This window comes from Nannobrachium achirus, assembly GCF_963921795.1.
Source record: "Nannobrachium achirus genome assembly, chromosome: 9".
NCBI lineage: Eukaryota > Metazoa > Chordata > Actinopteri > Myctophiformes > Myctophidae > Nannobrachium > Nannobrachium achirus.
The window spans coordinates 5,094,091-5,166,179 of NC_137818.1; the positions used below are offsets into that span (position 1 = coordinate 5,094,091).

At 41.4% G+C, this 72,089-nt stretch overlaps 4 protein-coding genes across 4 annotated transcripts in view; 3 read left to right on the forward strand and 1 right to left on the reverse strand.

The window, feature by feature from the left end:
* Window positions 1-5,167, forward strand: part of LOC308291811 (uncharacterized protein) — a gene marked incomplete at its 3' end in the record, with an annotated part of 29,201 nt that extends 24,034 nt beyond the window's left edge. The window contains exon 15 of the mRNA XM_080733942.1: window positions 5,129-5,167. Within this exon, the coding sequence (XP_080590068.1) occupies window positions 5,129-5,167 (39 nt within the window). The remainder of the gene's footprint in view (window positions 1-5,128) is intronic.
* A 2,206-nt stretch (window positions 5,168-7,373) lies between these two features.
* Window positions 7,374-20,970, reverse strand: LOC308291934 (ADP-ribosylation factor-like protein 8A). The gene is made up of 6 exons (XM_080734089.1): window positions 20,895-20,970; window positions 19,794-19,867; window positions 17,274-17,367; window positions 11,311-11,378; window positions 10,982-11,052; window positions 7,374-7,825 (listed from the first exon to the last, which is right to left on the reverse strand). The coding sequence occupies exons 1-6, from the start codon at window positions 20,952-20,954 to the stop codon at window positions 7,773-7,775; spliced, it is 420 nt and encodes a 139-aa protein (XP_080590215.1). The 5' UTR covers window positions 20,955-20,970; the 3' UTR covers window positions 7,374-7,772.
* Window positions 20,971-33,474: 12,504 nt separating this feature from the next.
* On the forward strand, window positions 33,475-36,845 carry LOC308291812 (uncharacterized protein; the record flags this gene model as incomplete). Its single annotated transcript, XM_080733943.1, has 7 exons — window positions 33,475-33,559; window positions 34,035-34,104; window positions 34,987-35,079; window positions 35,518-35,625; window positions 35,746-35,850; window positions 36,010-36,087; window positions 36,839-36,845. The coding sequence occupies exons 2-7, from the start codon at window positions 34,049-34,051 to the stop codon at window positions 36,843-36,845; spliced, it is 447 nt and encodes a 148-aa protein (XP_080590069.1). The 5' UTR covers window positions 33,475-33,559; window positions 34,035-34,048.
* A 1,905-nt stretch (window positions 36,846-38,750) lies between these two features.
* Window positions 38,751-50,848, forward strand: LOC308291813 (uncharacterized protein; the record flags this gene model as incomplete). The annotated part of the gene is made up of 6 exons (XM_080733944.1): window positions 38,751-38,755; window positions 38,812-38,928; window positions 47,655-47,715; window positions 48,255-48,377; window positions 48,715-50,036; window positions 50,381-50,848. Coding segments are annotated over 6 exons (1,629 nt in total). The 3' UTR covers window positions 50,382-50,848.
* Between the last annotated feature and the right edge of the window lie 21,241 nt (window positions 50,849-72,089).

Sequence of the window (72,089 nt, forward strand, 5' to 3'; positions counted from 1 at the left end):
AATATTCATACACTAGCCTCCCAACTTGTATAACACCCGGGATTCAAACACAAGTATCCAACGTATAAGTCCAATATCTTAACCAGTAGACCAAAGGGACATCCCTAGTCCATGGGCCATACGAGATGTCGGTATCAAAAAGGTGGCAAAGGTTATCATGCATTTTATAAAAGCTCTATATCAGTAGATTATATTTTGGTATGATAACCCTTTCTTAGACACAGCTAAATTGGTGTTATCAGCCGCTAGAGTTGGTGTCCCATTAACTTTACATTACAGGGGAAAAAAAGCTAAAAATGAATCTGCTTTAATTAGCATAAGAGGGGTCCAACTAGGGGGTTTTCATGATGCTGAATCCATTGCAAGCATCTGTTTTGCACGAAAAACATCTGTGGGGCTAAAACGCCCCCCACAACAGTGTGAAAAGTGATGACTCATCACTAAACCATAGTCTTGTGGGACAGTTTTTAGCCCAATGAATGTTTTTTGTGCAAAACAGATGCTTGCAATGGATTCAGCATCATGAAAACCCCCTAGTTTGACCCCTCATATGCTAATTAAAGCAGATTCATTTTTTCCTTTTTTTTCCCTGTAATGTAAAGTTAATGGGACAACAAATCTAGAGGCTGATAACACCAATTTAGCTGTGTCTAAGAAAGGGTTATCATATCAAAATATAATCTACAGATATAGAGCTTTTATAAAATGCATGATAACCTTTGCCACCTTTTTGATACCGACAACTCGTATGGCCCATGGACTATATGGACCAGGGGAGATATTAGAGTGTTGAGTCCATCAGGCTGAGACAGTGAGTCTCTCTGCTACACATGCACACTACACTAAATAAACACCATACACACAATGGGAAAAACTAAAACTATACAACAACTAAAAGCAGACAAACTATTACAGCAATGAAAACACACCAAACAGACAAACATCACAGGGAGCAGAGTAGGTGTGCAGACAGCAGAATGGGAGGCTAAAATATGAACCCTTGTTGTAAAAAACTAAAGTTGTCCTTTAACCTGTACAGAACTGTGTGTCAGCATGAAGTTGTTTTTTTATTACAATTTTAAAAACATTTCCAAATAGTGAAAACAACTGATCTGCAAGCTCACAACGTGTCACATCACAGATGTATATTTGTATTAAACTGCATTAAAATAAGAGTGAAACAGTTTAACTCCTTGAACATCTTGATGATAGAATCCTTTCTGATGAACTTTATTGTCTCCACCAGCCGAAGGCTGAGGGAGAGTATGTTTTCCCCTCCGTCCGTCCGTCCGTCCGTCCATGCGTCCGTGGCGTGCGTCCGTGCGTGCGTCCGTGCGTCCTCGCAGTTTGTGAACAGCTAATCTCAGTCGCCGTTGGCCCGATCGCTGCCAAACTGAGCACACACACTCCCTGGATGCCAATCTAGAACCTCTGCCCCACATTTTTCAAATCAGCCTCATGGTGGCGCTATAACAGGCCGATTTGTGTGGCCTGGTTGTTACCAGCTAATCTCCGGCGCCGTTGGCCCGATCGCTGCCAAACTGAGCACACACACTCCCTGGATGCTAATTCAGAACCTCTGCCCCACATTTTTTAAATCAGCCTCATGGTGGCGCTATAACAGGCCGATTTGTGTGGCCTGGTGGAGACCTGTGCTCAGAAGAGCACTGCTTCTAGTTACAATATGTTTTGTATTGAATTATATGCACAGATGAAATGAGTACAATGGTTATCCTTTAAATCATAACCTCCGACTGTACTGTTAATAATGTTAATAAAGGATCCAATCAATCCATTTGATGTCTTTAGATTTATATACTCTATATTCAACACTAATATAATGCTATAAGAGTCCTTCTGATTGTGTTTTTATTAGTGTGGTTGCCCACACTATAGTAGTATTGTCCAACTTTCTTTCTCTCTCCGGATAAACTTTATTTTGCCGCTCTACTCCTCTCACAGCTTTGGTGGCACTCATCAGGACTGCATTTTGCTAAGAGTTTAATTTATATAAATGTATAGGAAATACATTTAATTCAGTGACTTAACGTTTAACGTTTCCCAAATATAGAGATGACTGATATCATAGATGTCTGATGTCATAGACAACATGAGACTGACTGTACATATTATTTGCAAATATTCAGATGTATTGAACAAAGACATATATTTGTGAAAAAAACACAAAAACTGTGCAGTCATGAAGCAAACGTATGAAGGATGTCCACTAAATGATAATAATGTCAGTGCAAGAAAATAGTTACATAGTGCAGTTTTAAGTGGTCAATCATCACAGTAATGTGGAGATTATTAAACTAGACCAGGTCAACCTGGTTGTGCCAGACCCCCTGTCTGTCATCATCATTTATGACATCATGCCTTTTGTAGGCATGTCATCATCATGTCATCATCATATATACCCTTTATATAGAAAACCCGGACAGACCGACATTTGCTTATGTAGGCCTACCCATTTCATGGGTCTGGCAAAAAGATATCAGATTATAAAAAAGTTAAATAGAACTTCTTGCATCGGAGGGAAAACATCGGAGGGAAAACAATCAAAAAGAGAAATGGAACCAAATGGACCTTAAGAGTCCTTTGGGTTCCATGTTTTACACTCAGTGCAGATTGGGGTCCCAGTGGTTAAAAATGGTATCAAAACATCACTGTCGGGCAGAAACCTCATATCTCCAAGTTTTTTTTAAGCGTTAAACTGCTTCATCATACAAGACTATCGCAAAAGAATAGTGAAAATAGCAGCTCTACAAGCACACAACGCCTCGCAGTGCGGTGTGGTTGTAGAGCGGCTATTTTCACTACTTTTAATCACTTTTAAAGTGATAAATGCAATGGATTTGGACATACAAGGTTTCCACCTGACAACAACTAAATGTAAGTCTGTGGTCTGATGAATATCAACATGGGACGCATTGGGACGGTCCTTGAAAAGGTAAAGGTTCAGAATCACTGAATCTAAAATGAAACACAGAGTCTGTGTTGTACTTTTTTCTTCATAGTCTTTTTTTAATTATTATCATACACAAGCATGTTCTATTAAAACACATTTATATCAACAGAATTCAAAACAAATCAAATTACCAACAGATTAAGGAACAGAGCGGTGTTCTGGCGTTTACACTCGCGGTACACTCGGCGTTCACGACAACCCTCATTAGCACGATGTCGTTTGGTTGATGTTCAAGGAAGCCATCTGATTGCACTTTTTTTCCAGACCTAGATCACGAACTAGTTTCGATTCATGAAAATCTTTTCAAGTCAAGTCTTTTTTATTACAGTTCTACATTACAGGGGTCTTCAACAGGGGGTCCTCAAGACATACTGCAGGGGGTCCTCCAAATCTTTGCACGACAGGGACTTAATTTTGTATTTTTAAATTAACCACTTAAACCCCTCGCACTCTTATATTAGCCCGAAAACAGCCGATCAAGCAGTGAAATCTGGTTAATTATCCCAAAAATGTAAGGAAATTGTCTGCATTGCCAAGTGTACCACGAGTCCTAAAATAAAACAAGAAATAATACCAATATGGCCCGTTAAAAGAGACAGCTTAACCTCTTGACCGCGGTAAAACCCCCCTCTCCCACACACACACACACGCACGCACGCACGCACGCACGCACGCACGCACGCACGCACGCACACGCACAATCACACAAACTAATTGCTGGGTTATTCTATACAGCCTACTATAACATTAATGCTTTGTTATTAAACCTTAGAGGACACATTGCAGTCCTGTGAGGTTGGAGATAAGAATGAGAAGAAGAATGTTTTTTAGTGTTTTCCCCCCAGCAGGTTGTGATGGAAAGTGCTGTGTGTGTGTGTGTGTGTGTGTGTGTGTGTGTGTGTGTGTGTGTGTGGTCTTTGCAGGTTAACTGTCACATAATATATAATATAAAATAAAATAAAATAATTGCTTTAAGAATCATTAATACTCTCGCCACACAATGGGTGTCGCTCGCCTTGAAATAAGACGTTGCTACTGTGAAAACGATTAAGCTTGGTTCATGTTTTGTGTTGTACGTTGGTGTCGCTAGTCGAGAACAATATCCGGTTTACACGCCATCGTGAGCTAGTATAGTGGTTCTCAACCTGCGGGTCGGGACCCAAAGGGGGGTCCCCAAATTATTTTGGGGGGGTTGCCAGATGATTAACCCAATGTGCAACACCGTTTTCTCACTCAAATGTAAACAAACCAATTTAAAGTTAAAGTGTATAGAGGGGTATCTGCACATTCTCTAAAGTGTCAATTTAATACCTCTAAAATTACAAATTGAATATTGTAGCCGATCTACATGTTTTGCGAGGCGTTGTGAGCATGTAGATCTGCTATTTTCACAATAGAACCGTGTAATACAAAATGTAATGCCTCGACTCTTGGTGCTCGTCAGGGTGGAGGGGGGGTCCCCAGTTAAAATGTTATTATTTTTGGGGTTGCGGCCTGAAAAGGTTGAGAACCACTGAACTAGTAGATCAGTTACTTTGGGGAGGGCGACGCCGTTGTAAGACTACATATAAATAAACTCAACTTTAGTTGATCAGGACCCACAGATAAACTAACACTCCCTGTCTCTCTGCATGCAGGAGAAGAAAAGAAAAGACCAGTCTGTCTGTTGCTGATCAATAACCAATAATCACTGTGCTGGCTGATCAACTGATCAATGGTTAAAGGGCTCAGTGTGCACCAGAACAGAGACGCTGCACACTGGAACATCTGCTTTTTCATCCGGGGTTGAAACTGAAATCATTTAATTTGTATTGGTTCCTTTTCATATATTCGGGTTAGGGTTAGGGTTCGGGCATCAGTGGTGGTCCCTGGTTTTCAGAAGGTGGCATTAATATCGGTTTTCTGTTTTGATTGGCTTGGCCACAGATTTGAACTGGAAACACATAAGAAGGTGTCATATGTGTTTCTGGTAAAAACCTGCTGTCTACAGTTAAAAAGTCATGCATCTGTGGTAAAACCTTGCACGTACGCCAAGGCATCGAGCGACGCAAAACTAGCGCTCTCTCCACGCACGTCAGCCAATCACGAGTTGGAACAGTTAACAACGCTATCGAAACACCTAAAACGTACATCTTCCTCTTCCTGGGTGTCCTGCAGTGTGATTGGCTGCAGCTGACCCGACATATGAACCAATAAAAGGAGATTGTTTAGTGAAACGACAAAACGTTGGCGACGGCGCTCTTAAGCTTTAACTTCATATTTTACACTTCACACATCTATACGTCTTCATCTTGCAACGGGAAAATGTTCGATATAATATAATACATATACATAAAATGTAGACCTTTGTGTAACAGAATATTCTTTTCATATTTTTCATATTCAGAAACATTTCAAGGCCTGGAAAGAATGAAATTCAAAACAAACTGAGCCAGTCGAGCTCCGTTTCTCCCAGGAATAGAGTTAGACTGGTCTTGTTTGGCCCGGACATGAAGAGCTACTAATAAAAACATGAACATCTCTAAACTCCATAGTTTGCTTCTTTTTTTTACAGAGCTATCCCATCCCCGGCCCTAGGTCACATGACACTCCTGGTCCAATCAGCTGGCATTCTCAGGAAAACACTGAACTCTGGGTAATGAAGTCCAGAGTGTTCTCGTTAAGTCAAAATAAAACAACTGTAAAAATAACAACAATCATAAAAAAAAGAATAAGAAAAGCTTCTTACAGAATATGAACAGATTGATCATAAGTATGTTCTTCAGTTAACTGACCACGTTTAGTCACTACATTAATTATTATTATTATTATTATCTTACAAAAACAAAATGAACAGTGCAATCAAAAAGGATTTAAACTCTCACTGGGTTTGCAGGAGAGAGAGAGAGAGAGAGAGAGAGAGAGAGAGAGAGAGAGAGAGAGAGAGAGAGAGAGAGAGACACACAGGGCTGAAAGATAAGAGAAGGATAGAGGGATGAGAGGAGGATAAAAAGCAGGTTGGAGGTGTAACATCAAGCAGAGGAATGGATGGATGACGGAGGGAGTAAAAGATAGACTGATAGAACAGTGGTTCTCTACCTTTGCAGGCCCCCCAAAAACAATGATATGTGAACTGGGGACAAGCACTTGGCATTGTAGGAGTTAAGGCATTACATTTTCATTGACTCTGAAAATAGCAGATCTATAAGCTTGTGGGAGGCCCTGTGACCTTGTAGATCGTCTATTTTTTAAATGTGTGCCTTTTTCTAATAGCATTCGACAATTTAGCCACCGTTTGACCAATTTTTATTGAATAGTTTGTTTGACCAAATCTGACTGTAGGTATTGAATTTAAAGATGTTTTTAAGTCTCATGCGAAGATGAAAGCCATAAACATTTGTGCGTATCCTATTCGTTTGAATAGTTTATTCGATTTATTAACCTTAGACAATTTGGGAAGAGGAGCATTTGTTTGTTATTCTCGGCTCCGCCGAATACGCTTCCCCCGTTTAGGAACCACTGGTTTGTTGCACAGTACCAGACCTGTGCAGCCCGGTCCAAACCCTGTCTGCTCCAAAAGAAGGAATCATTGTTGCATGGATTCTTTTGCATATTATCTCCCCTGGGGGTCCCCGACCCACAGGTTGAGAACCACTGTGATAGAGGGATGAAAGGAGGATAATGAGGAAGGAAGGATGGATGGAGAGACTGATTTGATGTACCAGCCTCTTTGCCACAAGTTCATTAAAATATGTACTCCTGCTCCTAACAGCTTTGTGCTGTATGCAGACTATGGACTGCCGATACTGTGAAGTGGAGGGTGCCAAGGGGGGTATTATTTATTGGTCAAATAAAAGAACAGCAAAATAAATGACTGTGAAATGGCACTTTCTTATCCGGACAAGTGACTTTTGTGCCTGGACAAGTGAATGAGAAATGGGCTTGTCCAAAGGACAAGTGTCTCAAAAAGTTAATGTCAAGCCCTGCCATGCATGGCCAGGATGGCATCCATCCACCGTTGCCCAACGCACCACGCTCCACAATCCTCCACAGCCAGCTCCTTTTTCATCTGTTCCGTTCCTTTGGAATATTGACTAAATTGTTCGCAATTTCTTCTGTCTCTGCCTACAGCAGCCAATCCACAACCTCAAAACACGTTGCAAACATCGCGTGAGCTTGTAAATCTGGCTTATTTCAGCAAGATTGTCCCAAAGCAGGGACACCAAGGGTTCCTGTGGTTAATTATCTTATCCGGTGAAATTAAAAATGTTTGAGAACTGAAGGAAAGATAACAGACAAGATGGCAGAAACAGAAGAAGAGGAGAGGTAGAGGGGGGTACAGAGATGAGATGGAGGGATGGATATATAACAGACGGAGGTGTAGAAAGCTGTTTGCTGGTTGAGAGATGCTGACAAAGGGAAGGGGGGGGGGGGGGGGGGGATGGGAGGAGGGGGGGTGGGAGGGGGGGGGTCCCTCTGATAAAACCCAGTACGGAGGCTTCTTAAAGTTTTCCAGTATCAAACCAGTATGGATGCTCTACTGTACAACGTTTGGGTCACGTGACCAACCCATATAAGGTATTAAATGACAAATCTGTTTATGTAGTAGCGGGACGAACGGTTGGTTCAGTCCCCTACTGGTTATAGTGGGGAGGGGGCGGGGGGGGCTTAGGATAAGTTAGAAGGAGGGGTGTGTGTGTGTGTGTGTGTGTGTGTGTGTGTGTGTGTGTGTGTGTGTGTGTGTGTGGGGGGGGGGGGGGGTAAGGGGAGGGTACATTTCATAGGTGAGGGCGTTTTGGGGATAAAGTGGGTGTGTCTTTTCTCAGGAAGTCCTCTTGGTCCGAGAGTGTTGGATCAGCCACTGAAGAGTGATGTCTAGAGAGAGAGAGAGAGAGAGAGAGAGAGAGAGAGAGAGAGAGAGAGACAGACAGACAGACAGACAGACAGACAGACAGAAAGAGAGAGATAATGTGTGAGAGAATGTGTGACCGTAGCACTTGTCCAAGCCTCAACTACCTTCAGGCTTATGCAAAGGCTAAAAGGTACATTTAGATAGCATGTTATGTAGACTGTAGCGATGCGTCGTTCATGAGTGAGTCGTTCGTAAGGACCGAATCATTAGCAAGACTCGTGAACGATTCATTCATGTCCACAAAATGTTACGTTCCCCTCCGCCTCCCAATCCCCGCACAAAGGACGGAACACTCAGACAGAGTGAGCTCAGCAAGCAGACATTCCATTCATTTGCCATTTGAATTGAAATAAAGAACTTTGTTGTTGTGTTTGTTGTTCCTGGACAAAAGACGGTTAGTGAGCCATTAGCAGGCCACATTTACATGTTAAGTATGAAAGGAATAAAGTAGATGCATTTGAGTCCAGCCTCCTTGCCACCCACGCACGCACGCACGCAAGCAAGCACACACAGCAAACGTTAAGTTAGACCGGTCATCTTCAAAGACTCAGCCACAAGTTTGGATAACTATGCTGACACTGTCACCAGCTATGTTAAATTCTGTGTGGATAATTGCATCCCAGCGCGAACCGTTCGCTCCTATCCCAACGAGAAGCCGTGGATGAACCAGGATACTCGTCTGAAGTTGAAGGAGCGCCGAGCCGCTTTTCAATCTGGGGACGAGGAACGGTACAAAAAATCCAGATACGACCTGAGGAGGGCGATCAGAGACGCTAAGAGACAATATAGGGACAAACTGGAGAACAACTATAGTGGCTGTGACGCACGGCGTATGTGGAGAGGGCTGCAGGCGATTACGGATTACAAACCGAAGCCGGCTGTTATTGACACCTCGGACTCTCTACCGGACGAATTGAATAACTTTTTCGCCCGCTTTGAATCTCACAACACGGACCCAGTTACACCGGTGCGGGGTACACCCGGTGCGGTGGAGCTGCAGGTGACACAACGAGATGTGAGTAAAACTTTTAAAAGCGTTGGGACTCATAAGGCGGCCGGTCCTGATGGGATTGCCTCACGTGTCCTTAAGTTGTGTTTTGACCAGCTTTCGGGAGTCTTTACTGACATTTTCAATATGTCCCTGTCATTGTGTGTGGTACCGTTGTGTTTCAAGGAAACCATAATTGTACCCATAGCAAAGAAAAAACCTGTCACCTGTCTTAATGATTATCGCCCTGTGGCTTTGACCTCTGTTCTCATGAAGTGTCTGGAAAAAATGGTTATATCACATATAACGCACATTATCCCTGCCAATACTGATCCATTACAGTTTGCATACTGTGCTAATAGATCAGTCGATGATGCTATTTCTCTCGCACTACACATTGCCTTGAAACATCTGGAGAATAAGAACTCTTATGTCAGACTACTCTTCATAGATTATAGCTCTGCTTTTAACACGATTGTACCATCTAAGCTTGTGTTGAAACTCAGGGGTCTTGGTCTGGGCAGTAGTATCTGCAACTGGCTGTTTGACTTTTTGACAGGCAGGCCACAATCTGTACGAATAGGGAACAAGCATTCATCTAAGATATTGACCAGGACTGGAGCGCCCCAGGGCTGTTGCCTCAGTCCCTTGTTGTATAGTCTGTTCACCTATGACTGTGTTGCCAGGTGTGGAAATAATTCTATTCTCAAATTTGCAGATGACACCACGGTTATAGGACTAATATCCAACGATGATGAGAGGGCCTATAGGAGGGAAATTGAAGAGCTAACCCTATGGTGCCAGAATAACAATCTCTCTCTAAATGTTAGTAAAACAAAAGAGATCATCGTTGACTTTAGGAAATCTGAAGTCAATCACAGTCCCGTAACCATAAATGGTTCACCTGTAGACATAGTGGACAGTTTCAAATTCCTGGGTGTTCACATAACAAACTCACTCACATGGTCTCAAAACAGCGAAGGTATCCTTAAGAAAGCGCAGCAGCGATTGTACTTTCTGCGGCGCCTCAGGAGATTTGGCCTAAGCACCAAGGCTCTTGTTAATTTCTATCGCTGTACCATAGAAAGTGTATTGACAGGATGCATAACAGTGTGGTTTGGTAACGTGACTGCTCAAGACAGTAAACAGTTACAGAGAATTGTGAAGAGAGCTGCCAAAATCATTGGCACAGAATTACCACAGCTACACACAATCTATAACACACGCTGTAAGAAAAAGACAGAGAACATCTTAAAGGACAGCTGTCATCCCGCCCATTCCCTGTTCTATCTCCTCCCTTCAAAAAAACGTTACCAGAGCATCAAATCTCACACCACCCGTTTCAGTAATAGTTTTTATGCTCAAGCAATCAGGTTGCTTAACGAAGAGATGGAAGCGAGACGTAGGTAGTCATGTGCAATAGACGCAGTTTTTAAACTGTACACTGTCACACTGTATGGTTGTTTTGTTGTTTTTTGGGTTGTCCTGGGTGACCTGTTGTTGTCGTGTTGTTTTGTGTGCAATAAGGCTGAGAGTGCTCTTGGCACAAGCATTTCATTGTTTGTCTGTACTTGTATGGATACGCATTTGACTAATAAACCGAACCTGAACCTGATCATTGTCAGCTGTCACCGGACAATGCTATGTATTTGCATTGGTAAAATATGGGTTATTGCAGCGGCAGCGAGCGAGCGAGGAAGAGTCAAGACTTCTTCTTTTCATGTCTTTGAGCGGTTATATGGCAGTTTTCTGTACACAGTCCTCTGAGAGATCTTTTAATAAGCTGCACTAGTGGCAGACAAGGCAGGGCTGCATCAGCGAGCGAGACATGCACTTCTTTGCGCATGCGCGGAAAGTAGAATCATTTGAACTGATCAATGCTGCGTTCACCAAAATGACTGGTTTTGCCCACCAATAGTAGACAAATGTCAGGTCATTGTTGACCTGACATCCTATAGTGTGTTTAGTTTCAATGTACAGATTATGATTATTGATATTCTACTCCTTACCTATGAAACTAGATTATTATTTCTAATATGAATTTGATGTAGTAACTTGTGCTGTCCTTTTCTTACTGCAAGTCGCTAAATGCCTAAATTGTAAATTGTGCGTGCATGCGTGTGTGTGTTACCAATGTTGTCCTTTTCCTTGCAGGAGATGGAGTAGCAGCAGATCTCTCTGTCCTGGATGGCTGACAAGTTCCTAAAAACAGACACATAAAATACCATCAATACCTACAATTACCATACAGTTAACTACAATTATATTAAAATAATTTAACAGACAGTTTTAACAGTAATGTTAAAATATTTGGGAAGATCAGTGTTTGCTTTGGGAAGGCTGACACAGTGTCAGGACTTAAGTGTTTGTGTGATTGTGTGTGTGTGTGTGTGTGTGATTGTGTGCGTGTGTGTGTGTGTGTGTGTGTGTGTGTGTGTGTGTGCGCGCGTGTAGACTTACATCCTCTCTATGAGTTCCTTCTCATCCAGTGCTCCGGGTAAGTCTCTCTTGTTACCAAGTACCAACACCTACACAGACACACAGAATACAATAGTAGTGTAGGTTAGGTTAGTGCAGGGTAACTTAGGTTAACACTTATGTTGCTATGATTTTTTCTCTTCAATGTCCCACGTTGCCATGGTTACCATAGACTTCCATGTAATTGCGCAATTGTGTAAAAAGTCCACGCCCATGCCTAGATGATGCACCACGTGTGTGCCCACTGTTCACAGCTTTCAAACAAAAAAATCTGCTTGGAAATCCGTTCAGGCATTCATGATTTATCAGCCATTATGTTTTCTTCAGATGTAAACAAACATGGCTGGGGGTTAAACATACAATTTCGCGATCGCGATCATCATGCCTAATACATTTCTGGAGGTCCAAAAAATTGTTTTGAAAAAAAAAATATATATATATATATATATATATATATCAGTGGCGATGGGTGCCCCAAGGGACCGGGCCTTCGGGGACCCCTCGCGACCCCCCCCTCGTGCGCACCTATGGTGCGCACACCCGCGCGTGAATGTTAGGCCTTTTTTTCCTCCTTTTTCCCCTTTTTTTGACAAAACTTATCACTGAACAGCCGACTGTGTAGCCTACAAGGCAAGCACGATGGATAAACTTAATTAGCACATACACACATACTACAAACATGTAGTACCTGTAGACTCCCAAACCAAGACATGCAAACCAATGCCATATTTGCGCTAATAAGGATTAAATAGATGTGCGCTGCCAGAGCCACACAAGACAGAACCATGTAACAGCAGTTTTTACCACACACACGCACACACACACACACACACATAGTACTACAAACATTGTACAGACTCCCAAACCAAGACTTCCAAGCCAATGCCATATTTGCGCTATTAAGGATTAAATAGATGTGCGCTGACTGCGCTCACTGCACTGCCAGAGCCACACACGACACAACCAGGGGCGTCACAAAAGGGGAGGGGGGAGTGGGACTGGGTTACTAGGGCCCAAGGTGGAAGGGCCTTAATTCTTTTATACTTTAGCTGAAAATAGCAGATAAACAGCGCGGCACCGATTGCCGCACAGCGAGCTTGTAGATCTGCTATTTTTTAAATTCCCTATGAAGAACATTTATGGGGGGCCCGTAGTGAATCCTTGTACCCAGGGCCCAGAATTTGGTGCGACACCCCTTGACACAACAGTCATGTACAGCAGTTATCGATGCAACGAAAGACCAAGTCAAGAATGACCCACAATAATTGAACAGCAGCCAAAAATGAATGGAAATTAAATGCAAATCCAGGGATATAAATTAATTCATTTTTCACTCACCAATGACGGTTCACTTGAAGACGAAATCCATCCTCCTGTCCTTTTGGGTGAATTTGTCAATGACGGGATCATAAAGCTGCTCTTTCTTTTTAAGTTCCACGAGAATTTCCTTTTCAATAGCCATGGAAGCCAATGCAGTGAGTCGGGATTGTCCGGTTGTGTTCCTCGAATATGTTTTTATCCGTTTAAGGGCTGAAAATGTCCTTTCCACTGATGATGTCGTGACAGGGATTGTTACAACTAAACACGTTAGTTTATATAGCTGATGCATGCTTTTACAGAGATCTTTACTTTGGAGAAATAGAAGAAGGTCAGATGGGTCCTTTCCCTGGAAATCTGCCATAGAATACACAATATTGAGCTCCGTTTTCAGCCGTGGCAAGTCAAAGCGCGGCCCGTAGCTGTCAGTCAGGCTTGCAAAAGCACTATCAGGGAACTTCTTCTTAAAGTCGGGGAACTGCTTGGGGTCCAGGAGTGACAGGAATGAAAGCTTTTCGTGATCTTTAAAACGATTTTGCATTTGATTCAGAATGTTGTCAATAATTCCCTCATGCAGCTTCTTGTAGTATGCACGCGGATCTCCTTGCGTTTTGCGCCCAGTTGGCATGCTGGTGTTCTGTACTGCCTCATCATAAAGTTGATCAAAACGTGGCCTCTGCTCCTCAATCATAATACAAAACTCGTCCACCCTGCCCATACAAAACTGCATGTCAAATGACTTTGACTGCAAAATGTCGAAGAGCACGTCTGAATGTGAAAACATTTCGTTAAATGTTGAAAGCAAAAAGCAAAATTCAAAGCTGCTCAGGTTTGATATGTAACCATCGGCACTGTGTATGGTAGCATCATCATATTCGCCATGGTGTTCAACTATATAATTAAACAAATCTTTAAGATTATCTTTCTCTTCAAATACCGTGCACACCAATCTTGATGCAAAATTCCACCTGGTTGGTGCAACTCGTGGCAGTCGCGTCTTGCACATCGCATCAAGCACTTGTGTTCGCTTTGGTGATTTAGTAAAGAAAGCTGCCATGGAAGAAATGTGTGCGAAGAATATTTTGCACTCTTGAATTTTGGCTACACCTTGAGATAAAACCAAATTTAGGACATGCGCATAACAATGTATGAAAAGTGCCTCTGGAATCCTTTCCTTTACTTTGGCCTGAACGCCGTTCAGTCCCGATGCCATAACGGGAGCACCATCGTAGCACTGCGCCACAAGTTTGTCTGTGCATCTGTATTCCTCCAGGAATTCAAGGGCGAGGGTTGCCAAAGCATCCGCATTTTTTTTCTCTGACACATCCACAAACTTAATGAACCTCTCTTTTATGCCACTGTCTGTTACATAACGAAGAACAATAGATAGCTGTGCAGCATTGCTCACATCTGATGTTTCATCTAGCATCAGAGCTACAAATAATGCTTTATTTATTTCTTCTTTAATTGCATCATCCATCACACTAGCTACAGCACTTATCAAGTCGTTCTGTATTTGACTTGAGGTTCCAATAAACACTTTGGAAGTGGTCAGATGGTAGTGCAAATCTGGGTCATATTCTGCTGCATATGATAAAAGCTCCCTATAATGACCGCGATTCAATGATGTGCTGCTCTCATCATGTCCTCTAAAAGGCAACTCTTGTTTTCCAAGGAAAACTACAGTGTGTATGAGACGTTTCAAAATATCCCGATTTTTTTTCACCTTCTCATTGTGCATTGATGTTTCTCTCCGTCTCTGTTCATCCAGCTGTAAATCAATTCTTGCGTCTCCAAATGTTTTTAAAGTAATAGTTGCCTTAAGGTGACTTGCTGAGCCTTCATGTTTTACTGCAGACTTGGTTAAAGAGGTAAGGTTATCGTAGCCTTTACAGTTCCAGGTACCCTTGTCGGTCCCAAACAACAAGCAAGCCCAGCAGTATAGCTTCTTGTGCATAAGTGAGCCTGTTAACCACGGGTATCGTTCCCAGTTACTAGCCTGAAAGTGCCGCTCATAGCCCGCCTTTGAAGCTTGAGTGATCTCCAGTTGTTCGGGTGTTGGGCGTCCTTTTTTAACAATGTCCATCTTTTCATTAAACGGTCTTCTTGAAAAAGGCACTGACAATAAATCCGAAACAATATCATTTTCAATTGGGGCTACGTTCTCTCCTGCTGCTGCCATGTTGCACTGTTTACTACTTGTTGCTTCCTTGTTGTTGTTTGCGCATGCATACTGTAGTAGTGGCCACAGCATGGGCCACAGTGGAGACACTGTGATTGGTGGTTGAGCCGTGGGTGTTCCGTACACCCCTCGTAAATGAAGACGACGCCCATTGACAACAGCTCAAAATATGATTGGTTGGTCAAACTGACACTCACACCAAGGCTTGTATACGCTTGTATGTGACTGAAATAGCCGAGGGACTTCTGGAATACTTGCGTCAGAGGCTATTCTGCCCAGTGACTCAGTAGAAAGAATCTCTGATTGGCTGTTATTTTCCCCAGCACAAAAACACTCCCAATACACAGAACTCGAGGCAGAAACAACTACAATGAGTATGGCGAGCGAAACAGTGCAGTTTAACAGATTACCAACACAAACAATTTTAATTTAAAAAAAATAATAATAATAATAATAAAAGTAATTAAAAAAGTTATTATTAAAAATATTATTTTCTTTCTTCTGAGGATCCCTGGGGCTTCTCTGAATACCTTGAAGGTCCTGAAAATTCGCCACTGATATATATATATATATATAAAACGGCCCAAACTCGGGAAACTCGGGGTTGGCACAGCGTTGGTACCAATACAAACTCGGGAAACTCGGGGTTGGCACCAGATGTGTTAACATGGTCATCCACTCGTCCTAGACTCTTCTCCATCCTGGCCCCCAAACTGTGGAATAAACTCCCTGTCACAGCTTCTGCTGTGGACTGAAGACTCACCTCTTCAGACTCCTTAGCCCAAAGCCCGTACCATAGCACTCGCCTACCTTCATTGACCATACATGTAGCATTTTTTTATTATGACATTTTCTATTGAAAAGGTGGTTGGTCTAGAATAGTCTACCCAAGTTCTTCTTAGATTAGCAAGGGGTCCCATCGGGAACTTCTTCTTCAGGGCGTGGCTAGAAGATAGCCACGCCCTGAAGAAGACACCTTTTGTCGAAACTGGTCGGCTTTAATGGCTTTTTATTGTTTTAATATGTAATAGCCCTAAGTGTCTAATAAATGCTTTTTAACTGCGTTCCTTGGCTCCGAGTGTGCGAGAAGAACTTCCCGATGGGACCCCTTGCTGATTTGATACTATATTAACTTCTACTAGCACCTCAAACACAACAAGACTTGGGGCGCCCGCTGGCCTGGTGGTCAAGGCGCATACCACATACTAGGCTATGATGCCAGCTGGCGTCGCCGGTTCGATTCCCAATCTGGACAACCTTTGCCGCATCATCGCATGTCATTCCCCATCTCTCTCCCCATTTCCTGTCAGTCTACTATCCTATCGAATAAAGGCATAAAAAAATCTTAAAAAAAAAAAAAAAAACACGACAAGACTGGAGATACATGCTAAACTCAGAAGCACTCGGCTCATCTTGTTTCATTGTTCTTCTTAGATTACTATTGCTTTGCATTTGATCTTGTTTCATTGTTCTTCTTAGATTACTATTGCTTTGCATTTGATGTATTGATTACCTTGCTTATTGCAAGTCGCTCTGGATTAACAGCATCTGCTAAATGCCTAAATTGTAATCTCCACCAGGGCAGGGGCGGAGGTATTGTTTTCAAAACTTGAAAACAACGTGTGTGTGTGTGTGTGTGTGTGTGTGTGTGTGTGTGTGTGTGTGTGTTCCAACGTGCATGCATTTGTGTATGTCTCACAATCCACACTGATCAGAGTCATATTTCTGGTGCAAACTGAAGGCGGGTCTAGGAATTACATTCAAACGTTGACCTTGCCAAGCACTTTTATTCTAATATGGGTGAAGTTGCTATAGACTGCTACAGTATATCCATTTAAAGACTATTGAGGCTATTGCCCAGCGCCTTGCGTTGCGTCTCTCAAGGCCCATTCCCACTGGGCCAGATAACATGATAAAAAAATCTCTTTCTCCAGATATTTTTCCATTCAAAGTGGATGGTAGATACAGATAAAAAATATATCTACCACAGATATTTGCCACAGATACTTTTATCTGTGGCAAATATTCTTTTTATCTGTAACTACCATCCACTTTGAATGGAAACATATCTGGAGAAAGAGATTTTTTTATCTGTTATCTGGCCCAGTGGGAATGGGCCTTTACACTCATAACTACAGCGACACGCACACATAGTGAGAGGGAGAGAGACAAAGATAAGAAACAGAAAGAGAGAGAGAGATACAGTTTGAAGTTACTGCATCAGACAGTCAGTCCAAAGGATGATTTGTACTTTTTTATCGTATGATGGTGTCATCCGAGAATAAGTTCACGACAGGTCGCATCGGCCGCTCTGTGCGCACTAAGCTGTCAGTACTACATTGTTTATAGATCGTTAAGGTTCTTACAGTAATGATAATAATAATATTATTAATGTTTGGTTCTTACAGTAATGATAATAATACTAATATTAATGCTTGGTACTTACAGGAATGCCTTGAAGCTGAGGTTTGTCCAGTAGATTGTGGAGTTCATTCTTGGAGGCTTCAATCTTCTCTGGGTCAGCTGCATCTACCATGTAACTGCAACACACACACACACACACACACACACACACACACACACACACACACACACACACACACACACACACACACACACACACACACACACACACACACACACACACACACACACACACACACACACACACACAAAAGTCACAAATACAGTAAGCACATAATAATATGCAGGGATGTGCATTATGTGACCCAAACACATTTTCTAAAGCCTATCCACAATTTTCCCCGGGGGTTTACTGGAGACTATCAGGACCAAACTTCCGGGTTTAACAGCAGACATACAAGCTCACGTCACGTCGCAGATGCAACCCGTTGTGAGCTTGTAAATCGGCGGCGGAAGATCGGTGCAAACGTCTGCGCAATGCACTATGGGGCGTAGGAAAATCGTGGATACATACAGTACTTATAAGGACAGATTATTTAACATCCAGCACACAACAATACATAAACCACTGTAGTCATACGCTTATAACAATTATATCCTGCTATTTTCAGACGGTTGCTGCTCAGAAGTGGGTGTTTCATCCGAGTTTAGTGAATTTTGAATATAGTATCGATTTTCAATATGACTTTTCCATAGTATAGATAATATCGATACCCAGTTTTTACCTCTCTCGTTGGTTTACACCAACATTACTTTTATGTGTATCCTTCCTACTTAAGTTTGGCTTATTCCTAGTTATTTTAAAGACCTATTTGTACTTAGAATGTGAAAACATCAAAGGCAGGCCTCTAAAAAGTCCACTACCATCTACCACAAGAAGTTCTGTATTTTTCTTTAAATAAAAATAAACATTTTTGCACTAAAATCACTCAAAATATCGTATCGAAGTTAGAAATCCAGTATTGTGACAAGCCTACTCGAGTTTACATAATACTGACTGGGGGCCTTCTTTATGGTTGGCTAAGAAGACATCGTTTTACAGCCATGCAAACTCTACTTAAATAACCTGTTCCAACCTAGCCTGGGAAAAAACATAAAGCCCTCTGCAGATTAAGTCTGGGCCGCTCCGCTCGGTTTGTGGGGCACCAATCAAGGCCCAGTATGCAAATATGGGGTGGTTTTCTCACCAAAGGCATTTTTCTCTAATCCGCCTCCTTGGATATTCAGAGAACAGATTCCATGCAACGCTAGACTAGTTCTAACCCATGTTTGGGTATAATAGTATCTGACCAACATGGGGCTACATAGCTCAGGGGTAGAGAAACCATCATTAGAGCATGAAGGGTTCCCAGTTCGATCCCGGGCTCCCCCAGAGTTAGTGTTGAAGAGTCCTTGAGCAAGACTCTGAGTCTGAACCCCTAGTTGCTCCCGGTGAGCAGGTTGGTGCCTTGCATGGTTTCCTCTGCCATCGCTGTATGAATGTGTATGAATGGGTGAATGTAATGCACAATCTATGTAAAGCCTTGTAATGCCTTGGATAAAAGCGCTATATAAATGCACCATTTACCTTTTTTTATGTAAGCTGTTGGTCAAAGTGAATCACAAACAGAAACTAAATTAATCAAGTCTAAAGGCTGTGTTATGGACCAGTCAGTTATGTACCAGTCAGACCAGGCATATAGCAGTAGGTGGAGGAAGTGAAACTTTATTATTACTATTCCTGTCATAACGTCTAACATTTTAGTTGGCTGCACTGGTCAGCATAACTTTTATTTTCACATAGCAGCACCAGCATAATTCAGTGGCACTCCACACATACAGTAAACAAACATAGACAGACCTGATGAATATAAGGTACATTTTTAGTGGCACTAGACAGATCTTTAGGTGCATGAATGCACCCAACATGGGTGTTGCACTCGCTTGTGGAAGGAGAGCTTGTTTACGGTCTCAGGTGACCTTGAGCCACGTCAGACACCGCCGAGCGAGTTGCCATGTTGAGCGTTGCGAAGGTCGCATAAGCCGACTCAGCGCCGTCCAAGTTACATTTACAGGGGTAGAGAGAATACTAAATCTTCGTCCCCCCGACATTCGGCATCTCCACGCAGTCCAAGTGAACACAGCAGAGCGCTACCGTTCAGCCAATCACAAGCCGCGGATTCTAATTTATTCAGCCCTGTATCCTACGGATTCCATTATCGCGTTCAGGTGTGCATGTTTCTGTTGTGATTGATGCTCATCCCGCCTCCACAGTGTTAACCACACGCACCCTCGTAAGCCCACCGTTATAACTTGGCCATAACTATAAATTGCATGGACCTTGTCTGTATCCTTGTCTGATCGGCTGATCAATCTAAAAGTAAAACAAATACTCTGTGACTACTTGAAAAGGTCAAGGAAAAACTAAAGATAGCTGGCAGTGGTTAGTAGTTTGGTTAAACATTCTTATTGCCCGGCCCCAGTGTGGAGTTGACACTTACAGTGGTTAGTAGTTTGGTTAAACATTCTTATTGCCCAGCCCCAGTGTGGAGTTGACACTTACACGATGGCACTGACTCCTCGACAGTACCTCTCCCACATGCTTCTGAAACGAGGCTGACCGCCGATGTCCCACAACTAGAGAGAGAGAGAGAGAGAGAGAGAGAGAGAGAGAGAGAGAGAGAGAGAGAGAGAGAGAGACATCAGAACAGTTCAAAACAGTCTTCCAGAAAGCATACCACTCGCTTGAATGTATACTCCCTTGGCTCCTCATGCCAGATGAAAAGAAGATGGTGGCATCATGACGGATCGGGTACCGGAGGAGACCCGTTGTTGTCTTCACCCTCCCAATGAGTACCATGGGGATTAGCAGGGATGGGTCTAACGTAGAGTGTGGGGAATGGGGGACTAATACTAACCCATTTAGGCCTGAACACATTATGACGCAATATTTTATGCTTTAATACTAAATTGGGAATATGGAGAGGAGAAAATGTTTTCTTTTATTATCTTCTATGGGCAGGGTTTCTCTTCTTTCTACACAGGACTTTTACGTATTGTGACGGCCACGGATCTTGTGCTATTTTGTGCCAATGATTGCTGTGATGGGAATGGGACCTGGGGTTTCATCACTGTGTGTATGTGCCTGCCTCAATGCGACATTGTACCTCAATAAAAAGATTTGAAAAGAAAGAAAGAACGTATACTCCCTTGGATAATTCAAAGCTGTTTACCGTTTAAACTGAGTGACCTCTGATTGGAGACCTACAGTAAATAGACAGCTGGTCAAAGAGTTTGTTTAGTTTTTTGTCCTTGCTTTGATGAATACCTCTGAACTGAATGGTTAATAATTAATAATTTCTTAAAAACATAACCTGGAAATCTGACAGATATGTAATGGATCTAATCTATATACTTGTTGTTTGTCTTTTTTGTATTTATTGTCTTATTTTTGTTTGCCTTGATATGACTTTGGGGGAGGGGGGGTTGAGGGAAATATCAAAGTCTAAATGATATACATGCAAGTTGATTTGTTAAAAAAATGAAAATAAAGTGTTTAAAAAAAACAGTCTTCCAGAAAGGTCCTGCAGGTGAAATAGCACAGCTCTTGAGCAAGGCAGCAGGCAGGGAGGGAGGGAGGGAGGGAGGGAGTGGTGCTACCAACCTTGATGGTGACGTTCCCCTTGGTGATCTTCCTCATGTTGAAGCCCACCGTAGGAATCATGTCTTCACTGAACTGTCCTGACTGGAACACACACACACACACACACACACACACACACACACACACACACACACACACAAACACAAACACAAACGCACACGCACACACACACACACTTATTAATATGTATACACTAGCTGACCTCTCAGCATTCCGTGGGTGAAATAGACACATGGTACTGGTGGTACTTGCCATCCCCATATTGACTTCCAGTGTAACATTAAAGAGGGAGTCAGTGATATTTTTGTTAAAATAAAGGTCTAATAGCTTTATATCTCCATGGGGACAAATGTACAGGCTGGGCCTTTATGTACGGGGCCTTAAGTTCATGTACAGGCTGGGCCTTTATGTACGGGCCTTAAGTTAAATGTACAGGCTGGGCCTTTATGTACGGGGCCTTAAGTTCGGCAGGGGTTGTGGGAACAGTGCATTTAATTGATTCCTGAAAATGTATCTCTTACTGTATAATGCGGTAGATTCCCAGGCTGCACACAATTAAGTAGGGTTGGGCAATTAAACCGAAAATGTATCAAAGCCAATGTGAAAAAACTGACATAATCTTGCTAGATTTAACAGTGTTAAATGTTAGTCCTGTTTTTAATCTTTTGTTGGCTTTGTTTTGCTTCTGCTTCGTTTTTTGCCATTTTAATGTAGCACTTTGAGATTTGTTTCAAATGTAAAGTGCGTTACAAATAAAATGTATTATTATTATTTATTAGGCTAGATCTTAAATGATGGACCTGTCAGTGAACCAAATGATTCACTCACTGAAACGAACGGTTTTGCCCACCACTACTGCAAGCAACTCAGATGCTATCTGCATCTAAGTTGCAATACCCTCCGTTGACAGCCCATTCAGGAAACAATAAAGTCCTGTTTCAAAAAGATTGTATTAAACGACGATAAATTCTGCAGAATTGAACGGATAGCTTGGGTTATCCTGTTTATCTCTGACAAGTCTTAGTATCATAACCATTCACCTTAGCCGTGACCTACTTTCTGTCAATACATTCTGTGCATGTGATTATTCTTCTGAGTTCAAGACAAGTTTGTGAATCACTTGTTGGTGCTGTGTTGGACAAGCCCTCCTTTTGGAACTAAATTCCCAGCTCATAACAAAGCTGCCCCCACACTTCTGTTATTAATACCTTGCATATTATTATAATTTACTGTGGATAAGAGCAGCAGATACATGCCTAGATTGTAATAGGGCTGGACTGGTTTGGTAAAGCAATCAGAACTGGGGACCCCCACCCTGACAAGCACTTGGAATTGTTGGCATTACATTTAGTTTGACTTGGTTCCACATATATTATAACTATAACTATAGTGATTAATTATAGTCAATCTACGAACTCACATAATAAACACATGCATTTTATGAACACAACACAAACACTAGCCTTGGATCTAGACTATTACAGATGCATTTGAACAAATTTGACATGTACATAATATCTATCATAAAAACATAGATACGAAAGTAAAAGTCAGACTCGATAAAAAAAATACATCTATGATAGTCTTGATCCAAGGCTACATAAATACATACTAAACACATGAATGGTATTAGAGCATTATAAAACACAAACACACAAATCACATAATAATAAAGAGATGAAATCATGAACACACACACACACACACACACACACACACACACACACACACACACACACACACACACACACACACACACACACACACACACACACACACACACACACACAAAACGTGCCATTTACATATCTATCATAAAAACGTAGATACGAAAGTAAAAGTCAGACTTGATAAAAAGGCTTCACAAACGCAAAATAAACACATGAATGGTATGAGCATTATAACACACAAACACACACATCACATAATAATAAAGACATGCATATCATGAACACACATTTGAATACTTTTATTTGGATCTACAACAACAATTAACATGCCAGATCCAAACATTTTTGAAGAGGGTTTCAGCATCGCCTCTTCTAGCCCTAGAATGTCTCTTATTTTCGGTCGATTTACACTCCGTGTAGGGATTACACGGAGTGTCAATCGACCGAAAATAAGAGACATTCTAGGGCTACGCCTCTTCCAGATAGACTGCCGATCGTTGCAGAGGCTGCACACACGCACACACACATGCATTTTATGAACAGTGAACACGACAGTGACAACACAAACACACACATAATATAACAGGTGACTATCATGAACACACACACACACACACACACACACACACACACACACACACAATCAGGATATCAATAATTTTTACCTGCAGGGCTCCAGCACTGTCTCCAGCTTCTGCAGTTTGTCCAGCTCAGCTGCTGTAGGCATAGCGACCTCTGAGAGGTTCCTGGTTTTTCAGAACACTCCTGATCAGGGTGCTGTACTAGTTGACACGTCCTGTGTGAGCGCCTCTTTTTTTTAGACCATGCTCAACTTGCTGCTCCTCAAGCTCTGCCTGATTCGGTGGGCTGTGCTTGAATTGAAATGCCCCACTACTTTCCTGCACTTTGCCAGAGCGTTATCAAACGGTCTGTTCTGTAAAGCAGCTGTGATGGATCGTTGGAGCATGTGTGCGGCACAGGGCATATTGTGTGTTCAAACGCTGCTATCATGTTGCGCACACTGTCGGTGGTCAACCGCAACGTGCAAGCTTTGTTTTCCATGTTCCTCGTTCGGGCTACTTGCATGAAGTGCTCCGCGCATAGCCTGGTAAATCAGTCCGCACATTACACGAAGTGTGTGATAGTCTGACGCTTGCAGCCAGGCAACTCCGCGCACGCTTTGGCGAAGTGCCTCTCTTCCGTCTTCATAACAGTCAACGCATGTGACCGTATACCGATGTTTCTGGTTGACATTGGCACGTTTCACTCAGGTTTTTTCATCTCACTCATGTCTCTTTGTCTGCTGACCTCACTCGATCAGTAACTAAATAAAAATAAAATAAACAAAAATAAAACAATTCACAGGAGGCAAGCAGTGATCACCCCATGATGTGCACTGCAATGTAGTTTCAAATGCACTACATTGCAGGCGCTTTTTGAGGGTAAAAAAACTAAATAGAAGAAGAAGACATGTCTGACATGCATGATCTGGGCAGATTGCCCCAGGAAATGTGCCAATCTCAACCCAAAACAACGGTAGTTCCCAGTCCCCGTCAAAGTAATGTGCTGTTACCCCGAGGTAGCCAGGGGCGCTGGAACTCCCAAATCCCAAGGGGAGCTGAGCCTGGAGGAGTTCATGCGTGCGGCCAAAGGCCGCACGCCGAAAAATTCACGTTTTTTATCCGGTTTTGGGTTATTTTTATTACGGTTTCGGGTGCTTATTCCCCGCACAACGGTGTAACAAGGAGCTATATAGTTACTAGTTATTTTAGCACACAGTGCAACACACAGCACGCATGCACACACACAGTCACTCACGCACACTCTACAAAATCGGGTATTATTTTTGTAACAGTTTTCTACTGTTTTTTATTCCCCATATACAACGGTGTTAGTTTGCAACAATGAGCCTATAGACAGTTTCTAGTTCTCAAATAAATAGACTTTGGTGTGCCATCAAAGCGGGATTTAAATTTGACTTCCCTTCTGACCGGAAGTGGCAAGGTGACCATGTGATTAGGTCACCATGTGATAATCAAATACCTTTTTTCAACATATTTTATTCCCCAAAGTCAAATACATTATTGTTTTAATATAGCTCTGTGTGTGTATATATAGGCTTATTTAAAAAAAAAACAAACAAAAAAAAAACGTTTTTTCTTTTTTTCTTTTTTTTTCTTTTTTTCCCTCCCCACCACCAGGGGAGCTGCAGCTCCCTCAGCACCCCACTTCCAGCGCCCCTGATTACCGAGTGAAGTCCAATAGACCTTATTCACATCGCGGCCATCTTGGATCACATGACTTCCTGGGATAGCAGCCTGCATTACAAACCATTGTGAACAATGGAGCGATGGTCAGAAAATATGAGTTCTATTCAACCAATTTCTTTTTACCAAATTGACAAATGGGCAGATGACAACATCAACATCCCCAAAAGGATTAAATAGAAGGGCTACAGTAGATTGATTACATCCATGGTGACGATATTCAAGCTAAGTTAGGTTGCAACCTTACTGTGTACAAAGACTTGCTATCTGTGCAGTGCTTGCTCCACCATCATATCAACTATTTGTTGTTAGAGTGTTCCTGATTAATAAGCAAAAATCACGATACAGTAATATTAACTATATGATGGCAGAGCAAGCACTAGTCTGCACAGATACTGTAGCAAGTCTTTGTACAGAGTAACAGTGTAACCTAACTACCATGAATATTGTGGATGTACCCTTCTATTTAATCATTTTGGGGTGTTGATGTTGTCATCTGCCCATTTGTCAATTTGGTCAAAAGAAAATGGTTAAACAGAACTCATATTTTGGGACCATCGCTCCATTATTTACATTGGTTTGTAATGCAGGCTGCCACCCCATGTGGTCATGTGCCCTCTTTTCCATACTTAACAAAACCTTTAGAGTCAATTCCTGCACCCCTAAATCCTTCAGGTGATTCCTCATCGTCTCCCTTTCTGTCCCATACCCTCTACAATCCATCAGAACATGTTCCACTGACTCCTCTTCCTGGCATCTGTCACATAACCCAGTCGAATGCTTCCCTATCATTTTCAATGTTTTATTTAGTCCACTATGCCCTACCTAACCTTAATCTTGTCAAAATTATCTCACCTTTTCACTTTGACACTCTTTTGTACTTAATATAAATGTCTCCCTTTCTCCTCACTATCCCACCTTTCTTGCCACATTTGATAATTTTTTTCCCATATCACACTCTTTTTTTTCTATAATTTTTTTTATCCCACGATTTTTGTAACCCATTTTTTCACCCGGTGCCAATTGCCTAAGCTGTAATCCTGGGCTCTGCTCTCCCTCTGCCAACCTGGGGAGGGCCCCGAACTGAGCTCATGCTTCCTTCAGTGCATGAGGAGTGAGCAGGACGCTTCTTATCACCTGACGGGGGAGCTTCCCCGGTTGGACGTAGCGCGTGGAAGGAACACGTTATTCCAACCAGTTCCATTCCCCTCCATCAGGCGCCCCGGCTGGCCAGGGGGAGGCATTATAGAGACCAGGATTACTGCATGTTTTTGTGAGGGTATCTACCCTAGGAGACACGGGGAGAACATGCAAACTCCACACTTTTGCCAACCCCACCTAGGGTGTGGGCACTGATGACGCGGAGGAGAGAACACGCCCCCAGCACCCACAGCGTCCCCCGGCAGGAATCGAACCCAGGACCTTCTAGCTGTGAGGCGACAGCACTACTGACTGCGCCACCGTGCCCCCCTCCATATCACACTCTTAACCTCTGCTTTACTAATACTAACTTGCATTTCTATTACAGTTTACAGTTTAGGCATTTAGCAGACGCAAAGCGACTTACAATAAGCAGATCAAATATCACAATAATAAACAAATGTCAGTACATCAACAGCAATATAACAAATGCAAATGAATATCTATCTAGAAAAACAGTATAATCTGTAAGAAAAATAAAATAATAAAAAAGGTTTCTAAAAAACCTAAAAAACAAATGCTAACTAGCTTCATGTATGGACATTGATTTCCAGTAGTGCTAAGGGTTTTGGTGGAGTCTGAAAAGGTGGAGTCTTCAGTCCACGGCGAAAGCTAGCGAGTGAGTCCGTTGTTCTAAGTGCGACAGGGAGTTTATTCCACAGCTTGGGGGCCTGGAGGGCAAACTGTCTCGGACGAGTGGATTTTTGCCCTGGGGTTTTTAGCGAGGGTTCTGTCAGCATCCCTGTGTTGCCTGATCTAAGTGCACGGGTGGGGGTGTACAGGTTGATCAGGTTTTGGAGGTATGGAGGAGCCATACCTTTGGCTGCTTTGAAGGTCAGCATCAGTGTTTCGTATTCCATGCGGGCCGCAACCGGGAGCCAGTGGAGGCTGCGGAGAAGGGGAGAGACATGTGAGAACTTAGGCTGGTTGAAGACCAGTCGTGCCGCAGCATTTTGGATCAGTTGGAGAGGTTTAAGTGCACATGCCGGGAGACCCTGTGAGGAGACAATAGTCAAGTTTTGATATGACAGATGTCTGGATGAGGAGCTGGGCTGCCTCCTGGGTGAGGAAAGGTCTGATTTTACGGATGTTATATACTATGCTGTTATATGCCATTGTCCCCTTCCCTAACGCCTTCTTTGCCATCTCATCTGCTTCCTCATTCCCCTTCACCCCAACATGTGCTGGCACCCAAAGAAATGTTGCCTTACCTCCCTGTTTCTCTATTCTGGTAACTGTATGAAGGACTTCATATAACAGACCTTGACGGCTACTTGAATGAAACGACCTTAAACTAGCTAAGACAGATGCTGAATCTGAGCATATAACTACTTTTTCAAGTCGTTCTCTTTCCACCCACCTTAATGCAACCAACACCCCCAACCAGGGACGTGCTGGGCCCCTGATTCAGCCCGGGAAAAAGAGTTGGAGAGGCCCTCATTGCGCGCTATAGTGCTACTCAAAGATTTGCCATTTCAGATCATGACAAGTGACAAGCCAGTGGGCCAATTACATGAGTTATATTTCGCCGTTGTCGGGTGGAAACCTTGTACAGTATGTCCAAAACCGTTTGTTTTGTATTTATCATTTTAAAAATGATTTAAACTCGTGAAAACAGCCGATTTACAAGTGCTTGTAGATCTGCTGTTTTCACTACTTTTGTGCGACGGCCTTGTATGATGAATCAGGGCTTTGCTTTGCGAAAAAATGTACAAATTTGAAACTTGGAGATACGAGGTTTCTGCCTGACAGTGACGATTTACTTTGTTGGCCGCCCAGCCCCCAAAATGGAACGAAGGCCGACATTTTATTTGTATTTTTTTCCTAATGGCCGGCCTGGACCAGCAGGGAATGAACCGGCCGTTCGGGAGTTGTCCCGCTTTTCCCAATGGCCAGCACGTCCCTGCCCCCAACATCTCCACAGTGTACACCCCGAAGTTATCAGATGTTCTCCTATTAATACCAATTCCCTTTGAAGGTACTGCCACCCCAAATCCTGTCATTCCCGTCTCTGGTTGTTTTGCACCATCTGTATACATGTATACACAATCACTGTATTCATTGCACAAATGATTATTGAATGCATTAACAAGACCCCCCACCCCCACCCCTCTCTCCTCTTTACCTCCATCAAATACCAATCTACCTTTGGCCACACCATCCTCCAAGGTGGCATCACCGGATATACTACTGTTGGACTAACTTTCCTTCCGAATACCCCAAACTCTTTGGCTATTTCATTCCCCACCCTACCAAAATGATCCCTCTTAAACTTCCCATAATCCCAGCTTTCCTGCAACACTGCTTTTATAGGATGGGAATCTCTATGTCCTTGCAAATTAGCCCAATAATTTGCCTGTAACTGTTTCCTTCTCATCTCCAATGGCATTTCTCCCAGATCTACTTGTAGAGCAGACACTGGTGTTGATTTAAAAGCCCCACTAAATCCGTAAAGCCCGTGCCTGAATTACATCCAGCTTCTTTAAAAGAGAAGCCGCTGCTGATCCATATACTATGCTACCAGGCTAAAGACAGCCAAGTCAGAATATTATGCCAACTTAATAAACACACATTCAAACAGACCCCAAGTACTCTTCAAAACAATAAATTCCATATTAAACCCTGTTGCCTCTGCTGCCACCACTCCCACTCCCGACGTAGACACCTGTGAGAAATGTAAAACTTTTTTCACAGACAAAATTACCAACATTAGGGCACTCATTCTACCTCCAACCTCATACTCTACTACATTACACCTGTCAGAGAGTCAATTTCAGAACGTCCTGCCTGTGTCATCTTCTCTTCTGTCGGAGGTGGTTTCCCACCTAAAGCCCACCTCCTGCCCCTCCGACACTATTCCCTCCCGCCTGTTCAAGGACGTCTACACCACCATCTGCCCCCTCATCATGGCTATTATAACTAGCAGTTTAGAAACAGGAGTTGTCCTTGTCCCACATATTTTTAAGCACGCCACTATCCACCCACTACTGAAAAAACCTGGCCTTGACCCCAATGAACCCAATAACTATAGACCCATCTCTAAGCTACCTTTTATTTCCAAAATCCTTGAAAAAATTGTTTTCTCACAGATCTCCTCATACCTAAATGCTTTTACCATGCTGGACAAATTCCAATCCGGTTTTAGAATTTTACATAGCACAGAATCGGCATTACTAAAAGCTCACAATGACATTCTTTTAACAGTCGATAATGGATACTGCGCTATTTTAGTTCTTCTTGACCTCAGTGCCGCTTTTGACACAATTGACCATGCCACGCTTTTAAAACGTCTGGAGGATGTAGTTGGTTTTAAGGGCACAATTTTAAAATGGTTCGCCTCTTACCTGAAAGATAGGACTTTTAATGTACAAATTGGAATCTCCTCCTCATCCTCGGCCCGATCACCTGTGGCATCCCTCAAGGATCAATTTTAGGACCTCTACTTTTTTCCTTATATATGCTACCACTTGGCACCATCTTCCAAAAGTACAATATCCCCTACCACTGTTATGCGGACGACACACAATTTTACATACCAGCCACACCCAACAACACCAGCTCAATCACCAATCTTTTACACTGCCTGGAGGACATTAAAAACTGGATGGCAACTAACTACCTCCAGTTAAATGAAAATAAAACTGATGTAATTATATTCGGCCCTCAAACCTCAACCACCTGTCTCACCCAAGCACTCGGCCCTCTCCAACCAAATTTTAACAGTTCAATAAAAAATCTAGGCGTCTTTTTTGATACAAACCTTAATTTTAATAAACAAATTAGTACTGTTGTAAAGGGTAGTTTTTATCAGCTCAGAACCATTGCCAAATTAAAACCCATTTTAACACACACAGATCTTGTCACTTCAACACATGCTTTTATCACCTCTCGTTTAGATTACTGTAATTCTTTATATCTGGGACTGCCCCAGTCCACCATCCACCGCCTACATATGGTCCAAAATGCTGCTGCCAGACTGATAACCGGAACAAGGAAACGGGAACACATCACCCCTGCACTGATTAACTCATTTGCTGCCAAAAACGAGGAACCCGAGAATTTCGCGATGTACCACCCTGCCACGCCCGAGGAACCCGAGAATTAAAAAAAATAAAAAAATAAAAAAAAAATCAAAACATTTTTTTGACCCCAAAACATTTAGTAGGCATGATAGCGATCGCGAAATTGCATGTTTAACCCCCATAGCAACCCCATCTTTCAAACATGGCAGCCATCTTTGTTTACATTTTAGGAAAACATAATGGCTGCTATCTCATGAATGCCTGAACGGATTTCCATTCGGATTTTTTTGTTTGAAAGCTGTGAGCAATGTGGACACACGTGGTGCATTATGTAGGCATGGAAGTCTATGGAGACAGTTTGGCATAATTAGAGTACGAAGGTATTGTTAAATGGCAGCAGATGAGTTCTCCACTGGTTACCTGTAAAGTTCAGAATAGATTTTAAAGTTCTGTTATTTGTTTTTAAAGCTCTTAACGGACTGGCCCCCTCTTACCTCTCTGACATAATAAACTATCCCCCCGCTTCTAGGTCACTCAGGTCATCCACCCAGAAACTCCTCCAAGTCCCCCCGTCAAATCTAGTAACAAAAGGTGATCGGGCTTTCTCAGTAGCCGCACCAAGACTATGGAACAATCTCCCACTTCACATAAAAGTCAGCCCCTCCACTGCAATTTTTAAATCAAATTTGAAGACCCACCTTTTTACCCTTGCTTTTAATATAGTATGATTTTATGTTTTTGTGTTGCTTGAACTGTTTTTCTTGTTTTTATTGATGTTGCTTTGGTTTCACATGTTCTGTATAATTGCTTTGAAAACTGTTTTTTTTTTTTTTTTCTTGCCTCTGGAAAGCACTTTGGGTCAACTGTTGTTGTTTTTAAATGTGCTATACAAATAAATTTGACTTGACTTGACTACCATAATCTATTATGGCTTTAATCATAGCCACATAAATGGTTTTCAATGCTGAGCAACTGGCTCCCCATTTCCTACCACTCAAACATCTCATCACATTTATTACTTATTACAGAAACCTTGTATCTCCAAGTGTCAAATATGTTGCTGTTTTATTCTCGTAAAGTAAAGCCCTGCTTCATCATACAAGACTAGTGAAAATAGCAGATCTACAAGCACACAACAGTGTGTGTGCTTGTAGATAGTCTATTTTCACTATTTTAAATCACTTTTAAAATGATAAATGCAAAACGAACGGTTTTCAATTTTCAAATGGGAAAAGTGAAGAGTCAGCTATAATTCACTCCCTGCACATGATGTCAATGGTCAGTGCATTCTGAGACCAAACAGGGAAGTGATTCTCAACCAGCGGTCTGGAGACCACCAGTGGTCCTTAAGGGGGTTCCAGGTGGTCCCCAGTTAAATGTAGAGTTGATAACTTAAGAATCTTTAACTCTTGAGAGTGTATGTATATGTACAGGTCCATTTGGTTTCATTTTAAGGTCAAAAGAGTTACAATTATTGTTAAACATCTGCATTACTTCATTTACAAGACGTCCACACAATTATAGAATGTAGAAGAATTGTTATTTTGATCTCTCCTATTGGTACCACATCAATACATCCTATTGGTACCACATCAATACATCCTATTGGTACCACATCAATACAGCAGGGAATTGTGGACAAAATCTTAATCCAACGACAACAAAATATTCTAAAGTTTTGGGTCTGGGAGGTTAAATGTCATCAAACATTTAGTCTGGTGTGATTTCAGATCAAATGTATTCTATAAGGAGGTTAGAGGCATGTTGGGGTAAAAGTGGGTACCAGGACATTGTACATCATTAAAGGCTGCTGAATCTGAAAAACATGGTACCCAAGCAACATCTTTAGTTTTTAACCTTCTAATTTGCATAACAAATTTCTTCAATGACTTCATAACAAAGCAAGCTAAACTGACAAATAAAGTGTATATACCTGTAGGCCTATCTGTTCTGAGGATCAGACAATGTGTGTTACAGTAAGTATTTCTAATGTAATTAGTGGTAAGCTTACTCCTAAATATGCAAATTAGAGGCCACCATTACAGAAAACGTTTAGTACTCAAAGGGGTCCATACGCTTCTCCTTTATTTTATCTTAAATACCTAAAATACAGATTTTGATGATCCCACGTAAAAATCCTGGGAAAAGTACACATTAATTTGGTTCCTGATGACCACAAATATATTGAAGTAAATGGATTGACATTCCATACATAGACTTTCATGGGGGTTTCTGCCTTGTATAAATCACCCCAGGAATGAGTTACAGCCAGAGAACTGGTAGGTCTGCTGACACCTGGGTCTGGTGCTGTTGAACTCTGGGATGTGAGAACCAAGACGGTGAGGGGTTCCTGGGCCGCGTTGTAGGAGACAAAGTCCCCCCAGAATATGGTTACTTAAGCTTTCACTTTAAAACACAAATTTTTAGATAATTGATATTCATTTGATTGCAGGTGTTCATGCTTGCACACTGCACACACACACACACACACACGCACACTGCACGCGCGCGCGCGCGCACACACACACACACACACACACACACACACACACACACACACACACACACACACACACACACACACACACACACCACTTGTATGCATTCATTAGGACAATGTCAGTCACCAGAAGCAAGCTTGAGTCTTAATGCAGTTAACATGAAGTTGGAAGTTGAATGGCCTCATAGGGAGAACGGGGTAAGATGAGCCACTTTTCACTTGTCCTGGAAGCAAGAATAAATGGCAGTAAAATCAAAACATCTAGATATATTTCAGAATGTCTTCTATCATTTGAAAGTATGAGTAAGCATCTATGGCAAAGGGCCATAAAAATATGAGTTGTTAAAAAATAAAGTGGTCATGTGTCTCAAACTGCCCGATGTTAAGGGTATAAGTTGATCCAAGTCAAGGGGTAAGTTGACCCACACAATATTCTTTTTTTTTTTGTGACCACATTTTTATTCATTTTCATTTTTCATTGAAAAGGGTAGCCCCCTTTTTCACATCATCGATACCATTTTCATTTCAGATACAGGTTACAGATGTAGAACATAAATACACACAATATTCTAACAGTTTAATACTGCCAATTCAAACAATGCAAACATAGATTACGTCGATAATTTAGTTAAAAGAAAACTAACAAAAAGTGTCAGGCCTTTGCCGCCTTTGCTGTTTATTATTGTTAATGTCAATAATAAAGGCAAGATACGTTAATAAAACAGTGTTTTACAGCAAACAATTACAAAACAATGATTCACAGAACTTGTCAAATGCTGATGACAACACTTGATCAAGTTTCACATGCTGTATGTTACACATTCAGTTCCTTTTCTCAGTTCACTTTTCTTACTGGAAACTTTAGGGTCAGATGATTTGTGGTTTATCTGGGTCTAGTTCCTTGTCTTTAACAAAAAAACTACTGTTGGATGGACACACGGAAAGACACACTGACGGAAGGACGGACGGAGACGGGCGGACAGGAGTGAAAATATAACTTCAACTGGTAATGTCATTATGAATTTGTGTATTTTAATGAGATTTGTACAACATTGGACAATGTTTTACTTTAGTAAGCATGGTTAAACTAGTAGGATGGTTGTCTAATTCAACTATTTTAGCCAATCTATGGTTTCCTACTTGGGCGTAGCCGTAGAAAACTGTATCTTGTCAACCATTGAGAATCCATGTGACATTATGATTGTACCGTGAGCTTCTGTTTAGCAGCACCAGACTGTCTGGGAGAAGCTTTGATCAGGTGTATCTTAAAGTTACATGATGTTTTTATTATATTAGTTTAGCTACAGTTCAAAGCATGTTTACTGCATTGCATTGTGTTATATTTTGTTTTGATAAGATACACCCTTATTTGCATGTTCACTGATTGAGATGTGTGTGTGTGTGTGTGTGTGTGTGTGTGTGTGTGTGTGTGTGTGTGTGTGTGTGTGTGTGTGTGTGTGTGTGTGTGTGTGTGTGTGTAGGCCTCTGCTCTACCATGAGTGAGTCTGTGGAGAGAGAGGAAGGGGGTGTGGCCTGTAAACAACATGAGAGGTAATATACTTGGACAGTAAAGGTACATTTACTTGAGTACTGTACTTTATTTCCTGTACTTTACTTGAGTATTTGTATTTTTGGATATTCATGTCTTTCACTCCACTACATTTCAAAGACAAATATTGTAGGCTACTTATTACTCCACTGTATTTCCAAGAAGGGAAAACTGCATTCTGATGATTTCTGTCAAAATATTCATACACTGTATTTATTCATAATGAAAAGAAAACACTGTGATTTGTATTTCTGAATACTTTCATGTTTGGTTTGGTTTTTAAATGCATGCACTTTTGAATATCTCTGCTGTCAGGCTGAAACCTCCTAACTCCAAAATGTTCATTTTCAGGAAAATGAGTTCAAGTGGAGTTAGGAGGTTTTGACCGAAGAGCTTTTTACTACTTTTCATTGGTTCAATATTATTTTAAACAACACACAGACGTAAAGGGTGTTCAATAGCATGTATTTATAAAAAAAAGAGAGGGCCAATCGGGTGGAGTTAGCTGGTTTGGCAGAAAGTGTGGAGGTTTTGTCCCAAGCACTTTTTGGTGCCATGGCATTGGTCCGAAGGTTCATTAGTCCAAAGGTTCATTAGTCCGAATCTGTTAAGAATACTATGCCTAACCCTAACCCTAACCCTAACCTCAGTAACCCTAACTAAATTCGGACTAATGAACCTTCGGACTAATGAACCTTCGGACTTATGGGCAGTCCCGGCACTTTCCATTGGTTCAATATTATTTTAACCAACACTCAGATGTAAAGGGTGTTCAATAGCCCTGATTTATGCCAAAAAATCAAAACCTTCAAAAATGGAGCTAAGAGGTTTTGGCCAGACAGTGACGATATGTCATTTAGTTGAGTGTCTCTGTTGTGGTGAAGGTCAGTCCATCAGGACAGATCATCCAGCAGTGACTCCCTGAGGAAAGGCAGGTCCTTGGATCAACTCCTTAAAACTGACTGGACCCATGGCAGGTTGGTGCAGTTCTGGGATTGTGTTGCCAGTGGTTAATAACCTGGTAAACCATCCTTTTACCATGCTAAGTGCTTAATGAGGATGGTTACCCGCCCGCCCCAACAGACAGAAACGTCCCAGGATGAATGTCAACAATAAACAGTTTAATCAAACCAAAATAGTCAGAGGGATGTGTCTTTATACAAGGAAACACCCAGCACAATAATATAGTGACTGATAGAGGGGAAATTACTGCAAATATTCATGTACTGTACACAATATAAATAGGCCTATATAAAAAAATGCAGCATCCTCCTATAACACCCAAGATAAATGATTCTATGGACTGTATGATGTTGTATCTGTGTACTCCTGTTTTACACTGTACACATCCTTTGATACATAATCGACAATTCCTAACAATAATAAACTAAATAGTGTTCATCATCTCTTTCTAGCAGGGAGCAGAAACCATCTCCTGCACCCAGCTGTGTCTCCATGAAGAGTGACAGGTCCATGGGAATACCTATTAACTTCAAACATGAACACCACTCTACTGACCAGAGGTCAGATTGTAAAACTGACAGAAAACTACTCTATTGAGCAGAGTTCATGAGGTACAATATGTAAATGGTAAACGTAATCCTATAAATAAAATACTCTTCATCATCTCTTTATTCTACCAGGAGATCAAAGTCTCCTGCACCAAGCTGCTATTACTCCATGAAGAGTGACTGGTCCATGGATCATCCTCCTACCTTCAAAGATGGACACCACTCTACTGACCTGAGGTCAGATTGTGAAACATACAGAAAACAACATTATTTAGGTGTTATCAAACAATTAATGAGCACTGGCAGAGATCATGATGTTTGATATAAATTATAAATGGTAACCGTAATCCTAATAAGCTATATCCTTCATCACCTATTTCTCATGCACCCATGCAGCTGTAGCTCCATGAAGAGTGACTTGTCCATGGGTCTTCCTTTCAACTTCAAAGATGGACACCACTCTACTGACCAGAGGTCAGAGTGTAAAACCGAATCAAGACGTTTTTTAGTTTTTGTTTTAATTTGTCACTAACTATGTTGGTATTATTATGTTTATTATGTTATCTATTATGTTAGCACAGTAATATAATCTCCATAACCTCCAAAACTTGATCAACCCCTACACCCCCACCCGTACACTTACATGTAGATCAGCCAACACAGGGATGCTGACAGAACCATCGCTAAAAACCCTAGGGCAAAAATCCACTCGTCCGATACATTTTGCCCTCCTGGGGCCAGTTGCACCACCAGAACGTAAGTTCTGCCCTAAGTTAGGGAGTAAAGTCCTTACTAGAGGCTTAGTAACTACTAGTTAGTTTGTAACTAAGTGAGTTACTAACAGGTGTTGCACCACGACTGCTTAAGGCATAACGTAACTAGTAATGCGTAGACCGTAGACTGTTCCTAAAGTAATGTATAGTCTCATAAAATGACGTCATAGCTCCCGAATCCAATGAAAACGAACTGTTTCTAGTAAGGAAATAAAGCTTGTAACGTCTTTTGTCAACAGAGACCTCCGTCTCTCCACTGGCATGTACACACAAGTCACTGATATGCGTGCACAGGGCAAGCGCATCGCTGCCCTGCAAACGGATTGTAGGCTATCACAAATTATATTGGCCTCATACATTTTCCCCCGTTGTGAAGTAACGCAGGGCAACGCATATTTGGAGACACGGGAAGAGAGCGCACCGTTCAATTCGCTGTTGTGCTGTATATGCAGTGGTTGAAAAGTACTAAAAAAAAATCCTGCAATATAGAAATACTCTATTAATAGCACACACATCGTGAGCTTGTAGATCGGCTATTTTCAAATGGCCGAAATGTATATAGGGCTTAATGTATGTTTTAAACAGATGGGTCATTGTTGAATTCATTAAATAGCCGATATAATGCTGTCTGCCACGTTAGTAGTGAAGTTGCTCTACTCCCATAGAGATAGGTTACTTAGTAAGGGCTTAGTGCTGCCCAAAGGCTGGTGTAAATATTTAGTATTTACTTACAGATACGAGTGGTGCAACAGCTGACATTTTAGTAATGCGTAAGTCTTGACTTAGAAGCCATTTACGTTACAACTAGGCTATGTTTGAACTTAGTGTGAGGTGGGGTGGTGCAACCCCGCCCTGGCCCCCAAGTTGTGGAATAAACTCCCTGTCGCACTTAGAACAACGGACTCACTCGCTAGCTTTCACCGTGGACTGAAGACTCACCTTTTCAGACTCCACCTAAACCCATAGCACTACTGAATCACTCAATGATCATACACGAGCCTAGTTAGCATTTGTTTTTAGGTTTTTTAGGACCTTTTTTTTTTCTTTACTGATTATATTGTTGTTGTTTTTTTCTAGATTGATATTCATATGCATTTGTTATATTGTTGTTGATGTTCTGACATATTATGTTGTTTATTATAGTGATGTTTTATCTGCTTATTGTAAGTCGCTTTGGATTAAAAGCGTCTGCTAAATGCCTAAACTGTAAACTGTAAAATATGTGCCACTAAGCCCAATTTCAAATAGTGAATTGCCCACTGAGCACGCCGTCTAAAAGTGGTCTAATAGTGGTATAGATTTGAAAGTATTTTAGTTGTCTAAACTTAGACTAGACGACTAATAGATGTCTAATAGTCGTCTAAATGTAGACCGTCTATATTTAGTCTAAGTTTAGACAACTAAAAAACTTTCAAATCTATACCACTATTAGACCACTTTTAGCAGCGTGCTCAGTGGGTGATATTTTTGGAAGGTTTCTTGTCAGAATATTAGTACAGTGATGTATTGATAATGAAAAGAAAATGCACTTTGTAATTTGCACCTTTGAATACTTTCATGTTTTGTTTTGTTTCTAAATGCATGCACTTTTGATTATGTCAATTGAGGACAGATCATCCAGCAGTGCCTCCCTGAGGACAAGCAGGTCCTTGGATCAACTCCTTAAATCTTGCAACCAGGAGTCTGACTGGACCCTTGGCAGGTTGGTGCAGTTTGAGGATTGTGTTGCCAGTAGAGATGCAATTTATGGCTCTTTGAAGTGAACCAGAGCCATGGATCTGGCTCACTCGTTCTCGGACGTCACATCTCTAGTTGGCAGTGGTTAATAACCTGGTAAACCATCCTTTTACCATGCTAAGTGCTTAATGAGGATGGTTACCCGCCCTCCCCAACAGACAGAAACGTCCCAGGATGAATGTCAACAATAAACAGTGGAATCAAACCAAAATACAGTCAGAGGGATGTGTCTTTATGCAAGGAAACACCCAGCAATATAATATAGTGACTGATAGAGGCTAAAATACTGGCTAAAATATTCATATACACAAAAAAAAAACATCTAAGATAAATGATTCTGTGGTCTGTACGATGTTATTATATCTGTGTACCCCCGTTTTACACCGTACACATCCTGTGATAAATAATGAACGATTCCTAACTAAAATAATCTTCATCATCTCTTTCTAGCAGGGAGCAGAAACCATCTCCTGCACCCAGCTGTGTCTCCATGAAGAGTGACAGGTCCATGGGAATACCTCATAACTTCAAACATGGACACCACTCTACTGACCAGAGGTCAGAGTGTAAAACAGACAGAAAACAACACATATTTTAGTTGTTATCAAACTCTATTGAGCAGAGTTCATGAGGTACAATAGTAAATGGTAACCGTAATCCTATAATCTTCATCCCCTCTTTCTACCAGGGTTCGTGGTCAGAGATCAAAGTCTCCTGTACCAAGCTGCTGTTACTCCAAGGAGAGTGACTGGTCCATAGATCATCCTCCTACCTTCAATGATGGACACCACTCTACTGACCTGAGGTAAAACTGACACAAAAACAACACATTTAGACTAGGTCAGATTTCCAGAAACCCCCGAGGGCAAATCTTGTTAATTGGGGTATTAAGGGGTGCTGATATTAAGGGGATATCTCTAAGATCAGTAATATTACCAGGGGTCCCCAAGCAGTAACTGATCATTACGGCCCAGAGGGTCCTGGGCTGTTCCCCTTTCCTATGTTAAAAAAAAGCTCCAGACCAAAAACACCGTCAGAGCATCAAATGTATTTTTTAGTTTAGTTTAGTTTAGTTTATTTGATCACTCACATTTTTACAAGTCATATATCCACTTAGTCATTGTTACATGTGGTCAAAAAGAATAGGCTGAAGCTGAAAGCTTGTAGAAGCCTATCCTACTTATTCAAGAAGTAAAATACAGTGATTAGTTATAGGAATGTTTGAAATTCAAGGATGCATCGGCCTCATAGCAGATATGAGAGAATAAAAAATAAATGGAAAATTAAGATAAAAAAAAACATGTTGGAAGAATTTCCATATACATCAACACTAGCAATTCAGGAATCAGAAATATGTTATAAGAGTATACGATTTTACCTTCTGGTGATAATGAAATAAATGAATAGATGAATAATCTACTTTTTTTTTACTCAAAAAAAATGTAATTAAATAAATAGAGATAAAGGAAACATGATAAAAGGATAAGTGCAATAATAATAATAATTAAAGCTGCAAGCAGCAATGACCGGGCCCTCGGAGATCTACCCACATCACAAGGGGTAAAAAAAAAAATTTTGAGAAAAAAAAAATTGAGAAAAAAAAATTTGAGGAAAAAAAAATTTGAGAAAAAAAAATTTTTGAGAAAAAAAAAATTGAGAAAAAAAATTTTTTGAGAAAAAAAAAAAAAAATTTTTGAGAAAAAAAAAATTTGAGAAAAAAAAAATTTGAGAAAAAAAAATTTGAGAAAAAAAAATTTGAGAAAAAAAAAATTTTGAGAAAAAAAAAATTGAGAAAAAAAAATTTTTGAGAAAAAAAAAAAAAAAAATTTTGAGAAAAAAAAATTTGAGAAAAAAAAAATTTGAGAAAAAAAAATTTGAGAAAAAAAAATTTGAGAAAAAAAAATTTTTGAGAAAAAAAAATTTTGAGAAAGAAAAAATTTGAGAAAAAAAAAATTGAGAAAAAAAATTTTTTGAGAAAAAAAAATGTTATGACACCAGCCGCGAGTCTGTACGACAAACGGTTCATGAGTTATAGAGGCACTTCCTGTTTGGTGAAGGGCACTTCCTGTTTGGCGAAGGAAGCGTCAATTAAGGTTAAGGACTCTTAATCAAGTCATATGATACCAGCCACAACTCTGTACGATAAACGGTTGATGAGTAACAGCCAAAAAAAGGAACAATCAAGTATGGACCAATCAGAAGAGGGGGCACTTCCTGTTTGGTGAAGGAAGCTTGACCCTTCGCCACGGGCACGCCGTTTTACGAAAACTCACGATTCGCACAACTTTTCATCGTTAAGGTGTCTTGAGTATGCCGAGCGAACTTGAAGTTGATCCGATTAACCCCCTAGGAGGAGTTCGTTAAAGTGCGACACGTGAAAGCGGCCAAAAATACACCAAAACGCCACTAATTAGTCAAAATGGCTGACTTCCTGTTTGGTTTCGGACGTGGCGCCGAGAGACTTTTTTGTGAGTCCGGACACGATACAGATGTGTACCGATTTTCGTACGTGTAGGTGAAACCGTATGGTGGGGCTTGAGGCACGAAGTTTTGTAGGGGGCGCTGTTGCGCCATTAGGCCACGCCCCCTTTTATTTTTTTTTAAATACGTACATTTTCGCCACTTGTGATGTGTGTGCAAAGTTGCGCAACTTTTTGAGTGCGTTTTGCGCCTCAAAAACGCGATTTACTTTCGGGAAAATAATAATAATAATAATAATAATCTTTGCAAATACAATAGGGTCCTCACACTGTGTGTGCTCGGGCCCTAATTAAAGCTGCAAGCAGCAATGACCGGGCCCTCGGAGATCTACCCACATCACAAGGGGTAAAAAAAAAAATTTTGAGAAAAAAAAAATTGAGAAAAAAAAATTTGAGGAAAAAAAAATTTGAGAAAAAAAAATTTTTGAGAAAAAAAAAATTGAGAAAAAAAATTTTTTGAGAAAAAAAAAAAAAAATTTTTGAGAAAAAAAAAATTTGAGAAAAAAAAAATTTGAGAAAAAAAAATTTGAGAAAAAAAAATTTGAGAAAAAAAAAATTTTGAGAAAAAAAAAATTGAGAAAAAAAAATTTTTGAGAAAAAAAAAAAAAAAATTTTGAGAAAAAAAAATTTGAGAAAAAAAAAATTTGAGAAAAAAAAATTTGAGAAAAAAAAATTTGAGAAAAAAAAATTTTTGAGAAAAAAAAATTTTGAGAAAGAAAAAATTTGAGAAAAAAAAAATTGAGAAAAAAAATTTTTTGAGAAAAAAAAATGTTATGACACCAGCCGCGAGTCTGTACGACAAACGGTTCATGAGTTATAGAGGCACTTCCTGTTTGGTGAAGGGCACTTCCTGTTTGGCGAAGGAAGCGTCAATTAAGGTTAAGGACTCTTAATCAAGTCATATGATACCAGCCACAACTCTGTACGATAAACGGTTGATGAGTAACAGCCAAAAAAAGGAACAATCAAGTATGGACCAATCAGAAGAGGGGGCACTTCCTGTTTGGTGAAGGAAGCTTGACCCTTCGCCACGGGCACGCCGTTTTACGAAAACTCACGATTCGCACAACTTTTCATCGTTAAGGTGTCTTGAGTATGCCGAGCGAACTTGAAGTTGATCCGATTAACCCCCTAGGAGGAGTTCGTTAAAGTGCGACACGTGAAAGCGGCCAAAAATACACCAAAACGCCACTAATTAGTCAAAATGGCTGACTTCCTGTTTGGTTTCGGACGTGGCGCCGAGAGACTTTTTTGTGAGTCCGGACACGATACAGATGTGTACCGATTTTCGTACGTGTAGGTGAAACCGTATGGTGGGGCTTGAGGCACGAAGTTTTGTAGGGGGCGCTGTTGCGCCATTAGGCCACGCCCCCTTTTATTTTTTTTTAAATACGTACATTTTCGCCACTTGTGATGTGTGTGCAAAGTTGCGCAACTTTTTGAGTGCGTTTTGCGCCTCAAAAACGCGATTTACTTTCGGGAAAATAATAATAATAATAATAATAATCTTTGCAAATACAATAGGGTCCTCACACTGTGTGTGCTCGGGCCCTAATAACGGAAAAGGAAACATGATAGAATGAATGTACGTTTTTTTTTTTTTTTTTTTTTTTTACTGTTTGATTCATAATAATTTAGAAGTGTTTAGGATTTAAGGATACATCAGCCTAATAGCAGGTAAGAGAAAATTAAGAAGAAAAGAGAAACAAACAGAACTAATAATATGGGTAATAATAATAATCATAAGGGTAATAATAAGTGTAATAATAAATGGAGTGAATGTAGTTTTTTTCTAGGTTTGTGTCCATGATTACACATTGTCCATGATATTTTCCAGGTTAATTCAGTTGTGGCCTCCCTTTTGTTACGCTTCAGTTCAAGTATGGTTACAGTACGTGCACATCCACTTTGGCTGGGCAAAGCCCGTGTTTTGCATTCTTTATCTGAGTCAGTTTGACATTTTTCTGTAGTAGAGTTGGCGCAGTGTTTTGGCTACAGGGTTATCAAGCGGCATGTCCTTGAGACAATGGATTTACTGTCTGTTGTATAGAAGCAGCTGTCTTGGGCACAAATGGCAGGAAGAATTAAGCACAATTCATTTGTATCTGTCCCGTTCTTTCTTGTCTTGGTCCAGGGTAGTCAAAGCTGCAAGAGTCCATTGAGTTGTACAGTCTCATGCACAGAAACTATGCAGCAATGGCAGAAAGAATAAAAACAGCAGTGTTTGTGACCATTTCAGCATCTTTCATTTGTAATTGTCCAGTTCCTTCAAATCACGTACCACTGTTATCTTGGCTGTATCACCATTAGGTTTTATCATCACTTTGCAATTTCTGCTCCAAATACCTTGAATTTTTTTCTGTTTCTTAAGGATGCGTGCCTCTCTGGCGATTTCAGCATTTTTTTTGGTTAGGTGTTCGTTAACGTAAACATCCGAACCTTTAAGCTTCATTCCTTGTCTTAAGAGTTGATCTTTGTGTTTTCTGTTTGCGAATCTCAAGAGTATAACAGGGTTTGCTGTACGATCCTTGCTCGGGAGTGTGTAGCAAGCAGCGATATGATCCTGGTCCACCACAATCTCTTTTGATTTAAAGAAATCAATGACTTGCCTTTCAATGGTTGCTTGTTCTTCTGGCGGGGTGCTGGGGCTATTGGCAGCAGCCGCCCTATAGGAGAATGGTTTAACTTTCAGCCCTGTACGATTCTTCAATCTTCAATTCTTCAATCTTTTGATCTCTTTCCTTGACCGTCGCCTTCAAAGCCAAGACCTCCTTCATCAGGTCAGACTGATGTTGGGTCATCAAATCCGTTATTTTGGTCATTCCCTCAGCCTGAAGGCTGAGTGAGGTCTTTATTTCTTCGATATCCTTTTTCGTCATTTTGTCCTTTAGTTATTCGATTTGGCCCTGCAGTGAGTTTTCACCACAAGTGGCCTTGAGCTTGTAGGAGCTATTGTGCTATGCGACCGTCTCTGTCACTGTCTCAGTCTCGAAGTAAGCACAAAGCAGAATCCTTTCCAAGTCAAGGAGCAGCGGTTCTACTCTGAGTCTCTCACAGATGACTGAACTCCTGATCCTATTTCTTAGGGAGAGGCAGACTACCTAAACTAATTTCTGCCGATTGCATCCGTGATCTTATTCTATTGGTTTTGAGTCGTGGAAATGTGTCCAGATATCTGAATATATGTATAGTTTGTAACTCAAATTTTGCTTCTGTGGGGTCCCTGGAACTAAATATTTTGAGATGGGGTCTGTGGCCAAATACATATCATTTTGGGGGTCTTTCATATGAAAAGGTTTGAGCACCACTGACATAGAAAGATTTGAAATATTCAAAGGCTTGCACAAATTTTCATGATTTTTCAACTATAGCAGATCTACAAGCTCGAGCTTGTATATCTGCTATTTTTGGAGCTGTGTGGAACACAAGCTCCCTATACGTGGCCGTGTGTGTGGGTCTGTCTCCGTCCGTGTCTGTCTGTCTGTCTGTCTGTATGTAGCCTGCAGTAACCTTTTCTGACCACACATGTTAAGGGAGGGGCGCTGTTGCACACACACACACACACACACACACACACACACACACACACACACACACACACACACACACACACACACACACAGCTCCACTTCGAACAGAGGTTCGATTTTTTAATAGTTAAAGCACAAAATAACGCATAATAAATGGGTTAAACCCCTCCCCCTATGGGGCCCACAGTGAATCCTTGTACCCAGGGCCCAGAGTTTGGTGTGACACCCCTGGTGACGGGAAATGGGTTTGTAACAAGAGAGACTAAATCACCAATACAACACTGTTATGAGGAATTATAAATGGGTTTGTAACAAGAGAGACTAAATCACCAATACAACACTGTTATGAGGAATTATAAATGGGTTTGTAACAAGAGAGACTAAATCACCAATACAACACTGTTATGAGGAATTATAAATGGGTTTGTAACAAGAGAGACTAAATCACCAATACAACACTGTTATGAGGAATTATAAATGGGTTTGTAACAAGAGAGACTAAATCACCAATACAACACTGTTATGAGGAATTATAAATGGGTTTGTAACAAGAGAGACTAAATCACCAATACAACACTGTTATGAGGTATTATAAATGGGTGTGTAACAAGAGAGACTAAATCACCAATACAACACTGTTATGAGGAATTATAAATGGGTTTGTAACAAGAGAGACTAAATCACCAATACAACACTGTTATGAGGAATTATAAATGGGTTTGTAACAAGAGAGACTAAATCACCAATACAACACTGTTATGAGGAATTATAAATGGGTTTGTAACAAGAGAGACTAAATCACCAATACAACACTGTTATGAGGAATTATAAATGGGTTTGTAACAAGCGAGACTAAATCACCAATACAACACTGTTATGAGGAATTATAAATGGGTTTGTAACAAGAGAGACTAAATCACCAATACAACACTGTTATGAGGAATTATAAATGGGTTTGTAACAAGAGAGACTAAATCACCAATACAACACTGTTATGAGGAATTATAAATGGGTTTGTAACAAGAGAGACTAAATCACCAATACAACACTGTCATGAGGAATTATAAATGGGTTTGTAACAAGAGAGACTAAATCACCAATACAACACTGTTATGAGGTATTATAAATGGGTTTGTAACAAGAGAGACTAAATCACCAATACAACACTGTTATGAGGAATTATAAATGGGTTTGTAACAAGAGAGACTAAATCACCAATACAACACTGTTATGAGGAATTATAAATGGGTTTGTAACAAGAGAGACTAAATCACCAATACAACACTGTTATGAGGAATTATAAATGGGTTTGTAACAAGAGAGACTAAATCACCAATACAACACTGTCATGAGGAATTATAAATGTTTGTAACAAGAGAGACTAAATCACCAATACAACACTGTTATGAGGAATTATAAATGGGTTTGTAACATGTAACAAGAGAGACTAAATCACCAATACAACACTGTTATGAGGAATTATAAATGGGTTTGTAACAAGAGGGACTAAATCACCAATACAACACTGTTATGAGGAATTATAAATGGGTTTGTAACAAGAGAGACTAAATCACCAATACAACACTGTTATGAGGAATTATAAATGGGTTTGTAACAAGAGAGACTAAATCACCAATACAACACTGTTATGAGGAATTATAAATGGGTTTGTAACAAGAGAGACTAAATCACCAATACAACACTGTCATGAGGAATTATAAACGTTAAAGGGCCTACACCATGCTTTTAAAACTATATTTTTTGTATAAATATATGCTCAAAATTGAGTCTTAGACAGGACTTAATCCCCAACAAACACCCTGACCATTCCTCTTGTTTCTTATAGCTGTGCTATAATTAGGCTCTGCAGCTGCAATACCAAAACGGCCTTTGTTTGCTCAGTGGCGCATCTAGTGGGGTTTTTCCACCCTCCCCCCCTCTCCTCTCCAACGTTGACAAAACAAATAATGTTAATATTGGGCCAATACAAAAATAGGATAATGTTGCAGCTCTGATTATAGCCTACTGTAGACCCATGTTGTATGATATAAGCCTACTGTCAAATGACACAGGGCGACCGTTGCTAGACCAGACATTAGAGAACGTTAATCTACATTAGACAATCAACCCCACCCGCATTGTATTTATGTATAATGTATAAAAATGTATGAAATTTAACAGCCCATAAACCAGGCTATATTCTTTTCTTCACTGCATACTACGTATCACTCACGGTAGAACAATGTTTATTTTGGCGATAATGAACCGGACATCATAGCCTAGTATAGAACAGTGGTTCCCAAGCGGGTCGAGCGACCAGACCGAGCGTAGGTGCCCGACGTAGGTGCACCGTCTCGGGATGCGCTCCCGGGGCTCGCAGCCCGAGACGGTGCACCTACGTCGGGCACCTACGCTCGGTCTGGTCGCTCGACCCGCTCCTCTTCCTCCTGGTTGGAGCGTTTTCATCTGCAGCGCAGCGGGCAGCAGCGGCCCCGTATATCCGTGGATAGTGAGAGGAGAGGCGGGGTGTGGAGCTCTTTCTAGCCGGGGACAGTGATAGAAGAGGCGGCGTGTTTAAGCTCTCTATAGCCGGCGGATACGATAGTGAAGGGAGGACCGGGGTGTTTTAGCTCACTCTAGCCGCGGACAGTGACAGAAGAGGCGGGCTGTGAAGCTCTCTCAAGCCGGGGACAGGGAGGGGAAAACCGGGGGTGGGACAGCGATAGGAGAGGCGGTGTTCGCGCCGCTTGCAGTGTTGTGGACAATCGAGCGGCTCCGCCTGGAGTGTCAACTCTCAGAACAGCACTGTTCTGAGAACCCGTGGAAAGCTTTTCCTCTCTGTCTGCCCAAAACCAGAGAAAGACACAATGGTCAGAAATAGGACTTTGTGAGGATAGAAGGTGCCAGTGGGACCCCCAAAAAAGGTTTTAAAATAGAAAAAGTGAAAATTCATGGTTTAGGTCCTTTAACCGTAATCCTAATACATTAACAACTTGGGAGCCGAACTCGTTCAGTGACGAGTTAAGGCCACTAGGTGTCCCCCTGCCAAAAGGAGTTATCTCGTCGACAGACGAGGCAACATAGGGTTAACTGTACGTGCCTGCAGCTGCCCTCTGAATGACCCGAGTCCATTACGTCACCCCGCAGCAGGCGGGGAGACAGAGGGGGAGAAAATGCGGAGGCAGTTTACATTGCTTTACATTATCCTCTGAAACATAAGAAGGGCTTTATCTATGAATGAGATGAAAACAACGCCAGGGAAGCAGAGATCTGATTGTTTTCACGGCGACACTATAACGCGATGGTCGGCTCCCGTTTGGATTTTAGTTTTGCGAGCTTTTGTAAACAAAGGCTATATCTTCCTCAATCGTCAGCGGACACCCACGTGCACACGCACGAAGCTTCCGAGGCACTTCAAAATAAAGCGTGAGTGAATGATGGCAGCAGCAACAGCTAGAAATGTTATAAACCTGAGCAGCCCATGTGTTAAAAATCCTTCATCATCATCATCTTTCTCCCAGGGTTCCTGAGCAGAGATCATCTCCTGTACCCAGCTGTGACTCCATGGATCAAACACATCTGGTGAGTCAGTTTACAACAGATTGGTTGATGTGAACCCGTTGGGTGTGGCCTCCAGTAAATACATTCAGTATGGATGTGGTATGAGAGTGTAGTAGACAGACAGCTGGAAGGAACACACACACACACACACACACACACACACACACACACACACACACACACACACACTTACTGTAAGTCGCGCTGGATGAGCACTAGATATCAAACAGATATCAAAATAATTGATCGTTTTAACCGATCATTTATTAAATGTGAAGCTGAAAAAGCCCTTTGTGATGACGAAGGCTGAAGATTCAGTGTTTTTTCTGAAGCTTTACAATTTGGAAACATTATGAATACAAATATAAAATGTTGATATTATATAAATTATATTATTTATAACCCTGCAAATATCGGATATCAGCCATCATTTCATGATTGTGCATCACTAGTGTCTGCTAAATGCCTACATGTTAATGGTAAATATGAAATGAATGTAATGTTTTGAACTCTTGTGTTTATTGTTCTACAGAATATTGAAATGTATTATTGTGCATTAGGATGGTTTTCTGGAGGAAGAGAGGAAGTTCCCCATGGATCTGAAGAAGAGAATCAACAGGAAGCTGCAGGAGGATCTGAAACCATCACAGAAAGAGTCTGACCAGAAGATCAAAGAGCAGCAGGTATTTTTATTTGTCCTAAAGTCATTAATAAAAAAATAAAAGTAAAGTATTATGAACTTAATGTTTATCTAATTCACCTGTTCCTAACGTTGGGGCTGGTGACCACCAGGGTTACAAATGGCCCTTACAGGTCTGTAACTGTAACTGAGTGTACAAATGGAACCAAATGGACCCTTTACAGCTTTATTTAACAGAGATTTAAATACATTAGATTACATGTGGGTCCAACTGGTGGTCCTTGAAATCTACGACATTGAGAATCACTGAAGAGCAATAAGTACTGTAAGAGTAAATGATGATTATCACACATTAACATATAATATCATTGATTTGAAAGGCTCGTATTAAAGAACTGGAGGAAGAACAAGATGAAGCAAAAACGTCCAACAGAAACAAAGAGCTCGCTAAACCTTCCCTTGCACTAAAAAAAACACCAGCTGTAGGAGGAGCTGTACTAGCCGCCGCCCTCGTCCTATACATATTCTTAGCCATAATCCTAGTCCAAACATACAGTCAGAAGACTGCTGTGTTGAAGAAGGTGGGTGATGCTGAGCTGAGGAGGATCCAGCAATATGAGGTAGATGTGACTCTGGATCCTGATACAGCATATCCCAGCCTCATCCTGTCTGAGGATGGAAAACAAGTGACTACTGTCCCAAATAACACAGAGAGATTCTATCCAGCTCTCGGTGTCTTAGGAAAACAAAGCTTCTCCTCAGGAAGGTTTTACTATGAGGTTCAGGTTAAAGGGAAGACTAAGTGGACTCTAGGAGTGGCCAGAGAGTCCATCAACAGGAAGAGAAGCATCACACTGACCCCCAACAATGGTTACTGGACTATATGGTTGAGGAATGGACGTTACAAGGCCCTTGCTGAACCTTCTGTCCTCCTCCCTGTAAGAGAGGAGCTCCAGACAGTGGGAGTGTTTGTGGATTATGAGGAGGGTCTGGTCTCCTTTTATGATGTGGAGGCCAGAGTTCATCTCTACTCTTTCACTGGCTGCTCCTTCATTGAGAAACTCTATCCATTCTTCTGTCCTGAGCCTAATGATGATGGCAGAAACTCTGCTCCTCTGATCATCTCTCCTGTTAGTATGGCCTATGATGCTAAGCTGAGGAGGATCCAGCAATATGCAGTGGATGTGACTCTGGATCCTGATACAGCAAATCCCTTCCTCATCCTGTCTGATGATGGAAAACAAACAAGTACTGTCCCAGACAACAAAGAGAGATTCTCTTATGTCGTTGTCTTAGGAAAACAAAGCTTCTCATCAGGAAGGTTTTACTATGAGGTTCAGGTTAAAGGGAAGACTGGCTGGGATCTAGGAGTGGCCAGAGAGTCCATCAACAGGAAGGAAGACATCACACTGAACCCCAACAATGGTTTCTGGACCATAGGATTGTGGAATGGAAATGAGTACTGGGCTTTCGCTGACCCTGATGTCCTCCTCCCTGTAAGAGAGGAGCTCCAGACAGTGGGAGTGTTTGTGGATTATGAGGAGGGTCTGGTCTCCTTTTATGATGTGGAGGCCAGAGTTCATCTCTACTCTTTCACTGGCTGCTCCTTCACTGAGAAACTCTATCCATACTTCAGTCCTTATCTTAATGATGATGGCACAAACTCTGCTCCTCTGATCATCTCTCCTGTTAGTATGGCCTAAATTTGATATCACAATACTTTTTATTAGATTTTATTTTTATATGATTTTTATTGTATTTTCTATGACACCATCACAGATCATGTCAGGAAAATCATACACATATTGTATAATATTCATACACTAGCCTCCCAACATGTATAACACCCGGGATTTGAACCCAGGTCTTCCGCATAAAAGTCCAATATCTTAACCCCTAGACCAAAGGGACATCCCTATGGACCAGGGGAGATATTAGAGTGTTGAGACCATCAGGCTGAGACAGTGAGTCTCTCTGCTACACATGCACACTACACTAAATAAACACCATACACACAATGGGAAAAACTAAAACTATACAACAACTAAAAGCAGACAAACTATTACAGCAATGAAAACACAACAAACAGACAAACATCACAGGGAGAAGAGTAGGTGTGCAGACAGCAGAATGGGAGGCTGCTGCAGGTCTGTCTGCCTTGAAGGGTGATACTGTATGTCCTGTGTGCTAGGAGACGCCTGGCCAATGACTCTTGACTAAAATAGTCTTATATTCATGCACTGTATAAAATAATTATTGTTCTTGACCTGTACAGAACTGTGTGTGAGCATGACGTAAGCCGTTCTACAATTTAAAAAAATACATTTTCAAATAGAGAAGATAACAGATCTACAAGCTCACATGTCACAGATGTATATTTGTTTTAAACTGTATTAAAATAAGAGTGAAATAGTTTAACTCCTTGAACATCTTGATGATAGAATCCTTTCTCTGTAAATATACCTTGTGATTCTACTGAGCTTTATTACTATATGTTTTGTATTGTATTATTATATGTACTGATGAATTGAGTACAATGGACCACAATGGAAACAAGATCCCTGAGGCTGTTTGTGTTATCCTTTGAATCATAACCTTTGACTGTACTGTTAATAATGATGTTAATGAAGGATCCAATCAATCCATTTGGTGTCTTTAGATGTTATATACTATTATATATACTCTATATTCAACACTAATATAATGCTATAAGGAAACCTGAGGTTGTCTGTCCTTCTGATTGTGTTTTTATTAGTGTGGTTGGGCAACTATAGTACTTGTCCAACTTTCTTTCTCTCTCTCTCTAACCCATAAGTGTCCATTTAGTTCCTAACTATCATTTAGCTTGGGACCTCCTGGAACTTCCTCAAGGACCCCTGGGGGTCCCTAGACCCCACTTTGAGAACCAATGTATTAAAGTATGCAGACATATACACTCAACCTGTGGGCCCCAAATGAATGATTTGAAAGATAACGTAACGCACCTTCATATCTTATCTCAGGTATGTAAACATGTAGATCATTAGTTAGTGTTGTTTCCCTTTTATTAACAATAACAATAGTCTTCGCTTATTTTTTTAGCCTTTGCTCAATTTCAGCCATCTCACTTTTTTCTCTCTTAATAAAGTTTTTTACATGCAAACTCACCACAGAAAGGCCCTATCACCAACCCCACCTAGGGTGTGGGTGCTGATGACGCGGGTGGAGGAACACGCCCCCAACGCCCACAGCTTCCCCCGGCGGGAGTCGAACCCAGGACCTTCTAGCTGTGAGGCGAAGTGCTAACCACTGCACCACCGTGCCCCCCAAAGTTGTTTATTTTGTTTTGTTTTGTAAAATGACTTTGGGTTCCATGAAAAGCTAAATAAGTCTGATGGACGAAAATGAATATCACCCACTTTTTAAACATCAGTAAACATGTACAGACTGTCCACCAGATGTTTAAACAAGAGTGCTGTGTGTGTGTGTGTGTGTGTGTGTGTGTGTGTGTGTGTGTGTGTGTGTGTGTGTGTGTGTATGTGTGTGTGTGTGTGTGTGTGTGTGTGTGTGTGTGTGTGTGTGTGTGTGTGTTTGAGTGTGCGCGTGTGCGCGTGTGTATGTGTGAGATTCGTAACATTATTTCACACAATTAATCAAATAGACTCAAGCCATCCACGATCCTGGTGAATCATGAAGATAAAACCTCTGATTCTGTGAAAATAAAATGAATAAATGAACACATTTTTGATTATATGATAAACTACATTTAATAAATACCCCGTTTTCAACGTTTTCTTTTCACAGCATCAACTGTAGATTTAGATTATGTATTAATATATGCATTATTGCTATTTGCTATGTCCATTAATTGAATACCAAGGCCTTCTGACGTAAACAAGACCGTAAAAGGATTTATTTGGGATGTTCCTTTTAGGCAGGGTGTTTAACTGTACTTGTACTGTACTACATTTTTCATTGTATTGACAAATATTAGGAATAGGAATGGACGTTACAAGGCCCTTGCTGAACCTTCTGTCCTCCTCCCTGTAAGAGAGGAGCTCCAGACAGTGGGAGTGTTTGTGGATTATGAGGAGGGTCTGGTCTCCTTTTATGATGTGGAGGCCAGAGTTCATCTCTACTCTTTCACTGGCTGCTCCTTCATTGAGAAACTCTATCCATTCTTCTGTCCTGAGCCTAATGATGATGGCAGAAACTCTGCTCCTCTGATCATCTCTCCTGTTAGTATGGCCTATGATGCTAAGCTGAGGAGGATCCAGCAATATGCAGTGGATGTGACTCTGGATCCTGATACAGCAAATCCCTTCCTCATCCTGTCTGATGATGGAAAACAAACAAGTACTGTCCCAGACAACAAAGAGAGATTCTCTTATGTCGTTGTCTTAGGAAAACAAAGCTTCTCATCAGGAAGGTTTTACTATGAGGTTCAGGTTAAAGGGAAGACTGGCTGGGATCTAGGAGTGGCCAGAGAGTCCATCAACAGGAAGGAAGACATCACACTGAACCCCAACAATGGTTTCTGGACCATAGGATTGTGGAATGGAAATGAGTACTGGGCTTTCGCTGACCCTGATGTCCTCCTCCCTGTAAGAGAGGAGCTCCAGACAGTGGGAGTGTTTGTGGATTATGAGGAGGGTCTGGTCTCCTTTTATGATGTGGAGGCCAGAGTTCATCTCTACTCTTTCACTGGCTGCTCCTTCACTGAGAAACTCTATCCATACTTCAGTCCTTATCTTAATGATGATGGCACAAACTCTGCTCCTCTGATCATCTCTCCTGTTAGTATGGCCTAAATTTGATATCACAATACTTTTTATTAGATTTTATTTTTATATGATTTTTATTGTATTTTCGTTTTTTACATGCAAACTCACCACAGAAAGGCCCTATCACCAACCCCACCTAGGGTGTGGGTGCTGATGACGCGGGTGGAGGAACACGCCCCCAACGCCCACAGCTTCCCCCGGCGGGAGTCGAACCCAGGACCTTCTAGCTGTGAGGCGAAGTGCTAACCACTGCACCACCGTGCCCCCCAAAGTTGTTTATTTTGTTTTGTTTTGTAAAATGACTTTGGGTTCCATGAAAAGCTAAATAAGTCTGATGGACGAAAATGAATATCACCCACTTTTTAAACATCAGTAAACATGTACAGACTGTCCACCAGATGTTTAAACAAGAGTGCTGTGTGTGTGTGTGTGTGTGTGTGTGTGTGTGTGTGTGTGTGTGTGTGTGTGTGTGTGTATGTGTGTGTGTGTGTGTGTGTGTGTGTGTGTGTGTGTGTGTGTGTGTGTGTGTTTGATTAATCAAATAGACTCAAGCCATCCACGATCCTGGTGAATCATGAAGATAAAACCTCTGATTCTGTGAAAATAAAATGAATAAATGAACACATTTTTGATTATATGATAAACTACATTTAATAAATACCCCGTTTTCAACGTTTTCTTTTCACAGCATCAACTGTAGATTTAGATTATGTATTAATATATGCATTATTGCTATTTGCTATGTCCATTAATTGAATACCAAGGCCTTCTGACGTAAACAAGACCGTAAAAGGATTTATTTGGGATGTTCCTTTTAGGCAGGGTGTTTAACTGTACTTGTACTGTACTACATTTTTCATTGTATTGACAAATATTCAATCAATCAATCAAAAAAAATATTCAATCAATCAATCAAAACCACTCAACGTAGGCCTAGGTTCAGGTAATACTGTAAGTGTGTTTTAATTTTCACAGCAGCAATTATCAATAAGAGCTGATGACTGAGCCTGTGAGAATGAACTAATTATTCTGAATGTGAACCCATCTGTGACTACGCACGCACGCACGCACGCACGCACGCACGCACGCACGCACGCACGCACACACGCACACACACACACACACACACACACACACACACACACACACACACACACACACACTTGTTTAAAGATCTGGTGGACAGTTTTTATTCTTGAGTGTACTGCCATCTGTTGGTGGCTCTATGACATTGCATAGTGATACATTGAATTCCCATCCTCCTGGAGCATTAATTAATAGTAGGGGGAATAATGTGAGTTAAGTCGTTACACGGTGGATACAAGCATGATGTTTGACACACATGTTCCTTTAGTGATCCTATTAAAGACATCATAGAAGGGGTGCCAAAAACAATCTCAAACAAGAAGTGAGTTAATAAAAATGAAAACAAATATCTAAATGGCAACCTACACTATTGCCATTTGACTCAAAAGACACCTAAAGAATCTCCTAAAAGCATGTGATTTTGGCACAAAGGTCCTTGTGGTGATCTTGTAGGTCTGTTTTACAAACCATACAGTATGGCAGCACATTCTTATGAAACTGCTTTTTTCACTTAATGGGAGAAAAGTGAAGACATAAGAGAAGGGGAAAAAAAGAGAGAAGTATGATTATTAAGGTCAATAATTCTTATCACTAACTTCATGTCATGGGTGGACTGGAAATACAAGTCATCCTGTGAATATTAATTACAGCTGTCTTCTATGTGTTATTTTAATCCCTTCGTGAGAGCAAAGTTCCATCATGCTCCAAATCCTCAATCATTGTACCTACTGGTCCCCAAGAAGGACAAAATAACCAGGATAAATGACTGGAGTCCTGTTGCACTGACGGCGATAGTGAGCAAATGCTTTGAGAAACACGTCAGGGAGACGATTAATAACACATTGCCACTCACACCAGACCCACTGCTAGTTGCCCATCATCAGAACAGATCTACTGATGATGTCACTGCCACATCTCTCCTCTACACCCTCTCACACCTTGAGAGAAACAAGTCGTATGTGAGAATGGCCTGATCACAAACGATGATGAAACAGCCTACAGGAGAGAATTGGAGAACCTGGAATCATGGTGCCAGTTTAACCCTCTCTTTTGGGTCTGCTGATCTGAAGCGTGGCATGGCTAGAAGGCGGAACATAGACATGGGACTGTGCAGCATAGCTGGGAGAAGGGATGTAGATATGTGGATGGGTGGCATGGCCGGAACCAAGTACAGCTCATGTTCTACGTGCCCAAAGGTCATGTCCACTTGCCCGAAAATTCCATTATAAGATGATTTTAAGTACCACTCAATTAAACACTTACTTTCTGGGGCTGTGCGATAAAAAAATGCCATAGGCCTACCTCAATACCTCCAAATCCAATACCAACATAGCTATGATTGAATATGTCTATGGTTTCACACGTTATTTTATATTTTTTTAAGTTTAGCAACAGTAAAAACATCACATTTAAGGTGAACTCTTATTTTACATTCCACAGAGCAGTAGACAGAGCACGCTAGACAGATATCTGGTGTTGTGTTTATAGAAGGTTGCATCCCCTCCGAAATGAGCACTTGGCCCGGTCTGGCAACCTGAAAGCCAACTTCACCTGCCCGAAGGTTTTATTTACCTGCCGGGGGCAGGTGGGAAAGCCTTAGTGTCAATGCCTGCCAGGGATATGGGAGGGTTGCTGTGTGGCACTGCTGGGACCAGGGATATGGGAGGGTTGCTGTGTGGCACTGCTGGGACCAGGGATATGGGAGGGTTGCTGTGTGGCACTGCTGGAACCAGGGATATGGGCAGGGTGCTTTGTGGCATGGCTGGAATGGGGACTGTGTGTCTGCGTTGTGTTGCTGTTATCTGATAAGTCAAAAGACTGTGGGCTGTGTGTGCATGTGTGTTTCCCCTGTCAGACAGGAGTCTGGTTGTAATAGAATCACCAACTCAGTGGTCAAAGCACCAAACTGTCTCAATGCATTTTCTACATCAACATTACCACCATGAAAAGGAGTGGAAAAGGGCAGGGCAGACGAAGGTCTCTCAAACAGAATAATGTCATCACCTTCAACATTACCAGTAAATGACACATGTTCATCTCCTGAACCAACTGAACTATCAGGTAAAGACCTGTCCCCTTTAGGGGGGGCAGGCTTGAGCAGCAACATGCCAATTGTCAACCCCGGCCCTCAACACTAACTTATCACACTGTCCAATTAACTACTGTTATTCATTGTGTCCACCAGACCACTAGTGTACCAAATAAAACACAAGTACAATTATGAGTGGTTAGAGAAGTGTCATTTTACAAATTGTGTTCATTATTAAGAAAAATAGCTACTTTCATTACTGGTAACACAGTTGCAGCTTACAAGAATTGCCAATAAGAATAAACCATTTGATAATCTCAGCTATAATTTCTAAATGGCTACAAAACATTTTGTTTGATGCAGGACAATAATTATCGTAATTTATTTTATTTTAAGTAATGAACAATAAGGGAATATCAGTGAATAATAACTTAAAAAATAGATATTTTTACATTTTAAACCCCTTTTTAATATTTTTTCAAGCCTAATATGTGTAATCTTTGTACAGTTCGGATATTGCAGGTATGTTCAGGTATATTCATAGTCTGATAACCCCCATTCTTAGCAATGCGATCTTCAGAGAGAGGCCCTGATCACTTAGGCCGGCTTTACACTGCCACTGAAATCTAGCCTGAATCAGATCTGAGTCACTTCAAAAGTGGAATCCGATTTTTTTTAAATAGTCTAAGGCCGGCTTTACACTGCCACTGAAATCTAGCCTGAATCAGATCTGAGTCACTTCAAAAGTGAAATCCGATTTTTTTAAAATAGTCTAAATCCAAACATGTCACATTCAGGTCACATGAAATCCGATTTTGAAAAACCACATCCAGAGGTAGTTTCAAATCCGATCCATATCGGATCTGAGGACATCTGACTCAGTCTGAAAGCAGCAACCACATCCACTCCATAGAGTTATATGCAGGTCATATGCAGGTCATCTGTGCAGGTCATCTGCTTGTGACTGCAATCTGTTTCTGTTCGCGGATGACTCGGCTCTCCTAGTCTCAGGCAGAGACATTTTGCAGGTTGAAAAGGCCCTTAACTGTGAACTTAACAAGATCTGCACCTGGCTCAATGACAACAGACTCTCAATTCACCTAGGCAAAACTGAATGTATCCTCTTTGGATCTAGTCAGAAACTTAGCCTAGTTGAGAACGTCACAATTAAAGTAGGTGACACTGTGATAGAAAGAAAAAACCACATCTGCTACCTGGGTTGCATCCTGGAGGCTAACCTATCCAGTGAAAAAATGACCACCAAGGTAATCAATAAAGTCAATCAACGAATTCGCTTCTTGCAAAGAGTTGCCCCACTGATCAATATTAAATCCCGAAAGACACTAGGAGGTGCTCTTATTGGGCCCCTCATTGATTACGGACTCCTTGTCTGGTATCGCGACGCCCCAGCTGCCTTAAAGCTAAAGCTCCAAACAGCCCAAAACAAACTAATTAGGGTTGTGCTTGGTCTCCCTCCTCTGACCCACCTTACCGAGCATCACCACGAAAGCGTGGGGTGGCTCAAAGTAGCTGACAGAGTACAGCATCTTGCAATGGGCCTGGTGTACAAGATACACTACACCTCCAAGATTCCCATGTACCTGACAAACTACTTCTTAAAGGTCAAGGATGTTCACGATCATAACACCAGAGGCAGCTCCACTAATCATCATCAGCATAGATTTAACACTAAACAAGGCGCTAACTCGTTCTCCTGCTATACCATCAACATGTGGAACGCCCTTCCACAAGCCCTAAAGGAGAGCAAATCCCTAGCCTCCTTCAAAATTGGTATGAAAAGTCACCTTCAGACAGCAGCTACCCGTGACTTGTAAATAGACTAAGCCCCCATGCTCCCCCCCCCCTTTTTCTCTGTATTCTGCCTTTTGTATTTGATGTTATGCTTTTGAAACTGATATTATCCTAGATAAAGTACTATGTTCTATCCGTCTGTCTTTCAATGTTATATGAGATACTTAAAGTGTGGTTCCTGTGGAAATAAGCCTCGGCTTTCTAGGATCTCCTTTTAGTTGACCTTGTACCAGTGATTTGTACTGTCATGAAACTGTACTTTTTTCTATTGCAAACTTCTAATAAATTCTTCAATCAATCAATCAGGTCACATGCAAGTCTCATCATGATCAAACTGGCCAAGCGTCGCTTGCTGCGCGAGCAGCGCGATCCGAGCGCGGCTGTAAATTACATCATTACAGAGCGCGAGTATTTACTATTTGATTACAGCGCACTGTGCACATGAGAAAAACAAAAGAGAAGAGAGAAAACACGTGAGCTAAACAGTGAAAACGAGAGAGAAGAGCGAAACACAAGAGTAAAGAAAAGAAGAGAGAAAAACAATATTAACGTGTGTTTACTATGGTCTATTATGTCGCATTTCCTGAACGTAATCAGAACGTAATCAACCAGCGTCGACGTAGTGACGTAACGTCATGACGCCTACGTCGTTACCACGGTAACCAAAGCATACATGTCGCCGCAGAGCAGCTTTGGGCTAACGCTGTCTGAACGCACAGATCAGATCTGTGTCACTTGCAAATGCTGTGTGAAAACTCGGGCCAAAAGATCAGATTTGAAACCAAATCGGATTTGGGCTGGATTTGACTGCAGTGTAAAGCCGGCCTGAATCCAAACATGTCACATTCAGGTCACATGAAAAAACCACATCCAGAGGTAGTTTCAAATCCGATCCATATCGGATCTGAGGACATCTGACTCAGTCTGAAAGCAGCAACCACATCCACCCCATAGAGTTATATGCAGGTCACATGCAAGTCTCATCAAACTGGCCAAGCGTCACTTGCTGCGCGAGCAGCGCGATCCGAGCGCGGCTGTAAATTACATCATTACAGAGCGCGAGTATTTAAAATTGAGCGCCCTACCTCAGCACAAGGCCACTGGCCTTGATAAAATCCCAGCTAGATTTCTCAGAGATTCAGCCGCCACCATTGCTCCAATCATTACCCACATAATTAACCTTTCCATCGAACAGGGTCATGTCCCCCAGGACTTCAAACAAGCAAAAGTAACCCCCCTGCACAAAAAAGGTAGCAAACTAGACCCTGGAAACTACCGCCCCGTTTCCATTCTTAGCTCCATATCCAAAGTCATGGAGAAAATAGTCTACGAACAGATTGCAAGATATCTCGATGAGAATAATCTGATTTACGAGTTCCAATCTGGATTCAGAAAATCCCATTCCACTGACACATGCCTTCTCTATTTGACTGACCAAATCAAACGCGAAGCGGATCAGGGCAAGTATAGTGGCATGGTCATGATGGACCTCCAGAAGGCATTTGACACCGTGGATCATGCTATTCTGATTGAGAAACTAAAAGCCATTGGTCTTGACAGCGCAGCAGTGAGCTGGATGCAATCTTACCAGGTGGGGAGGGAACAGGTGGTGGAGATTAACGGAACCCTGCCCCCCCCCCTCCCAGTAAGCTGTGGTGTTCCTCAAGGTAGCATACTGGGACCTCTGTTGTTCCTAATATACGTGAACGACATGGCATCTGCTTGCGACTGCAACCTGTTCCTGTTCGCGGATGACTCGGCTCTCCTAGTCTCGGGCAAGGACCACTTGCAGGTTGAAAAGACACTTAACTCTGAACTGAGTAAGATCTGCACATGGCTTAACGACAACAAATTATCAATTCACCTGGGAAAAACCGAGTCCATCCTCTTTGGATCAAATCATAACCTCAAAAAGGTAGATGACTTCACAATCAAAGTGGGTGACAAGGTCATAACACGAAAAAACGAAATCTCTTACTTAGGATGTATCCTTGAAGCTAATCTTTCCAGCGAAAAGATGACTTCAAAAGTAATAAAAAAAAATCAACCAACGAACTCGTTTCCTACAGAGGATCGCCCCAATGGTCAACTTCAACACACTGAAGACCATAGCTGGTGCAATAATCCAGCCCCTCTTTGACTACGGAGTCCACGTATGGTATCGTGACGCCCCACAAGCCCTTAAAACTAAACTCCAAACAGCCCAAAATAAACTAATTAGGGTCCTGCTTAACCTTCCCTATCAGACTCACCTCACCGCTACTCACCAGTTAAGAGTGGGGTGGCTCAGAGTAGATGACAGAGTACAGCAACTTGCAATGGGCCTGGTGTACAAGATACACTACACCTCTATGATACCCAAGTACCTGTCAAAATACTTTATAAACGTTAAGGATGTCCATAATTACAACACCAGAGGCAGTGCCACAGATCACGTTCAATCCAGAGTCAACTCGAAGAAAGGGTCGAACTCGTTCTTCTGCTATACCACAAAAATGTGGAATGCCTTACCGAAGGCCATAAAGGAGTGTGGATCACTAGCATCCTTTAAAATTGCCCTGAAAAACCACTTACAGGCAGCAGCCGTTCGCAACTGGTAAAAAACCTAGCCCAACCCTACCCTCCCTGCCCCTTCCTTGTATATACTTGTATACTTGTATATTCCTTGTATATACTTACTGTTTGTTTAGATTTACTGTATATTCCTTGTATACTTACTGTTTGTTTAGATTTACTGTTTTCTTTTCTTTTTTTTCCCCCTTTTCTTTACATATCTACTGCATAGTACTGTGTTCTATTTGTCTGTCATTCAATGTTATATGAGATACTTAAATGGTTTCCTGTTGAAATAAGCTTAGTCTTTTCATGGATCTCCTTTTAGTAGACCTTGTACCAGTGAACTGTACCGTCATGAATCTGTACATTTTCCTATGCAAACTTCTAATAAAGCCTTCAATCAATCAATCAATACTATTTGATTACAGCGCACTGAGCACATGAGAAAAACAAAAGAGAAGAGAGAAAACACGTGAGCTAAACAGTGAAAACGAGAGAGAAGAGCGAAACACAAGAGTAAAGAAAAGAAGAGAGAAAAACAATATTAACGTGTGTTTACTATGGTCTATTATGTCGCATTTCCTGAACGTCATCAGAACGTAATCAACCAGCGTCGACGTAGTGACGTAACGTCATGATGCCTACGTCGTTACCACGGTAACCAAAGCATACATGTCGCCGCAGAGCAGCTTTGGTCTAACGCTGTCTGAACGCACAGATCAGATCTGTGTCACTTGCAAATGCTGTGTGAAAACTCGGGCCAAAAGATCAGATTTGAAACCAAATCGGATTTGGGCTGGATTTGACTGCAGTGTAAAGCCGGCCTTAACATTCCAATCAATCAACTTATTGTCGCCAGCTGGTCTCTGTGTGATGGGGAGAAACCATTGACTATTAGTTGGTTAATTCTTTAAAAAATCATAACTCTTGACAGGAATGGGCTAGAGACGGAGGCGTGGTCAGCGAGCATGCAGTAAGCTGTGTTCCCGTGGGGCTCCGTCCCAAACTTTGCTAATTTACTATTTTAAGGAACTATTCCTCAACTTTTGCGCTCGAAACTCGACTTAAATGACGGATAGGAAGAAACATCATCACAAATACAACACTAGAGTGAGCCCTTTGGTAGTGGACGAGGAGTTTATCAACGTTCTGGACGCCGACAGCATGTCGCAGGGGGGAAGGGTGGCTGGCGCGCCGCTGGCTACTATCCCTACCACGGCCGACCTGATGAAGGCTATCACCACTTTTCAGGACAAAATGGAGCTTAAACTCACTAACATCGAAGCTACTATGGGCTCCATGCAATCTTCTCTGGCAACGGTCACCGAGAAAGTGCGTCACATCGAGGTAGCCGTGACTAGACATGACGACGAACTACAGGCGCAGATCGCTGTTTGCAAGGAGCTACAAGCTAGCCACGCCGAGATAAACAGAAAACTACTACAGATGGAATTAATTTCCAGGCGCCAAAATATCCGCCTCGGTTTTATAGGCGAGGGCGAAGAAAAGCAAAACGCGGCCGACTTTGTGTCTAAGTTGATTCCACTTTTGCTTGGGGCGGAACACTTTCCAGACGGCGTGATGGTGGACATAGCACATCGAGTTGGGCCCAGACGTACCAAAGGCGGGCCCAGGGCGATCATCGCAAAGATTCACTACCTCCACATGAAGAACCTTATCACCAAGCTAGCTGCTCAGAAGGCCCCCCTACAATACAACAATGCCCGGGTGTCCATCTTCCCCGACATACCAACGGAGGTGTTCCAACAACGTAAGGCATTCTATAATGTTCGTGGAAGATGCAAGACTGCTGGCGTTCAGTCAGGTTTCGTGGGCACACGCCAGACTCGCCTTCGCATCACTATCAACGGTGCCACACGGTACTTCGAGACCCCTGAGGCGGCGGATCGTTTCTTGGATGGGAGGCCGGGCGGCGAGAACAACGGTGACGGCGCGGTGATCGACAGCGACATGGTGGATGACGTTAACGACGGTGTGAACGACGTGGAAGGCGTCGCGGCTGGCGGCGATGGCGTGGAGGGTGGTGTTTGACGGCGGTGTGGTGGAGTCGTGAATAACGGTGCTTCTTCTTGATCTCATTCGCTTTTCAGCCTAGGCTGGGGAGCCACTGGTATGTAGCAGCACACTCACTAACTCACATTTGACTGGAACTCTAGGCTGCTACTCATCGACACTTTTATTTTTTTTATCCTACCTGGAACATTCAGACTGAACATAATGCAGCCCACTGGCCCCTCATTTTTTTTAGTATATATTTATACATATTCATATATATATATATATAATATGTTTTTGTAACTCAGAAATCGGGTACTCAACCTAGACATGCTACGTCAACAGTGAACATTTTGTCATCGTGTTCTGTTCCTCAACATGAATGGCCGTTTATGTTGACATGGCTATCGAACTTTATTTCAGTTTTCTCTCCACGGCGGTGGGCTGCTTGGAACTTTTTCTTTTTTCCTTTTTGGACAATGTAGGATATAAACGATTTTTTTCTTTCTATATTAAGGATTGTTTGCAGTTCTGTTTCTTGTTTGTTTTTGGTTCATGTTTGTCGTTTTCCTTTTTCCCTTTAGTGTGGGTGTGAATGTGTGGGAATGAGTGTGTGGGGCTCCTGTTACTAAGTTGTGTGTGTCTGTCTGTCTGTCTGTCTGTCTGATTGAATGTATGCCTGATTAAGCGTTTCTGACTGTATGTGTGTGAGTGGGCTGTAGGCTAGTCCTACCATAGATATGTGTTTTTTGGTATTATTATTTCTATATTGTTAGAGTTACGCTTACATTAAGTGATGGGTACTTGGATGCTTCCTAGCTAAATTGGATTGTTATCAAACTAAAAGCTTGCTGTCTTGTAGTTTCACATATCCTTATCACATTATTACCTCACCGTAACATTTACAACTTATGCTGGACTCAGTTTTAACTGGGGGCGTAATCAGGTGTGGAAGGATACATTATTACTCTAGGAGGTTTTAGATGTATCCAACTCTGAACACTCGCGTACCTTAATCTCGGTATTTATGGGGGGTTTTTGTTTATTACTTATTTGTGTGTGTGCGTGGGTGATTGGTGTGAGTAGTTTTGCCTCTAGGAGCGTATGTGTGTCGGGGTTTCTATGCACTCATTTTCACGGTCTGGAATTCACTCCTCATCACTCGTAGTAGAGTGGATATCCAGCCTTTTTTAGTTGATCGGACTTTCAACACTTTGTAGTAGGGCGGATATCGCCAATTTGGGTAACATGTGGTTTTTTTTTTACTTTTACAATTTTTATTTGTTCATGTATCTTATTTTTGTTTTGTATTCGATCCTTGTCCACCGGTTATCTGTGTGTGTTTGTGCGTGCTTGAGTATAGTTTTGCTTGGTGGAGTGATTGTTTGTCTGGGTTTTCCTTTTATTTATAATAGAGCGTCTGTTCTATTTTTTTTCTTTTTGTGTGTAAATCGGGGGCCTGGAGCGGGGGGGCGTGGGGGGCGTTTGCATCTTCTCGCGGGCGGCTTTTCAGTGATTGTGGTCATTTATTAGTAACAACATTAAAAAGTATATTTTGAAATTCACACATCGAAGCCTAATCCGTATTAATGTCTGGACGGAAGGAATGGGCTAGAGACTTACTTTTTTCCCTAAATGCTCAGAAATGCCTGCCCCCCCCCCCCCCCCCCCCCCCCATAAAGTCCGCCCATGATGTACACACAATGCACACAAAAACATAAAAAATTAATTAAATGATGATATACTGTATATCAAGGGTGCCCACACTTTTTTGATGTGAGATCTACTTTTAAAATGACTAGCTCAACATGATCTACCAATCCAAAAGTTTTGAGACAACAGCTATTCCAAAGCCTGAGGGGGGCTTTGGAATAGCAGCACTGGCGTTACATATTAGACAAACACACTTATGTAAGGGGGAAATAAATGGGAAATACTGGGGGAAATGTCTTCATCCCATTCTGTATGGAAGTGGTCCTACAGTAGGTTTTGGGGTTCTTTGTAATGCTACTGACTCTTGAACAAAGTATTGCATTGGAGGTTTGCCTACTTTAGAAGCCATGAAGGGAGCTGACAGGCCCCCCAGACAGCACAGCGGCGTCGCGCCTATTTAGCTTCGGCGCACAATTGGTTCTAGTGCGACTTGGACGCAATGGGCCTCATTGGACCTCGCTACGTCCGCGATCGAGACGCTGTGCAGCAGCGCTGTGTGATGCTCATTGGGAAGATGCATTTGCTACGTCGCTGGCGATGCGGCAACGACATATCTACGCTCTCTGCGCGATATTAATGCCTACGGTTCGACGCTTATTCTCCCTCCCCCCTCTCTTCTCCCTCCCGTCACCCCTTCTCCCCTCCCCTCACGCTCCCTTCTCACCCCATCCATTCTACACTTGCAAATGATGTTACTATGGTTTGTATTCTTACCTGCTAACTGCTGTCCTTACTGGCTGCTGCACCTGGTAATGGAAGACTTTCCTATGTTCAGTTAAAACGCAACCATAAAAACCCTAATAAAAAGGGGCATTGTTGTGTCTGTGAAAAATCAGACCATCACGTACGTCCTAATAAACTTTAACTCCAAGTGCAGAGCAGCACCAACAGCAGCAGTACTAGTGTGAAAACGTACATCAATCGATCCCAGAGCATCACAACAGGGCAGGCAAAGCTAGTCAACAGATGCACACATCGAACGGAGGATCTAAACAACAGTGAGACATGATGCAGTATTCAATATTTCATATTTATTTAACTGTTATTGTATATGCAGCAATAAACCTTCAAGCAATTGATAGAAAACAGATAGGCCTACATTTAAAATTGCCCTATTTAAGTTCCTATCACACAAACATTTGGAGGACCCCCGGTAGTAAATCTGAGGACCCCCTGTTGAAGACCCCTGATATAAGTTTAAAAAAAAAACAGTATTCAAACATTTATGTACCAGAACAAATGTAGGCTATATACCATAATTATATAATGCACTTAACCATTTCCAATCAAATTTGAATGGAACAAGAACTCTTCACAGAGTAAAAACATTCACTGAAAAGGTAGGCCTTATGTTGGTGAAATGATCAGGCCATCACATAGTTTCGCAATGAACTTTACTTAACTAGCAGCAGCAACAAGAGAACGATGCCCCAAAAAAACCCACAGAGCAGAATAGAACACCAGTCAGACAGTAAGACTTAACAGGCCTAGTAACATTATTAAATTAACTGAAAAATTATGCTTATATTGTGTAGCTCATTAGGTGTTTAAAATGTTTTTTTTTTTTTAAACTCATTCCTCATTTTGCTGTGGGCCGCTTGACAAACCCCTCCAGGATCACTGCATGTCACCGGACCACCAGGCACATTTTGAGAACCACTTCCTTACGATATTCACATAAAGAATACAGCCTGTTCTAAATGAAATGATCAAATATCTATAATGTCTATAATAGAGACACAAATTGCCTTCGGTATTCTGTCCTCCCTTATTTAAATTATGTATTTACCCAAGTGCTGCTTGGGTTCAGTGGCTGGTTAATTACAACATATAGCCTTCTGTGAGCCCATCATTATGAGGGTAAATTCATGTTCCTGGGTCAGTAGCTACGATGGTGGGGCCATCAGAGATCTTGAAAAGGCACCGGCCCAGAGGACCCTTAATGTCTACCCCTGATGTATTATCCTCATATCTCCATATTTCAAGAAAATATATTTCAAGAAAATATTTCAGAAAAAGAATGACCTGCTAAATCATATACAACTATATATATACAAAGCCAGCCCAGTCTGTGTCTCCGGTCATACACAGCTTGCTAGCCATGGCGGGCCAGAGGCCGGCTCCGGAAGACTGCAGGGGGACTTGCAGCACCCCATGCTGCGGTGTCGTCCATGTGTTGATGGGGCGCACGAGCTGGATCTCACCGAGAACGCTAGCAGTCGCAGAACCAGGGGCTGAGGGCCAGCTGCACACAAGTGCAGACCGTGTGCAGGCTGCTGAAGATCTGGGGGAACGCACACGCCACACACGCACGCACGCACGCACGCACACACACACACACACACTCACCCACCCACAGACGCACACACACAGAGAGAACAGTGATATTTAATTATCTGGATAAAATAAGAGTTAAATGGCTCTATATTGTGAAAGTGATTTTGATCGGCATTAATACAGAGAGCATTGATGGACTTGATCATTACACCAAAGGACAAAGAGATGGAGAATGAGTATCTCTTTAAGGATTGTAGCACAGTATTCAAGATCAAGTGTTTGTGTGTGTGTACCTGATAGATGTGGTTGAGTTTGAAGTGTTTGAGAAGCAACAGCAGGATGGCAGAGATGGCCTTCACGATGATCTCTTTGTGGCGATTGACATCAACACAGAGATTCATGTAACAGCCCCCCGGATTGATAGAGGACGTTAATGATGAGACAGTAGAGTTCCAAACAGATGCTGCTTTATTGTGGTGAAGCACCTGGTAGCACCGTGAAACTAGACAAATATGACAAAAAGAAATATGCATATTAAAGTGGGTCTAGTTACATAAATAATACAAAAGGTTGTCAAACAGTTGACCAAAGAAATAAACTACAGTTTGGCCTGACAACAGACAAGATGCACTTTAAACTGTACAAATTGGACCTCTTAATACAATAAAACAATATTAATATGAAATTCACCATGAAAGTAAACAAACATAACCCTAAAGACAACCTGCAAGTTGCATTCATTTAACATGGCATAATTGGGTTAGGGTTTGTAAATGAGTGAAAACACAGCAGAAATGGGGGTACTCTGCCACCTAGTGGACCTTTTAAAACACTACATACCAAAACTGCAGAAATCAGATCAACAGTAATTAATCAATAGAAAAAAGGACAACTGTGACCGCAAGCAAATAGTAATAACCTTTAGTTGGTGGTCATATACAATTCATGCTCTGCAACACTGTGGTTCTGCAGCCACAAATACATGTTCCCATAAGTTCTACAGTTTCACTGGGATTGTGAGTGCATCACATTATCAACAGGCATATTAACAACCATTTAGGCTTGAGGCTGATTCTAAAACACTTTCTAAAGCCTGACCTAAGTTTTCTGAAACCACAAATAGTATTACAAATTTACAAAAACAAATGTTGCTACATACTGTACAGTACATGTACTACACAACAATGTGTTCCCATCCATAATGGGTTAAATCCATAAAAGACTGTGTCACCACTTTAACCATTATTTTTTGGCTACTGGTATTCAAAAATAGCAGATCTACAAGGTCATATCTGGGGGTCCCTGGAACATATTTTGAGATGGGGGTCAGCTGCAAAATACATATAATCTTGGGGGTCCTTGACATGAAAAGGTTAAAACTACATTAGGCAGCAGAAATTAAAGGAAAGGTCCAGCCAAGTTTGTGTTTACATATTCAGGTCTTTGAGCAATGGAGTATTTAAGTTTAAATCACACCCAAAACTATGTCTTGAATGCCATGGCCTCTTGTGTATTATTGCTTTAATTATTACATTGCAAGGAGCTCTCTACTGGAACCGTTGACTCCCCCCCCGACCCGACTCTGGATAAGCGGAATGTGGGTGTGAAACGAATCAATCAAAGATTAAGTCATCTTTTTACTGGTTCATTTTAACATTGGTTGGAGAGGTGGTTGCTGACATTACATCATTATCTTGTATTTCTGTATTATAGCTGTAGGAAAGAAAGAACTTAGGAATACACTTGCAGTGGAGTGTTATTGGTCCAACTCTCAGAACCTCAGTCTGTGTATTTTTTTAAAATATATATTTAGGGGGGCTTTTTCCGCTTTTATTGGTATACAATAGACTGATATGACATGGGGAGAGAGAAGCTTGTTAGGATCTTTACCAGCCTAGGTGCCCTGACTGCTACGCAGTTGTACGCTAGCTGTCTGAATTAGGAGTCCAGGGCAGCCTGACGGAGGGTGTGGGATGGGTGGAGACATGACCTCGTCCCTCTCCAGGGGGAATGGCTCTGCCTCTATGGAGTTGCCGTTGTCATCTTTATCCTCGTGGGGTCGTCGGCCTTGTAAGGGTCTTTATCGTTGAATGTGTCCAGGTTGTCTTGCTTTATCAGGGACTGTAATTCCAGAGGACAAGGTGATGAGCACTGAAAACAGCCTGACGACATGTCATCAAAGCTGTTCCCGTACGGTTCTTTGTTTTGAGACCGGGGAGGAGGTGCAGGAGTGACGCTTACCTTGTGCCTGTTTCTGCTGCTGTTCTATGAAGTCTGAAGCAGATGCAGGGGGAGACGCAGCTCCCATGCTCCTCACCACCCTGATGCTGTCCTCCAGCAGTGGAGGCAAGCCCAGCCCCTGGCGCTTAGGCACCTTGATGCCCTGGAACTGCTCGAATCCTCCAGCGTGAACTGAAAGAGCAATGAGAGATTAAAGATAAATTAACTCACAGCTGAAAAGTCCTAATCTACAATTTGTGAAATGGCATCAAAGGCGCCACACAAGTGCCATGTTTCATTAACAATTAGCACAATATGTAAAATAAGGATGATGTTTTGGTAGCCATACAGCCTACCAGAAATTGCATAGATTGAGGCTTTAATGTTTGCTTTTATGAAATATCTGAGATAATTAGGGTTTTCTGGAAGATTTAATGTATATACCAGTTTGACCTCTTAGAATACACGTACAGGTTTGACTCACCTAAAGAAGCAGAGAACTTTGTAAACGAAATAGACACCAGCGGCCGACATTCTCCGACTCCAATGGATTAATTTAGTGGTTCACTCGTTATGAGTTCATTTGAAACTGCTGGCCTAAAAACAATGAAAGGATTTTCCGTTTAATGTAACAATTTCGTTGTGTAATGTAGTCTAAGTTACAGTGACTGCCTATTGCTTAAAAAAAAATGCACATGATTTAGTATAGACTTCGGGGAGGGGAGGGGAGGGGGGGCTTTGTTTTGTGGCTACAGGCCTACAGGCCCTATAAACGAAAAAGTATTATTTTCTTGCTGAGATAATTTGCTAAAGGGGCATGAATGAATGCATACAATTTAGTAGAGGCCTCATGGGGGAGGGGGGGGGGGCTTTGGGGCTAAAGGCCCTAAAAACGAATATATATATTTTTTATTTATTGTTTTCTTCCTTTTTTGTTTGTTGCTGAGACATCATGTAGTTTTGGAATCTGGGGAGGGAGATGGGAGGGAAGGGACTTAGAGGGGACTTATGAGGGGAGGGGAAAAACGTGCATGTTAGCTTTATTTTAGTTTGGGGAAATAAGAGCATATATTTTATTATTACTACTATTATTTAAGCATGATTAAAGCTACTTTATGGTACTCAATATTTCCATGTATTAGTTTAACACATTATTCACATCTTATTTGTTCTCTTTTTTTTCATGATATAATTATTTTTTCAACCATGGGCATGTGAATGGACAATTATTATTTTTTCTCATAAATGGGTTAAATATTGGTTAGTTTAATTACAGAAGTCATTAATCTAAAAAGCTAGTATTTTTTTCTTCTTTTGCTTTTTGCTTTTTTTTTCTGTTTCTTTCTTCCTCCTCTCTCTCTCTCTCTCTCTCTCTCTCTCTCTCTCTCTCTCTCTCTCTCTCTCTCTCTCTCTCTCTCTCTCTCTCTCTCTCTCTCTCTCTCTTTCTCTCTCTCTCTCTCTCTCTGTCTGTAAATAATTTCATGATACAAAATAGGCCAATAGGAGCTCAGAATATTCTTAAATTACTACAATGGTAGGATGTCTATTTATTTCAATTTATTAGGCTACATTAAAGACAAAATAATTTGTTTATTGTTTATCTGTTTTATTTGTTTTTGTTTTTTTAAGAGAACAGAGTTGGACTTCATTAGAGCTCTTAGAGTAAAGTGTTTGTTTATTATTTATCATTATCATAAATGTTTTTGTTATTAACAATATTACTTTAGTGTAGGGGCTCTGGCATATTCAACTCTGCATCTTTGAAAGATAAATATCATTTTAGGTCAGTTGTAAATGTAATACATCTTGATTTTTCGTTTTGGCAGTTTATAACAATAATTATAAGAGAAAAAACTGGATTATAACAGTTCTGGTCAAGTATTTTTGTTTGATGTTTGTAATGACAGACTTTGGCTCCTTCCTATTAGGGGTTTAGGTAATGGTTAGGCAGGATGCAGGTCAACTAGCCTTGTGTTGGGCCTATTACTGTTTGAGTGGGTGGGGGGTGGGGGGTGGGTGTTTCACGTGCCCAATAGGGGTAGTTAGTGCTTTATGTTTGTCCTTTTTTGTATTCTGTAGTGTTTTTGTTTTTGCCAGCAACCCAACAACCTGTAAAATCAATATATATGTGGTGGTTGAAATATACTCCTTACTAAAATACTCACTTAAGAACTCATGACACGTAAAAACTCTATTTTAACTTGTTCCTGGAATATTAAAGGGTGCAATCATCCCATAAAAAGAAAGAAGATTTTATCTTTTTTGAAAAAGGAGAAAGTATCGATTGGGATGTTACAGGAGACCCATTTAACAAGCCTGGAGCATGCTAAATTAAAGAGAGACTGGGTTGGTCAGGTGTTTTCTTCATCTTATAATAGTAGAAGCAGGGGGGTCGCCATCTTAATTCATAAAAATCTGCCTTTAAAAGTGGAATATTATGAATCTGATCCAGGTGGATGTTATATATTTTTATATGGGACTTTGTATGGTGAAATGGTAAGCATATTGAACGTCTATGCAGCTCCAAATATTCAATTGAATCTGTTTACTAAATTAACCTCCCTACTGATGAAGTACAGCTGCCCTAATACTATCTGTGGGGGTGACTGGAATTCTGTTCAAGATGGAAAATGGGATAAACAACCTACTGCTACCTCAACCATACCAAGCCCCAGACAAAAAGCTATATGTCAAATGCTAAATGAGGTTGGCTTAACAGATATTTGGCGTTTGTTAAATCCAAATAACAGAGACTACACATTTTATTCCAACCCACATAAGTCATACAGCAGGCTGGACTATTTTCTTGTCCCACGAACCTCTGTTGAGCTGGTGGAGAAATGCTATATTGGCTCTATCCATATATCGGACCATGCTCCTGTATTCTTAGTTAGTTCAATTTCTAGTAATGCACAGAAATATAGTTGGAAATGCAATAGATCAATATTATCTGATCCAGATTTTTGTCTAATGGCTCAAAGAGAATTAGAGATGTTTATCCAAGTGAATGACAATGAAGATACAGACCCATCTAATTTATGGGAAACAACTAAAGCTTTTCTAAGGGGTATAATTATATCATATTGTGCAACTAAAAAGAAAAGAAAGCAAGAAGAGCAGAGACGCCTAGAAACACAATTACACGAAGCCGAACTAGAGCATAAACGTAGTGGGGGAGAAATCAATTGGGATAAAATTGTAAGAACTAGAACTGCTCTGAATACACTCCTGTCTCAAAATGCAGAAAAGGCCTTGTTCAAACAAAAACATAAGATTTATGAAC

Coding starts and splice junctions, on each gene's coding strand:
- LOC308291934 (XM_080734089.1), bottom strand. CDS start 20,954: ATGATTCCTACGGTGGGCTTCAACATGAGGAAGATCACCAAGGGGAAC. Junction 17,368..19,793: donor CGAGGAGTCAGTGCCATCGT/GTAAGTGTCAAC, acceptor TGTGTGTTGCAG/TTACATGGTAGATGCAGCTG. Junction 11,053..11,310: donor AAGGAACTCATAGAGAGGAT/GTAAGTCTACAC, acceptor GTCTGTTTTTAG/GAACTTGTCAGCCATCCAGG.